This window comes from Vigna unguiculata, chromosome 4 (assembly GCF_037176805.1).
Source record: "Vigna unguiculata cultivar grain cowpea cultivar isolate G323 ecotype 2 chromosome 4, ASM3717680v1, whole genome shotgun sequence".
In the NCBI taxonomy this organism is placed as follows: Eukaryota; Viridiplantae; Streptophyta; class Magnoliopsida; order Fabales; family Fabaceae; genus Vigna; species Vigna unguiculata.
In genome coordinates this window covers 8,076,247-8,148,335 of record NC_140795.1, presented here as the reverse complement: position 1 = coordinate 8,148,335, position 72,089 = coordinate 8,076,247, and the positions used below count along the sequence as shown (strand labels likewise).

The window sequence follows — 72,089 nt, the reverse complement described above, 5'->3', positions numbered from 1 at the left end:
TGTCTATAAGGACAACTCAATGGTTTTGGAGGCCTAAAACTAACTCAAAAAATGAAATTTTTTATTTAAAATTTTTTTTGATCTTTTTTATGCAAAATTATTTATTAAATTATTATAAATAATTTCATTTAACATTTATTTTTCAATAAATAATAAGGTTAATCCGTTTAATTTTTTTTAGACAAGTTTTTACTATCTTTAATTTTTATAAACTCCTTTTGGTTGAAACAACTAATACTAGAATTATTAACATTATTTTATAAGCTATATATGCATTTTGAAAATTATCTATTCTTTTTACACAATTAAGAATGTCAATTGGTTTATCATTTTCCAATTCTATAATTTTCCTTAAGATATTTTATTCTGAAAATAAATCAAATCCATCAATATCCAACAAATTATTTTTGTGTCATGTTTGTGGTTTATTAATTCTTATGCTCTAATATATCTATTATCCATCAAAAAGCTAAACCCTAACCTACTTAATAGTTTTGTAAAAAATACTTTTAGTTCCCACTACATCATATTTTAGTTTAGTCAATGATTATTTAATTGTTGCATTTATGTTTAGAATATTATTATTTAATTAATCCTTGAACAATCGTCTCATTGGGAATGATAACTCCTGACCTCGGCATTGATACCAATTGTTGGGTTAACGCCTATCACTCAACCAATAGTTATAGTCAATAATTAGAGTGCAACTCTTTCTACTTAAGATTTTAGTAACCAAAGTGTCATGATTTGATTGTGACTTTGTCCACCTAGCCCCTGCCATGAAAAAATTGATGCACCTCACAACAATTTAATTTATTGGGTTCCATGATGCTAATTTAACAATATTTAAAGTTAAATTATCTCATTTTAAAAATGTTGTATAAACTATCTACATTTTATCAGTTGTTGCCTATAATTATCGCATTGCTACAAAATAGGAAAAAAATTGTTACACTCTCTAAGTTTAAGAAAAATAAAACTCACTATATAACTAACAATAAAAAACTGTGTCTTATTATTATTTTAGGCAATGGTTTTTCAGTTGTTGCCATGTAAGCGTTGCCTGATCTATAAGTGTGGAAAGGATTCATATTTTAGAGTACAACTGAGGAGGAAACAACACAAAGAAGATACCATAATTTTATTGCTTTGCCCACATTTTCTACGATAACATTTTAAAAAATGTAGCCTAAATAATCAATGGGTTATAAAATGTGGACTTTAGTAACATTAAGACACTTATATATCTGTGGAATTTTCTATGTTTATGCAACATTTATATGCACGTGGCCTAGTTCAATGTGGTCTAAAGTAAAAAATTGTGTACCTCATCAAGATATATCTAGAAAAACTCTCAAATAGAAAGCATGGAGAGGTAGTAGAAGTCACAAAAAGATAAAAGAAGGAAATAAAATCAAAATTGGTTATAAGAAAATAAAAATAACTAATCATTCTCTCTTTCCCAAAACAAAATTATAATTTACTAAAAAAATGTTTTAACTCATCAAATATAATTTTTAATACCAATAAAAATTAACAGCACTAATAATAATTTATTTAAATTTTATTCTCAAACATAAACTTATAATTAATTTAGTAGAGATATATTAGTACTAAAAAATATTTTTTGAGACATTGTTTTCTGAAAAATAATTTTATAATTAATTTAATAGAGGTATATTAGTACTAAAAAAAATTCTTAAGGCTTTTTTTTTTAAATATAATTTAATAATTAAATTAATAGAGGAATAATTGTACAAAAAAATTGTGAGGCCTTCTTTTCTTAGAGGCCTAGAAGCAGTGTTTTACATGCTTTGCCTTTGAGTTGGCCCTATATCTATAAAAGATAAACCATAATTAAAGATGTATGACATTTATGTACGACAATATTTCAAAAAATGTATCTAAATAATAAGCAATATTCAAAATGAGTTGTCTATAAACAATAAAAAAAATTAAAATACATTGTCTATAAATAATAAGCAAGATTTAAAATGTGTTTATCTATAAACAATAAATAACTTTTAAAATGTGTGACTTATTCTAACACTATAAGACAACAATTTTGTAAATTATGTGGCCTTAGTAAAATAATTGTTGTCTATAACCTAAGTCCACGATCATATCCTCCATGTCTAAAAAATCATTGTCAAAATGTTCCCTAAAGTTTAAGCCATTCATTTTTTTATTTATTTCAAAGCACACTTGTTAGTTGTTGTCTAAAACGAAAAATAGTGTAATCTTTAAGAGTATTAGGAATTTTCTTCTCTTGGTTTGGTTTATATCTTAAGAAAATTTTTCAAATGGTGAATATTCATAGCACTACGGAAGTGTATCCATCTCTTTTATTCAATCTATTTTTTATTTTTCTTTGCAAATTGTTCTTAGTTGTTCTTGCTTTTAGTGAATTGAAAATCATGGATTCTCTAGCTTCAGCAACAACCCACGTTCACCCATGAAGTTTTGACGAATCTTTCTAACCTTACATCTTTAATGTTATAAAGTTATATCAAAGGGCGTTTAAATTCGTATATCCTCTCAATAAGAGTTTTCTTTATATAAACCAAACAATTTTTGTTGTATAACCAAACATAGATTTTTACACTTAGTAAAAAAAAGAACAATATGTATATTTTATGTATACTTTTATTTTATTTCGAAGAGAGATAAAAAAAAATGTAGTCATTAATAATTTTATTTACTTGTATATAAGTCATATAATTTTATGTAATACTTATAAATCGAGTTTAATTAATGAAGCTACTTTCCAATTGGACGAAGTCCATGTTGGTTAAATTAATAAAAACTAAATTGTTCAATATTACTTTTTATTACTAATATATAAATCCTTATTATTAAATGATTATTACAAACATTTGTGAACATATTAAAAAAATTGAAAATATTTTAAAACTCCATTAAACTTTTCCTTTATCTAAACCCACAACTTGAAGAAGTGAGTGATCAAGTGGCTTAGTCCATTTTATGGAATACATTTTATTATTTAGTTATAATAAATAAGGGTAAGTGTGTCCATTTGAAACTAGAAAATAATGGTAAGATAGCCCTCATGATTGGGTAGATTCCTTTGAATTAAAATTATTAGGTAAGGTCTATGGACCCAATTCCCTTCTTACCATTCACACTTTCTTCATAGAAAAAGTTGATAGCCATTGTGAACTTTTTCAAGGTATACATCACACTGCAATTTGTTCATCAATGATACCAAATTGGTCCTTTCTAAAAAATTAGCATTACCAATTTCCTCCTTTAAAGATAAAAGAATAAAGTGTTTAATTATTTATATTTTTTAATTTCATTTTTTTTTCTAAAGTGTTTTTGTTTAATTTTTTATGTAATTTTAAAATGCATTATTTTTAACTACTATTTTGATAGATAGATGAAAAGTGGTTTGGGTACAACTTGTAGAAGATATTAAAAAAAAAAAGATTTTAAAACTAGAAAAATAAAAAAATGGACAGCAGTTTTAGAACACTAAAATTGAATGTCGAAAATTTAGACAAAACAAATACAAATCTTATCCAAAATTAAGTTAAGATCAACTTAGATTAATTTAATAATATATTTAGTAATTTATACATCATTACATAAAGGGGATTTTTTTTATGTACATATTTTTTTTAATTTTACTCATATATATATATATATATATATATATATATATATATATATTAAATTAAAATGATTATTTTACTAATTTTATCTTTTAAGTAATTTTTTTAATTAATCAGTTTTTCGATTTAACTTTTTTTTTTTAACTTAAGCATTTATTTAAACTAAAATAATTATCTATAATAAAAAACATACATTAAAAAATAAATAAAAACCATATGCAATAAAATTATAAAAATAATTTATATATACTTTTATGATTATAATAATACTAATTCTATTATTTTTTTACACATATACCTAATGCTTATATCTCCACTAAGATATGTTTAAAAATATTTATAAATGGATAATAAGGCCAAATCTTGTCTCTAAAAAAATATCATATCATATCATATCATATCTTTTTCTTATGTATGGTTTTTGTCTCCAATTTCTTGCTAATTCAACTACACACTCTTTTTTAGGAAAAAGATTTAGTTGAAGTTAGTGGTTTTTAGTCTTTAATTTGCCTTGAAATACAAAGAATCTTTCCTTGCCAAAATCTTGCAACCTCAAATGAAAAAAAAAAAAAAGTGCAAAAGTGATGTTAAGTATATCTTCAATGCTTTTTGTGTACAAGAAGAGAATGGGACAACTTTTGCTCTCTCCTTTGGTTTAGGAAAGTACCCTAAGATGTGTATAAGAAAGATAAAAAGCAAGAAAGGAAGAATGATTTTATACACTTCTTGTGATACTTGTTGTGATGGAAGATGTGAATTATTTGATACTCAAATAATGCAAATTGTGTGTTGTTGAAAAGAAAAAAATGGTGGGGTCAGAAAGAGGGATCATGCATTAGATTTCTTTTGACTGAAGGAGTGAGTTCAATGCCCTTTTGTCACCATCTTTTTTATTGCTCTTTATCACACGCTTGTTGCTTTCTTTCCTGCTTTATTATTATTTTTTTATTTTTTTCTCTTTTTGTATAACCTCATCATCTCTCACAACATGATAATTTTGACCATCTAATCACTCACTCCATATCCATTCATGGAACAAAAAGTTGGACTCTTTTTCCACTCTTGCCATGCAAAAATTTGGGCTTTTCCTCGACCATTAGGTAGATTAGCATCACCACATTTCTTGTAGAGCTTAATTTCTCTGCCCCGTATTATATCGATAAAATAATATTAGTATAACTTTTTAATGTGGTTTTTGTGAAGAAGGTTATAGTGTAGTTTGGAATGGAAAACAATGTAAAAACCTTTTACGTTATTTTAGTACATAAATTATGTAAATTCTTGCATTTATATAGAATGAGGAATGATCGACGAGTCTAGGTAGATCTATATTAGTTTTATTCTAAAAAAAAACTTTAAATTTTCCAATAAACACTTAAAAAGTTAACTCTAATCACAATTTAACTTTACAGTACATTCTTTACGTCAATATATATATATATATATATATATATATATATATATATATATATATATATATATTTGAATGTTTACTCAATGAGGAATTTTTAACACACTTTCTCATGTCAAGGTTAGAGCGGTCAAAACGGGTAATTCGGTCTGATTCGGCTCGACTCATCACGGATTGATAATTTAGTTAGTCAACTCAACCCGATTCACTTATTAGCAAGTCAAAATTTTTTTAACCCGACCCGACCCACTACGAGTTGGTAGGTTAAACGAGTTGGCTCACTGGCTCACTTAATTAAAAAAAATACAATTTTTTTATTTTTTTTCAGTCAAAACTAAATTATAATTCTAGTTAAAATTTAAATAAACTTTAATACAATCGAAATACAAACCAAAATCACAAAAATACAAATTATCTATGTGTGGCTAAAGAAAACAACCTAAATTTACCTAAATGCAAAGCCCAACTTAATAAAAAACACTTGTGTGATCCTTTATTTGCGGGTTGGCTCACCAACTCGGCTCACCACGGGTTCAATCCGGGTGAGCCGGGTTCTAGGTGAGCCGAGTCAAAATTAACCCTATTTAAATTTGTAAAAAAATTTCAACCCAACCAAACCTTAACCCGTAGTGGGCTGGGTTAACTCATAGGTTCCAACCCATTTGACAACTCTAGTCAAGGCATATATATCTCAAGTGTGGAACAATACATTGAAGGGTGGTTCGATAGTTGTCCGATAATGAGTGAAATCTAGTTAGGATAAGTTTTGAATGACTATGATATTCTCTTAAAAAGTAAACTTTAAATTTAACTCAATCTTACAAAACTAACTTATAACTTATAAAGTAAGGTTGGTTCACATCCACCGACATTTATTTTCAATTGTATTTGAAAATTTCAATATTTTGAATATCATAATTATCTTATGTAAGTGCAATAAACTATCATATGCATATCTTTTTTATAGTATTAATAAAATAGATAAAGAATTATAATAATGAAAAGATAAAAATTGACCTAGGAATTAAACATCTTAATATATGTTCGATACTTAAAGATATTTTTAATATAAGATTTATTTGAATACATAAACACTAATAGGATAAGAAAATAATAGAAGAAAATGTTTTTTAATAAATTAAAATATCACTGCAGGAAAAATTTTAAATAATGACCAATTTTATTGATTAATTTAGAGATTAATTTGGAGATCAATTTTTTGGTAGCCAAAACCTTGGTTATTAATAAAATTCTCATATTACCTAAGAATTTTCTTGCAAATTTGTTAAAAGAATTTGCAAGAAAAGACTTTTTCCTACTATTTTTCCTAGAAGTTGAATTGACAGGTAATTCTTTCGTGGATAATTATTTCCTACAAAATTATAAAATTTGTAAGTATTTCCTACAAGTTCAACTCACATGATTTCTCACCCAAAAGATGTGGTTAAACCAACTTCAATTTGGAGATACATGGCCTATTTAAAGTCATCACATGTCATTAAAGATCAAAACTTTAAATTCATCATTACTAATAACTAACCAAAGTTATTGGTGTTAGGGTTTAAATTTATGGCTAGAATTTCATTTGCACTATGTTCAACAAAACATTGGAGATAACAATTGGCCTAATGCCAATCATTGTTTTAACACAGTACACTACTATTCACTTATTTTACAAAAACATAAAATTGTTTTCACTGTTCAATGCTTCCACCAATAGCTGCAAGTTGTCACTATAAAGACAAGACCATTTGTTTATGTTTGTTCTACTTTTTATATGTTGGATTTCTTTTGGCCAAAATGATTTGTTTTTGTACTTATGTTTCCAAATACAACAAATATCTTTTGTATTTCCAAAAGGATAAAATTAACATCATTTAGTTTGTCAAGATGAAAAACATATTAATATACTTCTCTAAATTTAGTTATTAATTTTCATTCTCCTTTTTGTATTTAAAAATAAATTAATATTATCATTCTCGAGTGATTGGCAAATTACTCTTTTAATAGTAGTTTTATTTTATTTTATTTTTACTTTTAAAAACTATTATGAACAATTTTAACGGATATTAACTTATGCAGAAATTTTTTGAAGATGCTTTGTGCTATATTTGGATTTTCCTTAGGTTAAAACGGAATATTTAGGTAATGTTTTTTCATAAACACTTAAGTTAAAGATTGTGTTTTCAAAAAAGTCAATAGGAAAGAGTTTTTATAGATTAACTTAAGTTAATTTTAATATATTGAGAATATCATATATTTTTTTTTTCAAAAAAAATACTTACCAAAAAATGCCTTCTTCATAGCCAAATATATTTCTATTATTAGGTAGGTTAGATTTGGAAAACCAATTAAAATACACATGGTAACTCTTATTCAGTAATTTTAAAACACTTGTTAATATTTTATTTTATTTTTTACAATAGCACTTGGATTTAGAAAAAGTATATTATTCCTTTTCTGAAAACCATGAATGTGAAATTGGAAATCCTTTTCTAGCTGATCAATGACCAGTAACAATGATTGTGGCTTTAACCTAATTAATGTCTAATTAGAGTTATGCATTTCCAGTGAATGAAAATGGAATGTTCATCTCATATTTTGTCCTTAAGTACATAAATAATAAAAAGGAACACTTTAATTTTGCCTTTATGAATTATATATATTATTAACAACTCATACAATAAAATTTAAATTAATATCTACTTTTAAATTAAATAGAATTAACTAAACCTAAACCTTAGGTCAAAAAGATTTTGAAATTAAACAAGGTTAAAGTGAAGGCACTACTAATATTATTATTATGTCACTTTCTCAACTTTCAGAACCTTTTTAAAAAGAATAGTGTCATTCTCAGAAAAAAAAGAAGGAAATTTATAACATTGTTTTCAATTCTTCTTTATTTCTCTTCATGGCACCACATATTTTTTATTCCATGCTTCTTTCTTTTTTCTTCTTACATCTTTCTCTGTTGTGAAATGTGGAAAAGTGTTGTTAAAACAGCATTACTCTTTTGAGAAAATAGACATCATCACACCCAAATGCCACAAAATAAACAAAAACCTAAAAGATTGAAAATGATCACTCACCTATCTTGACCCTTTTATTATGATAGGTACCCTTTTGATACTTATCATAGTTATTTTAGTCATAGTAATTAGACAATAATTAATATACATCCCACCAAACAACTATATTTTAATAATAAAGTATTAAACTACAAAGATAATATAATAAATACAATAAAAATTACTTAATAACCATACTGTCTCATTAACAACCAATTTTATTAACCAAAAGTTGTTAGTCATTGTAATGACCAATTCAAATATCAATTTACAAAATAAAAAATTATTGATTACAAACTAGTAACTATTATGAATAAAAAATTATAATTGGTCATTAATTAATTAAAGACTAATTTACAAAATAATTTCTTTGGTATCTAAAGTTTAGTGACCAATTTCCTTTGGTAGTTGAAACCTTGAAAGTTAAATTTTAGAAACCAATTTAGAGACCAATTATAATTTTTTTATTCATAATAGTGACTATTTTAGTAACTAATAACTTTTTATTTTATAAATTAGAATCTAAATTTGTAACACCCCATTTAAATAATAACCTTAATTAAATGAAATGTCACACAAATGAATATAAGAAGCAAAGTCATGGAGTATAAACACTACTCCTTACAGTTGTCCAGAAGTAAACAGGAAAGAAACTAAGACACACCACGATGCCAGTAACAAAATAGAGTAAGGGATCTAAAGTATTCAAAATAAAGTTCTAGGATAAGGAAATACATGGGCCACAACCCTAAAAGACAACATAAATGAGCGGAATCCAACCCAGATAGGCTATGCAATGGAATCACCATTTCCCTGTTGACCACGAGGAGTTCTCGCATATGCTCACATCAATAAATTGATGGTCATCGCAAGAAGAGAAAACCACACACACACAAAACATACAAGCAGAAAGGGTAAGCTAGAGTAGAAAAGGATTTATCATACAGTTTCATACACATTCATAGTCCAAGATACATATATCAACCAATCATGTTATGACTCACAAACCATACACTAAGACTCAAGACACGACTTATCTGGATACATATAATTAGTTGGATTTACTGGATGCTTGCACTTGTGGTGGCCTCTACTGCTCTACCGAGCTAATTGTTAGTAGGTCTCATCCTACCACACACAAGGTCATCCTACCACCATGAGATCTCACCTAGAGATTCAAGGAATTACGTCCTGACCAATGAGGCACCACCATGAAACTATCATGGAATTACGTCCTGACCACACCAATATCATGTCCCATCAACCAATATAAAACCATTGTTCATGCCAATTCCATACCAACGTAGATAACCAATCATCCCATACATGTTACATGCCAAGATCATGTCAAACTCATTATTATAACCCATAACATAAAAGATTTCATACATACTTGCATGTCTCTCACTTTAATTAGAGTAAACCATCCAATCATACCATCAATAACAAGCATGTGAGAAAATAATGCAATCTACGTCAGATCTCGCTGAAGTTAGGAGCCCTCGCTCAGGCGAGATGAGTGCTCTCGCTTAGGCGAGACTGCAAACAAAGGTCTTGGGGGTTTTGCGAACTCTCGCTTAGGCGAGGCCATCTCGCTTGAGCGAGATGGTTTTTCTCTCAAAACTCAATTTTTCTGCATGAGCGAGTGTTCGAGCTAAAACCCCTGGGCGAGCTTTTGCTACTCTCGCCTTGGCGAGACGAGCTTGCTTGGACGAAAATAGCAGTTCTCCCTCACTGTTCCACGCTTGTAAGACCAGAAACAACCAAGCACTTCCATACAGATCATTCACACACAAATGCCAACACCTTCCAAATCATTTTGAACATGAAACAAACAGAAAAAAACCACATACTTCAAAAACACAAAAAGGATCTAGCTTCCCTTACCCGGAAAGAGCTAAAACAGACTTCGACACTTAAGCCAATTAACAAACCCAACAGCTCCAGGAGCAAACTCGAGGGCTGAGAATAGTGGCACAGAAAGAATAACATGGTTACTACGGTGAACCCTAACAGTGACCACAAAAACTAAACCAAAGCAGAATAGTATGGGTTGACGAACAACTTACGTGAGTATAAATGAGGTCGAGCTAACTTGAACTTGAATGAACTCAAACCCTAGCAGAGAAATGTTGATGTTCTAAGAGAGAGAGACTGCTTTTCTGAAAGTGAAGTGAATGAGGGTGTTAGGGCAGTTTTGGGTCTTTGGCTCCCTATGGGTCAGCCCTAGGCCCAACTGATTTGGGGCAGCCCTTAAACATTGGGGCTACAATATAAATGGGCCTTACAAAATTTGTCACTATAATGATTAACAACTTTTAGTCTTTAAAATTAGTTGTTAATGAGAAATTTTCTTATAGTGATATCGGAAGTAAAGTGATTGTTAGATAGATATTAGGTTTTGAATATATTTGTAACATGGTGGGAGTAAAGAAATAATACTACAGATTTCTTCATCACAAACTAGAGTGAAATTTTCTTTTTCTTTTGCGCGTATAATTTTAATTATGGAGTGGGCAAGTCAATTCACACTTTTTGATATATTTTATATTTTCTGAAAAAAAAAACATTCATAAGTTGTTTAAAATATGCAACATTTACTTATTCTTGAATGGCTTTCATTTTGGAATTAATATTGTTAAATATAAAAATTTACATTCCAAAATAAAAGAAGAGTCTAAAGAATTCATAAGATGCCAAGTTTATAACCCTACAAACTGATTAATGTAATTAATTCTTTTGAGTGGGTAAAATTATTATTATTTCAACTCATCTCAATATAGATTTATAGGTCGAATTGGTAAAATTGTTAAGTTATTTCGTCCTTGAAAATGTATAAAGTTTCAAATTAAAATTTAACATTAATTAAAGAATCTTTAAAATGAATTTTAAAATGACTTTTAACCTTTCATGTTGATAATTTGTTTCATATAGATATCACACCATGTTATTAAGAATCTTGTGTAATGAATGACCTTAAATTAGTTAGTACATACAAAGTAATAGATGTGGCTTTTAAAACAAATTCCAAATCTAATGTATGTTATTGCACCAATCTTTTCCAATATTCTAAATATATGGCACTTGCTTAATGCACTCTTATATTTTATTATTTTTAGGTGAAAATATAAGTGTGAGTCTAAGTTTTACATTAAGTAAAAATAAGAAAATTGAACACCTTATAAAGTAGAATACCCATAAACTTATTCTCTTAAAGTTTTGAGTTGAAAGCATGTATTATAATTTATGAAATATTGCATCGATTTTCGTGTTTTTTTTCTTCGAAAATTGGATAGTTAAGATATTTTATATTTTAGATTGTTCCATCCAAAATATAAAATATGTATTTTGATTACAAATAAATATTTTGCGTTTTGGTTGAACAATTGGTAAGATAAAATATGGATTCAACATTTGAGTTAAAATTTATAAAGAAATGTTTATGTATGAAAATTATGGTGATTATATTTGACATAAATGCATAATAATATTGAAAATATATTATATGAAATTGTTTCTCGAGAATTTTGGTTCGATAAGATGTAATGTAATTGTAATTGAACCAAATCAACTCGATATGAATTCTTCAATCAATTGGGTGAGCAAACTAAAGTTTTTCAATCTGGATTAGATCGTATTGATTTTTATGATTCCATTATTAAAATGAACTTGATGAATAATTCACTTATGCCGTAGATTAAAGTCACAATTATCTTTAAGTCCCTTAATTCTCTTTTAATGTGCATTTCAATCAGGAATTCATATATTTCTTTCCAACAATAATTTTTTTTTGTTCATATTTAGAGATGAAATGGTGGGTAGAGAAAAATAAATAAAAATGGAGAAGAAAGTAGATAAAGAAGAGAATGAAGATGAAGGTTTGAAAGAATGTAAATTGTGGTAATTAAATTGCAAATGATAAAACAAGAATTGAAAGAAAATTTATGAAAGTGGTGACCCAAATTACAAGAATCGTCATTGAACTTGTCATTTCTATTGTTTGTGGTGTTCTCAAAGTGTTTGTATTATAACCACAATTTGTCACCCTCATTTTACATTTGAATTACCTATTTATATTTTTTCCTCCTTTTTTGATCGTTAATGTAAAAAAAAATAAAGGAAAAATTATATTAAAATCGTAACGAGTTAAAATTGTCCACGTTATGTGAGGTGCGCAATTATTATAAATAACTTTCTTTTGATCTAGTTTTGAAACCCTATCTCGATCACACCTTTTATCAATCATGTCTTGATTACATTTTCCTCGATATTGTTCTCGACTTTTTGCATCTTGATACACTCATCTTTTACTTGCATCATTTTACTCCTTTCAATTTCCATACATGAATTCACTTTTCTCAACCCTTCGGTTCAATTTGTTTCTCAATGCCTTAAACAGAATTACAAAGTAAATATTGAAATAAAGTATCATCTCTTTGTACACCTTCATAAATATACAGAATTACAAAGTAAATATTGAAATAAAATATCATCTCTTTGCACACCTTCATAAACATAGATCGAGTTCAAGCTACCAACATACATTCCTAACCAATACTTGATGTCTTGAATTTCATAATAATGTGAGGCAAAGATTATTTAATGCAACTAAAATTGCATGTACGGGACCTAGAACTTAATTAGTTATCATAATTTTAGGATAAAAATATATTTCAAAATAATAATACCAAAAGAAAAAATAAAGAATGTAATCACCTACTAATATACTATGCTACAATTTAATTACTAAAATACTCAACATCATCACAAAATATTTTTTGTTTAAATAACATTAAATTGTTTAATATCTTCATAAGAGAAAATATCTTTAAAATCCTTTAATTTATTTAAGCATAACTTCTTTTAAAGAGTTTGGTGTGATTATTTAAACCATCCTCTATTGTCCAAGTGAATGACTCTAATTTTATGTGGGACAATGAATTCATTGATTATGAGTTGGATGCGGTATTCCATAGCTTATGATATAAGTCAAAACTATATGTTTTATTTTTGTGCTAAAGAGATAAAATATTCTGAAGAATACTTTTGTTGTATGTTATGACATTTAGAATATGGTGTTTAATACTAAATATGGTTTTATCTATATCAGAACATCATGAAATTTTGAATGGTTAATGGATCAAACTATATTAATATCAAAATTTGATTATTTGAAAAACAAATATCGTCGCACATGTTGAAGATGTGGAAGGAGGGGAGATCTTTAAATTCCTACATGATTTGAACCATGAATAGAATTAGGATACAAATCTTAAGAAAATAAAAAATTTCTACTTTGTCACAATTATTTTTATTGTAATGGGAGAAGGAACTTAGAGGGTTGTCCTGAATAATAGAAGAATTTACAACACAAGCTTCATCATGAGAGTAGGAAAAAAAGTCTTTAAGTGGTCAAACACTAGATAAAGTGTAATATATAATGCAAACCATGGATAATATTATTCATACCATAAAAGATATAGGTGTACTAAGGAAACATGCTCCAAACTTCAATGAAGTAATAAATTCCTAGAGTATATGGTAAGTAAGAAAGGAACTTCATAGAAATGGACCAATAATAATACCTCAAAACATGAAGAAACATGTCAACTTAGTTTTCTACCTCAACCAAATCCATATATGAAAATCTATGATCTTCTAAGAACAATTATTGAATTAATGAGTACGTTTTTTAGATTGTGTATTTTGTCCATAAAAGGTAAGAGTTTATTTAATATTATTGGCCTTAAGTCTCAAGTGTTTGGATTCTTCATTTAAGAACAACTAGTCACATGACTCCATTTCCTATGCTCTTCGATTTCAAAGGGTGATAGCATACTTATATGTGGATCCAGGAATATAACTTTAGAATTAATTATTATAGTAAATTATGTTTTAAATGTCCTACTACCAACCAATAGTTTTATCTTTGTACAAAAACTTATAAAATGATTGAATTGTTCATTAACTTTTCTCTTGTACCTCAAGACCTTGTCACGAGAAAGACGATTTTAGTTTATAGAAAATATAGTAGGATTTATCTATTAGAGTCCAAGGACCAAAATGAAACAAAGTTCATAAGCCAATAAGCAACATAGTAAACATGGACAAGTTCTAAGAAATAGTTTCCATATAAAAGACTTAGACATTCCTCATTCACCTTATCAAATCCTTGTTCCCTAGTTTGTTTACCAAAAAGTCAATTGAGTCTTTCAATTGTAATATTGTCAACTATCAAATTATCATTTTATATCCTATCCCATTAGTAACAAAATGAGTTATTTTCCATTCCATTTAACTCACTTTGAAGTTTGAGAACCTATTTTAGAACTTATTTCTTAACCAAAATCAATTTAGAAAAAAACATTAAAAGAATTGGGTACGGTAATTACACTAAATATGTGAATTGTGAATTCTTCAAATTTTTATCTCGTGGTAGTATTGTTCATGAACTAACATGTGTTAACATTTCACAAATTAAATTAGGTTGAGAAAAGGAAGAATCTTCATTTCTTTGGAAGTATTTAGAATCTTCTTTTTGTAAATTTTTATTCTAAAATTCTATTGGATAGAAGTTGTGTTAGCTATTCATCAATAGGTTACCCATTTGAATCTTGAATAACATTAGTCCTATTAGGTGTCTTTTGTTCCCTCTTCTCCCATATATGCATGGTAAAATATCTTGATTCATGACTCTCTCTTTAAACATTTCATTTATGGTTTATTGCTTTGTAACTCCTTATTTCCCTTTCTTAGCAAATGACTCCAATGTTTTTTTACTATTACATTGAATATTTGTTTCTTCAAAATAGTCTACCGTATTTGCTTCTTTGATTTTTTTTTTCATTATCCTCTAATAACTTAAAAATATTTCCCTAACATCATAAGGAATAGATGTACAAGCAATTGTGTTCTCCTTTGTTCTAGCAAGATGATGTTTCATTCTTGCAAAACCACCTCAACAAGCATGTGAACAATACTTACATTTGACTAAAATATTTATTTATTTCTCTTTGTCTAACTCATTACTTCTACAAATAAATTCAAACAACTGAAATTTTTTCCTAGAAAAGCAAAACTTAAAAGGGAAAAACAAAAAATATAGTTAACAAATGCAAGGAATAGTCATATATAAAAATATAAAGTTTCATATAAAAAACAAATAGATATAAAGCTAAAATAAAAGATCATGTGATCTACATTTTGGATGTTTCAGAAAAAGTGGGATAAAGTTTACAGGTTTAAGAAAATGTACAATTACAGTTGATGTGATGTACTATTTCAGAATGAATTAAATATTATTAAAATCTTAATGTAACGTTTTTAAAAGTAAGAGATTAAAATATTGCGTAAGTGTTTTGCTGAAATAGATTTAAAATATGTCTCTCAGTTTGAATTTATTAGTATATGTTTAAGTCAATGAGCGGGACATGTAAACCTATTCTCTTCTCCAACTTGTTGTCTCAAATGGTGTTACCAATTATTCTTCTGGGACAGTAAGCTCCTTTGCTTTGATTTTATTTTATTCTCTCTTGTAAGCTTATTCTTTTCTCTTCTTCTTTATGCTTATGCTCCCCCGTATTTTTCAAAAGTAATTTATCACTAATTCTACTTTATTTCTTCTCCATCTTCTTATCCTTCTCATCTTTCTTTCCCTTAGCAATTTATAGACAAATAATTCAATCGTGTCTGACTCTTCAGGTTGTTGGGATTTTTCATTTTCAACGTGTATCACCTCATGAAGCATATGCAGTGTGTGTCACTTCGTGAAGTGTATATGTCACAGAATCAAGTGTAATGGAACTCAATCGCAGATCATTCGATTCCAATACAATTCATTCGATTCATGTCATGATTCAAGTCAAAAACCAATTCACCTACAGATATGTATCGTGGAAGGAATTTTTTGAACCAAATCGTGATACGTATCATGCGATTCATACAATTCTAACTACCATGCTCTCCCTTAGTTAAAAAATTCACAATTGTCACTATCTCTTCTCTAAAACACTAATTTTCCATTCTTTCTTTGGTCCTAGCTCTAATTACTATCATTCCAATCTTTCTTTCTCCTTGCAATTTTTCACGCACCCCACCACTCTGTTATCCTTTACAATAAACCAAAATGCATTCCTCCCAATGTGCACTTTAATCGATTTTTCTCTATATTTTCCACTACATTATATCACACTTATTCTTCCTTTATAGTAAACCAAATTGCACTGCACCCAAAGTGAAATTCAAATAATCCTTCTATTTTTTTCTCGCCATGTTGCACTCAATCTACTCTCCAAATAATTAAAATGATTTCAAATCCAACATAAAACTCCTTTATACCCATGGCTCTAAGAAAATGCTTTAAGAAATATGAGTAATATAGCTTGGAAGCATTGTATTTTAACTATTTGGAATACCAAAAATTTCCAATGCAACTACTGTCAAAAGGAAATAATAAGTATAATTTATTAGTTGAAGCATCACTTAGCTACCACTCGAAAGGATGTTGGAGCTTGCAAGAGCATTACCAATGAAGTGAAAAGAAAATATGGGAAATTGTTGTTAGTTTGCAAAAAAAATTTAAACGAGAATCAAGACTTAAAATAGAGGTGGAAATGGAAGGTAGTGAGAAAAGAAATGTAGTGAAGCATCAAGCAATGGTCCTATAAACATCTTTTAGAAAGTAGTTAGTACACAAGATACCTATCAACATGTTTAAGAAAGATATGAAAGAGGAAGCACATCAAGCAATTACTAGGTTTTCCTATAACAACATTATACCTTTCAATGTGGCAAACAAGAAGAATTCATTATTATGTTTAATTTAATGTTAAGACATGGCTTTGAATTTAAACCCTTATCCTATGATGAGAAAGAGTCAAATATTTAAAAGAGGAAGTTTAAAATGCATCACTTGTTTAACAATAACATAAGGATGAGTGGAAGAAAATAAAATGTTGATTACGACTAATGGTTGGAATCATAAGAAAAGAAAGACAATAATCAACTTCTTGTTGAACAACCCAAAGGAATTGTGTTTCTAAAGTCCATGGATACATATGTTATATCTAAAACAATTGAAAAAGCTTTTTAAATGATGGATAACATCATTGAAATGGTGGGAAAAGACAATGTTTTTTAAGTTGTGATAGATAATGTAACAAACTATAAAGTTATTGGTCTAGGAAAAAGGTATGGAACCTTGTGTTTCATATTGTGTTTAATGAATGTTAGAGCATTATGAGAAGAAGATCCCAATTCATGAGAAGACAATTTCAAAAAGCAAAAAAAGATTAAAAACTTCTTTAATCTCTCTATTACAACATTTCACAAAAGGAAGAAATATGGTAAGCTCGAGAATTATTCACTTTGTTACATGTTATTTGACATAAGGTGTCTTCATGAAAACAAGGAAACTTTAATTAGAATGTTTACTAGTAATGAATGAAGGTCTAGTAGGTTTGCTAAAAGAAATGATGAAAAAATAGTTGAAAATGTGGTTTTATATAAAGATTTTTGAGATAAATCATAATATTGCCTCTAATTGAAGTGTTTCAATTGGTTGATTCAGATAAAAAACTTATGAAAAACTTGGACCAAGCTAGAAGAAGATACAAAAGGCTGTCAATGTTATAAAAAGAGGATTTCAATCTAACCATCTATATATTTGTCTATTAAGCTAGTGATTTTGAAATTCAAAACAACCAAAAAATAAATGAAAACTAACTCAATGCCATATTTTGGTAAGTTATTTGCCTTTATGAAACATCATTGATGAAAGGTGGGACAACCAATTTCATAGGTTTGGAAGTGAAATAAGGTCTAATGCAATGTCTAACCAGGATGCTAGAGAATGAGCATCAACAAACTTTTATTGATGTTCAAATTGATTACTTCAAAAAGTGAGCTAAATATTTTGGTTGTTGCTTGACTTCTAGGTCAATAAATTGGTAGGAGTCTTACCGTGGTGATCATTTAGTACTCCAAAAATATGGCATTTACATATTGCGTTTGATATGTAGTTCCTATATGAGCCTATTTAAAGTTCCTTTTATATGGTAAGTTAATGTTAAAATATATTCCTACAATAGAATTATTAGTCTACTATTTGCATATCATAGAACTATTAGTCTACTATTTGCATATTATAGAATTATTAGTCTACTATTTGCATATTGTATTTGTCTTTGCATTTGTTTAGAACCACAAAAAGAGAAAAACTATACTACAACAAAGAAAAATAAATAAATGCTATTATTTTTGTTGTGGCTAACTTAAAATTAACTAAGAAGTAGACAAAACAACTCAACTAAAATAAACTTGATGATTGTTAACATGGATTGTAGTTAAAGGTCGTTATACATATTATGAATTTAACTTGGAATATTATTTAGCTTAGATGGAGTATTATTTTGTTACTATTTTCTATTCTGTAACTAGGAAAGTGTTACACTTATCTAACTAGGATGTGGTGTTTAAGGAAGTATTGCTTTATATATGATGAAGTTCAATTATGAATTTTAAGTGTGCTATATAAATTTTATAAAAATTATAGGATCTTACGACTCATGTTACAACATTTAGATTTATGATTTATATTTTCCTTTTCCATTTTAAGTAAGATCTCAACTTTGACACGGTTGGGTCGATTATTATCTAGGTTGGGAATAAGATTTGGATATGGAGGAAGGTTAGTAGTTTTGAGGTTTGCGTAGTGTAGGGTTGTTGATATTTCAGAAACAACTCAAATTAGAGGATTTGGTTGTGACCATGCATTTTCCTTCATACAATTTAAGTATAGATGCTAAAGAAATTACGGTTGTAGAAGCTTGAGTGATCATATCCCTTTAGATATTTGGTTTTAGAACTCCTATGAAGCAAACCAAAAATGCATCAGATGTGATACCGTGGACTCTATTAGGAAAAGCATAATAAATTGGACATAATATTCATGAACGTTTAGATTTTTGAATAAGCTTAAATGGACGAGATCATGGACAATCATAGGGAAATGGAGCAAATTTCAAATCTAAAGCTTGAGTAAATCCAAGTCACGATGGAAATGAAGCATTATGAGACATCATTTGGAACCAGGAAACTACCTCCTTATCCAAGTGAACTGCGATAATAGACGTTGGTTGTCTAGTTTTCTGTAATAATTGTTCTGCTTTGAATATCCATTGTAAAACATTAGTACAAAATAAGGGAAATACAACTTAATGTTTCGAACCTAAAAAGGTTGTCCAAAACTAGGAAAACACATAATAGTAATGTGGTTCATCAATGTTCCACAACAAATTTGATCTCACAAACCCAATAGAGTATTCGATCATCTCAAACAACATAGAGTAGTCATTTTCTCACCTCTCCAATGTTTCATGACGGTAGAAAGTTCCTTCAAGCAGGTTTTTGCAGCCATGATGATCGAAAACACCAATGTGTTACGTATAAAAGATAACAAAATATAAAATAGAAAGATCTTTATAATGTATTATGAACTAGTAAGGGATTTCTTACAAGGAAAATGAATCTATAGGAGATATAGGGTTACAAAGAAAAAACTAGTAATAAGTAATATAATCAAGCCAAAGTGAGGAAGAAAAAAGAAAGATGATAGATCCATCCACACCTTTCCACAACAATAAAAGATTGTATATTATTTTTCTCTCCAAATGTACTGGTTGGGATGTGAGTTTGTTATTTTAATTCTCTCACTCGCCTTTCTTCCCACATCACACCAATCTTTTACCACCCGGTTCACTACCTCACTATTTTACAACTTTATTTTTGCTTATTTTCCCTCTACTCATTTGCATTCATTACTGAAAGTCTTGGAAAATATGGGGGAGAAACTAAAGAACCCTAGTGATAGATGCTCCTCACTTCACAAAGGTACGAGGAAGGCAAATTGTTCACAGACTTCCCATGCATATACAAAGAGGTTGTTTACGAAATCAAGACCAAAGCACAACTTCATCGTTACGCTTGGGCTTACCATTAGTAAAAGGGGATATAGAACATAATATAGATAAATATGAAAGCATAAGGGCCTAAATCGTACCTTCCTCTTTTAAAGGATCAATCTCAAAACATTTCCAACCGATAAGGTGAAAACACTATAGAAAAAAAAAACTTGAGAGAAATTGAATTCAAAAATAAAAGGTTTCAAAAGAATAAAGGCAAAGTCCTCTTGAATAGAATGTTTACAATCTGATGCGCATGAATCAAAATATCACCAAATAATGAGTAATACCCCAATGCTAAATATGCATGAAATCAAACAGTATAAGGATGTACAGAAACTACAAAAAAATTTCTCTGTTGTGGAACACTAAGAAAACAATGCTCAATAAAAGAAAAAGCTAATGACATTGGATAAATACTTGAGCATAAACATATCTGTCCAACACAAAAAATGAGTCACAATATCAGACTATACATACAAACAAAATAAGAAGCATAACGACAAGTTGAGTAGGCAACTCAGCTAGTACATGTTTGCATCAGTTTATTTCAAACAAATAATTTTGTTCAGCTCCTTGAGAGATCGTTCAAAAAATACATGATTTTCCCTAAGGTTAAGCTAAATTGAACATGCTATACAAGATCGAGGTTAAATAACAAAATGATTTTAGATGTTAAATGTTAATGACGCACTAACATGTCAAACGTACAAAAGATACAGATGATAAAGTTATCATGATGCAAATTCACATAACAGCCACAAAAGAAAGAAAACGAAAATCAATAACCCATATACGCATTACTCAATGCAAAAATGAATAGTTTATACAAGAATATCAAATTATTTACCAATACTAGGAACATATAAAATATGTGAAAGAAAAATAGATATGGAAAAAGGGTGAGATAAGAGCACAATAACTTGACAAAAGAAAAAAAAAGAATTATTCAAAAGCCACATTCAAATATTTCATTTCCATCACGCCTACAAGTAGTGTAGCATTGTAGAATATAGCCATTCTGGAGAAGTTGTTGTATCCTATTCTTGTAGAATGTTTGCTTCCATGCCCAAATTTTGCTAATTTACGCCTGTTGCTACTAAAATTAATAATGAGCTTAAAAGAACATCTTTGCTCTAAACTGTTGTTTGTCCACTTTTGGGGAGGTAGTCTTTTCATTCCCAACCTTTTCAATAGATAGGGTTCAAAACTCTTTCAAACATGGATTCATGTTGAATTTCGGCCATGGTGGCACCATGACGGAAACTGGTAGCGGTTTCCCGGCCTGCCACCACAATAAGGCGGAGGCGAATCGGATTTCCCGTGACAGTCCATGGCGACTGCTTTAGACATGGCGGGTAGCGGTGGCGGAACGGTCATGGCATAAAAATCGGGCTAAAAAAAGGAAAAAGCCAGGAACTTGAACAAAAAGAGAAGAAATGGTAGATGGAAGTGCAGTAGCAGCATGGGAGAAAGTAGGAGAAAGAAGGGTGTGGGAGAAAGTGAGAGAAAGAAGGATACAGAGAACCCTAATTGTATTGGGGTTCTAAGGCTTTAAAAAATGGGCCAGACCCACTAAAACTTTGTTTAATTAACCTTACCTACTCTTCTACTCTTATTTTCTTTTTTTACCCTAAGTTACTGCAGCAATAAAATTCTCTTAACTTAAAACACATTCTTTTACCCAAGTTACTAAGAAGTAAATCTCGTTTTAACCTTTCCCTTCTCAACATTACTTTCCAACATCAAGTATCAACTCTTGTAACTGCCAGCCACCATTTCTTTTCTCAATATTTTTTCTACTTCTCTATTTTCACTATAATTATTTTGCAAAAAAAAAAATATACCAATTTTCCAACAAAAATAATTGCTAATGATTATAATACTTCAATATCATTATTTTTGTATTAAAATTATATGTAGAGGTATTATATTTTCTTTACTGCATTATTTCTATCATAACCTATTATGATTTCCGTTATAACTTCATAAAAAATTTTGGGTCACCGATATTATCTACTATCTAATATCAATAACTGTTTTGAACGAGAATATATTCAAGAAGAGGGACACGGAGTATAACATTCCTGCAACATATCCCAACACCCTACCATTCAGGAGTTCATTTTCCGGAACACATTAAACCAAATTCGAAAATTTTTTTCCGGTAGACTATCACTCCTCTTCTATTACGGAAATAATTTTTTGAAGGCTTTTCATGGGCTGGAGCAAGAAATTTGATAGGCTAAAGGAAGTCCTCGCCAAAATATTTCTTTATTTTCCATTTCCTGGGCTCATAATTTGCAAATTTGAATTTGGACTTTAATTAGATTTGTAGAAGAGATATATTGGAATTCAATTGAAGACTTGTTCAAGCCCAATTATATCTCATCAAGTTCAGCCAAGGTAGAGAAGAATAGGCAAGAGAAGTGTGACAACAACATTGGAAGTTTGACTCAAACATTGAAGGTGTGACACAAGCATAGGAAGTATGAGATTAATCTTGGTCATTGATCTAGGTCTACGATATTTAAATTTGAATTTTCCTTTAATTTGGCCACTGATAAAATCGGCCAAGTAGGCTATAAATAGTCATCATCACCCATTGTAAATCTCTTTACTCAAATATGAAATATGAGAGTTTTGAGACACTAATGAGTGATTCACTTCCTTGAGTCTTGTCTTGATTTCTTCGGAGTCAAGTGGTGATTGTCCATGGTATTATCTTGATGATAAAGATTCAACCTCATGTCACTTATCTTGAAGATGAAGATTCAACCTCAAGTGACATGTTTTTCCATCTCCTTTGTTTTGTTCTTATTCTTATGTTCTTGTCCAATTTTCTTCTTCTTCATTTCGTATATCACACTTATTTCATATCATATTTGGCCGATATCATGTTTTGTCATATTTAGTACAATTCTTATACTCTTATCCTGTTCTTAGTTCATCAATGTTGTTATTGTGTTTATTGAATCATTGATTAAAGCCTTTCATGAATTCATTTCATGGTTTAAGGCAAGGATGAGATTCAATTTGTGATCTAGTTTTCTCGCTATTGTATACTTCTATATTAAATATTATTTAAGCTTCTAATGAATTACAATTTATATGCATAATATATTTCTATTTAGTGGTCATCTTGCTATTCATCAACTACCTAAGCCGGTTATGGAGTTGCCGGATCCACATTACAATTCAGTAGTCAATTCTAAATAGTGGCAGTGGCCAACTCCAAATATTGTTATAGTAGGATAGCAGGTAGGTGCATACATGGTCGGTATGCCTATTCTGACCAATCAGAATAAAAAAATAAACTAAAACTTAGAAGTGAAAAAAACAATGAGATGAAAGACCAGTTTTGAAGAGAGTAAAAATAAAACCCAGCAGAGACCAAACATAAGATGTATGGGTCACAAACTCGCAGATAGTTCAAAAAAGTGACAGGTTCACCAGAAAATGGCCAGAGGTGAGGGATGGCCGAAAAATGTAACTATTAGCCAGAAAATGAGAACACTTGAAAATGCTGGTAAAGAAGCCAGAGGGTGGCTATATGTCAGACGAAAAACAGAGGTTGCTATCATCTCAGAATGTGCACAAGTGACTGAGAGTAGGGTTTTGGTTCTGATTCCAAGGAGGAAGGAAAAATCCAAAATTTTCCCCTCATAAGCAGCTCTGAATCACGCTATTTTACAGTTCAAAAATGTATATTTTGGCCCACTCCAATAGCGCCTTCCCCAGCTACAGTTTTCCATTATTTAGCCATAACCCTGTTCAAATTCTGTAGGGTACTCTGGCTGCTCGAAGACAACTCTGAGATAGCACCTCTATTTGGCACTAATATATACAACTACGACTGACTAAAGTATGACAATAATCACTAACAGCTGTCTGCTGCAGAAACCCTAATAACCAAATTCATGGCCTGGCGTGTTTTCCATGCCAGACAGAGACATCTTAACATGTTTATCCAAGAGAACTAAGCAGGCACAATAACAAGAAGGCAAAACCCCTGAAAACATAGGGAAGGAGTAATCTTCATTACACAAAATGAAAATAATAAAGGGATATATATATGTGTTTTTATGTGTGTATGTATGTGCGTAAGTCTGTGAATACAAATCATGTTAGCTTACAGAAAATTTAGAATAACAGTCAACTATAGATAGAAAATACAACTTTTTTCCTTTTCCTTAGAAAAGCGACTCTTTGGAGGAAGGATCAGCACAAGGCAAACTAAAGTGTAGATATTCAGAAAACCAACACTTTATATATACATCATGATGCTGAACACAGTTGCAGAAATCCCAAAATTATAACATAAGTTCTTTCAAAAGAAACGCTAAACCAACAACATGATCCTTCCCACGGTACACATTAACCTTTTCAATATAAACTGAGTATTAATAGGCACTCGTTTCAGGTATATCAAGGGCATGCAACATGGTATGAAACTTATTCCAAAATCACCACAACAGACTACTTACAAAAGATTTGTTCTCATCATCAGTTTGACGTGAGACAAAGCAACCTGCTATTTACACAAGACCGGGTGTATAACCTGAAGCAACAACAAGTCAAAATTGCATCCCTGCCGTTGCAAGCTCCAACAGATCATGAGCAGCCCTGTGAACCTTCCTCTGTTCATAGTCCGGATCATCTGTAGGCAGCTCAAACCGACAAACTGGGCATGTGTTGCGAATTTCCAACCATGGCAAAATGCAATCGCCATGGTAACAGTGGGAACAAGGCAACCTCCTGACCTTCTCCTCCAACAAAATCTCATCTTTGCAAATGGCGCATGCCAAGTTCTTCCCCTGCAACAGCTCCTCCTTCGACAACTCCACCAATGGAAGACTCTCCACAACACTCTTTGCGGCGGGAGGACTTCCCTTCAAGACACTCTCATTCTCGAGAAACTGCCCAAATAAAACATCATACTCCGCCGCATACACATAACCATCTCGAATTGTCAGCAAATCAGCAGCACCAGCTACACCCTCATGCTCCAAACCATCACCATTGTTAACATTCCTCTCCGAATTGTTAACCGCCAAGAGAATCTCCCACTCAAGGTACCTCAGCGCCTCTTCACCACCATCCTCCTCCTCTTCCTCTTCCTCTTCCTCGTCGGCATTAGTAAACCCCACCGAATCACCATCTCCATCATCTTCAACTTCAACTTCAACCTCATCAACCACCAAACCCGAATCCTCCCTATCATTCACCCTCTGCTCAACTTCCTCCCATTCAAAACCATCATTCAGTGTCCTCTGATCATCCAAACAGAGACTATCCCAACAAAACCGAACATCGAAATCGTCAAACCCACCACCCTCATCACGAACCCCGCCCTCCCCGCCACTCGAATCATCCGAATCCGAACCGAACGCTACAACCCTAAGCCCTCCCGAACCATCCCCCAACGCAAAATTGAAAAGTCTATCGCTATTATTATCATCGTTGTCCCGCGTTTGGGAATCAATGTCAACGCCAAACCCTAACCCTAACCCTAGCACGTGTTCGGAGCGATGGACGTCGCAGACGGCGCCGGAGAAAGGGTTAATGTCAGTGTCGTCGCAGGAACAGAGGCGCGAGCTAGTCTCGAATAGATCGGTGACGAAGCAACTCACTGAGTCGGAATCGGAATCGGAATCGGAGTGAGTGGAGAGGAGCGCGAAGGGATTGGAAGAAAGATGTTGGTGATGGTGATCATGACCAGACATGTTATGATATGTTACAAAAACGAATTCAATTCGATTCTATGAATCTCTTTCGTTTTGTTCTGTGTTGTGTTGTGTTTGGAATACACGACAAAGATTTTGAGGTTTGTAAAAAAATTTGAGCTTCTTGTTTGTGGTATGTTGCGTGTGATTTTAAACGTTGTTGTTGTTGCTGAAGAGTTATAACAGAGCAACGAGAGAGTGCGAAGATGAGAGAACGTAGAATTCTTTTTTACTCTGGATGTAGATTTTTTTTTAAAGAGAAAATGAAATGAATATTGTTAGGATAAGGAATTTAAGTTCATTTTAATTGTAAATTTGTATTAACGTGGATCAAATCTTTTTAATGTCAAAAGAACTAACTTTATTAGAACATTTTTTTCATTGTTTAAGAGAATAAGAGGTAATGATTGTGAGAAAATTATTACTGAAATATTTTATGGTGACGATAGGAAAAAAGGTAATATATATATATATATATATATATATATATATATATATATATATATATGTGTGTGTGTGTGTGTGATAAATTAACACAACTATTATAAAATGAATGTTATAAAAAAGTTCAATTTCTATAACTTTACGTGTTAAAAATAATAAAATATAAATTACGGCTGTGTTTGATACGTAAGATATAAGTGTTTATTTAATAATAGATTATGTAAGATATAAGTATTTTGTCTATCAATTATTACAATATTATATAGTCTTATTTTTATGTTTAATAAGCATTGTAATGCTGAAATGATACACACGTGGTCTTTAAGTTAACATAGTACTTCATAAATATTTATATGTTTTATATATGTTCCAAGGAATGTTTGATTCATGCATATGGCCAAGATCATTAACATGCAAAGCATGTATTATATATATAAAAGGAATCTTGGAAAATCACCTAAAGTTGTTTTGTTTCAACAACGTCTCAGCGTTAGTATTGTAAAACCTAAAAAAGACTATTTGTTTTGTACGTTGTGTAGTTTACACACTTTCAACTAAAAATACTTTGTTCAATAAGAGATAAATATATAAGCAAGTTACGTATGATGGTTATTTCTTAAATAGATTGATAAAAAAATATAAGATTTATTATATTTTCATTATATAAAAAAGATTTATAGAGATTTTTAAAGAAATAAAAACCTAAAGGTAGGAAAAATATATTTAATATTTTATGGTTATTAGAAAGATCACCTAAAATATTTTAAGAGTATCGAGGGTTTTAAGAGTGAGAGCGAAGCTCATAAATATATATATATATATATATATATATATATATATATATATATATATATATATATACTAAACAAGTGAGTGAATGTTACACTTGGGTAAAAATAAATAAACGTGACTGACGAGATTTGGAGGAAAAGTATAAGTAAGGTTCAAAGATACGAAGAATGAAAAATGTTTTAAATATTGAGTTTCGAAAGGGATGAAGAAAGAAATGAATAGAAAGAAGTAGAGATAGCAAACATTTTTGTTTTCTTGTATGTATGTGTTTTGAATTTAAGAATAATGATGGTTAGAGGTTTGTAATAGTAGAAAAACAACTAAGGGGAGCCATGGCCCCCGCAAATTTTTTTTTTTTTTACATTTATATAATTTAATATATGATTTTAAATAAATTTTTTCAAATTTAATATTTTAATAAATATTTACACATTTATATATATATATATATATATATATATATATATATGAAAAAGTTTTCTTTTTCACATTTATTTTTCAATTTAATCTTTTAAACATTTTTTAAATAAAAATAATTATTTTATTAATATTATTTTTTAAATGGTTATTTATTTAATTTAATCATTTTTATTTTTTAAAATTGAACCATTATAAATGAAAATTAATTATACTAAAACTATAAAAATTATTTATATCTAATTTTATAATTATAATAATAATAATTGTAATTTTATTATTTTTTATTATCATAAAAAAAGTAAATACAATGTTTTGACTAGTTTATATAAACAAATGGACTAAAGAATAATTTAACCAAAATTTTGGCACCCCAACATATTGCATGAAGTTCCGCCACTAGAGGTTTGATGGGTAATGGTAGATCTTGATAAGAAAGTTTGAAGAGGCCAAAATAATATATTCAAATTTTATATATTTAATTATTATTACTAATATAACAAAAGTATATATAATTTAATATTGAAATCTTGTATGTTTTCCTTAAAAAAATTATAGTTTTGAAATTGCATTTGATATGAAACTCACTTTAAATAAGATTTTCTAATTTCATCTTTTCCCCTATATGTTTCCATATTTGAGAATGTTTTCTTATAAAAAGTTCCAAAGAATTATTCTAAAATATTCTGTCTATAATTTAAAAGAATTAATATGAAACTTCACACTTATAATTCTTTGAATATTAAGAAATGGTTCTCTAATTCAACAATTGAATTCCTAGCATGTTTGAAAATAGGTGAAGAAGTGAATTTATATTGTTTTCATCTTCAAGAGTATCTTCTTTTATCACTTTTAAAAAAAATGAATCTATTATTTTATTTTTCATCAATATACATATTTAAAAAAATTAAGACTAAAAAATAATTTATCGAAATCTAGTCAAAGATTGAGAGACGTAATTACTAAAAAAAAACAAATATGATAATCAAGTCACATTTAAGAAATGGTTATGAAAAAACATATAGTACATAACTTTTGTTTTTATATTCATAAAAAATAAATATACAAAAAACTAAGAAGATGAAAAAAAAAACTAAATATTAAACTATTATTTTCCTATCAAGAGAAATGGGAGAGTTATCTTTTTTTGATCTTAAAAGAGAATAGATGAGAACTGAGGGTGAGAAAATGAATTTATGTTTAACTTTCTATTTCTTTTTTAAAACAAAAAACAAAAAAAAGATATACAAAAGTAATAAATGAATACAACATGTGAGAAACTTAAAATGAGAGAAAAAAATATCTCATTAAATTTTATTATTCTTTATTATGTTTAATTTTTATTTTATTATTTATTAATATTAAATATTATATTTTATAAAAAAATAAAATTCAATCTAAAAAATTTAAAAATAGTTAAAAAAAATGAAAAATTTTGGGGGGCCCTGGCCCCCTTATAGACCTTCTAAGGTCCGCCACTATTGATGGGTATTTTCAATTCGTTTTTTAAAGTTATGAGGGTGAGATTTTATGAAATTGCATGGGTATTTGGGATAAATGGGTTAAAAAGATGGGTTTCGTGAAGACATATTTTTGAAAGTTTCTATGTGTTTGTGAATGTATTCCATCATAGCCAGGGAGGCTGCTCGGAAGTGATTGCTCGGAAAGAGAGATGGGTTATATAAGAAAGGGAGGCTGGCCTTTCACGTCATTTTCTACCATCATTGTCGAGGAAGTTGTTCGTTGGGGCGATTGTTTCACTTTTGGCCGAGGAGGCTACTATTTTAGGGCGTTATGTGTGCTTCAATGTGAAAAGAATTTAGTATTTATTTATTTATTTCATTGGTTCCTTAAAGGAAAAGTTATATTTTTTTAAAGAAAATGTTTTGGCTTTACTATGTTAACTCACCCTTCTATTTTGGTGGTTGTGGTTTCCACTTGCGATGATCGTTTTTATATGGGAGCAGATGATTGTATAGGTATTGAGGAAGATACATAGCATTAGAGAGAGCGACTAATATCGAGATATATTTAGGATAATCTTTTAGTCTTATGTTTTTCCTTTTCAACAAAGTATATTTGTAAAACAATGTACAATTTTTTTTATTAAGATTTTCAACAAAGTAGGAATGAAATTTATTTTAAATTATGTAATTTGTATTAATCTAGATTTTAGAAAGCGAAAAATTGGAGTGTTACACTAACTATTGAGATGTTAAGTTTTTAATGGATGCATAGAGTGCATTTAATACATCTCCTACATCCAAGTTGCTTATATACAAAGAAGAATGTTCAAGTGAGTTTGAAGTTGCTCAACGATCAAAAGAGGATTTGTTGCAGCTCTCTTCTTCGATGCCTATATATAACTCTCCTTTCAATAGAAGAGTAGAATAATATTAATTCATTATTTGTAGGTGCTCCAATGTTGCAACAAAAAAAAAAAAAAAAGAAAAATGGTGCCCCAAAATAGCTTTGTAAGAACATTATTGTGTTCTTTTAGCAAATTAAAAGAGAGTGCTTAACCTTGTAAACGTCAAACAACCCAACCTCTTTAGTGAGAAATCCTTGTGACATTTTTTATCACAACCTAAAAAATTTTTTTCTTATCCAATAATGGTATATTGTAAAGGAATACTTAATTTTTAACCAAAAGTGACTAGATGTTACAAGATACTTGGTGGGATAGCAAGGAGTGATTACATTCAGAAATAATGCTTGCATAGGTTAGCTAGGGGGACTACAAGTCAAAACAATACTCACTTATATCTTGCATCGGTAGTTTATTTAGTAAAACTCAATAGTTGATTGAAAATCGGACGTAGCATGTGCTATTTGACGAACCGGTATAAAAACATCTTAAGTAATTTCTTCTCTTCCTTACCTTGTTATATTGCATGTTATAACCCATGCATTAACTTAAGAAGATGAAGTTTTTAAACTCAATTATTGAAAATCTTTATCAGTTCATCAAACCGTATAAACACTACACATATTCAGACGATACCTACGAAAAACAAAAAAAAAAAATTAAAACGCATTTCAACCCTTTCTTGTTGTGATTTACTTGTTTATCTAAAGTGGTATTAGAGCTTAACCTCTAAAGGGTTGAGTGCCTTACCGTGACCAGAGGAAAATATCCAACGTGGTAGGCATGGAACCACAACTTGTTGTGAAGGAGCTCCCCTCTCTAGGATCTTGTGTTCTTAGGAGAAGATTGTCCTTATTAGAAAGTGTTGGGAATACAAGTTCGAGTCTAAGTCTCACATTGGATAAAGGTGAAAAAGTTGAGCACTATATAAGGATTAAGAATCATAAATCATTGCCTTAAGGTTTTGGGTTAAAGGTGGTGTCAATCCCTTACGTGGGTTAGGCTTAGGTTTCATTGGTGTTGAGTCCCCCAAATGAACCCCCTCTTAAAGACCTATCAGTGGTATTATAATTGATTATTAGTCTTTGTGACCAGCTCATACAAGTACAATATGGTCCATGTATCGAAAGTCTTCTTGACAAAAGGGTTAAGATAAGTGTGTCCTGTTAAAATGAACAACGGTACGAAATGGGTACTTGTGATTGGGAATGATTTTGCTCAAGGAAGAGTGTACTAGTGTGTGGAAGGGAAACACTCTTTAGAGGGAGATTTTTGGGAATCCAAGTGAGTCTAAATCTCACATGGGATATAAATGATAAAGTTGAGCAACATATAAGGTAGAATTTTCATAAACCCATTAGCTTAAGGTTTTAGACTGCAAGTGATTAGGCATGTCAAAGCGGGCCAGGCCTGTCGTGGCCCGGCCCGCCTAACCTATCAAAAGCGGCCCCGCCCGTCCTGGCCTGCCAACCCTTTTTTATTTTTTATATTTAAAAATTAAAAGTAAATAATTTTTTATATTATATAAACAAATATATATATATATATATATATATATATAATTTATAAACAAAAAATTTAAAAAAGTTAAAAGAAAATTAAAAAAAAAGTGGTGGCCTAACCCGCCGGCCTGCCCTTAGACAAGGCGGGTTACAAAATTCAACTCATTTTGTTGTGGTGGGCCAACCTGGCCCGACTCGTTTTTGGCGGGCCAAAACTGGTCGGGCTCGCCCGTTTTGACACCCCTAGAAGTGATGTCAAACCCTTATGTAGGTGGGACTCAGGTCTCATTGGTGTTATATTTCCTCAATGAATTTTCCCCTCGATAGACTCAGAAAGACATGATTGAGAGTTATGTAAAGTCCACACATTATCAGTTGTAACACATCTATGGTGATGTAGAGACCTCATCCCTAGAGGAGGACTAAGAAAAAGGAAGAGTTCAACCAGATGTAGTACATTTAATTCTATTCCTTATTTAAAAAATGAGTATAAAAAGGTTTTTGGGTTGAAAATAACCAAGGTGATCTGGGACTCCTTAATCATTAACTACCAAGATCATGAAGACGTGCAACTTACAAAAGTTGTCACCTTCACCCACCGATACAAGTCTTTTCACTAAGAAAGATTACAAAAGAGTGAATAATATGTTTGGAAGAATGCAAATTCTTCTAAATAGGCTAGAAACTCTTAGACATAACTTCTCCACAACTCAAATAAATCTAAACTTTTTGGATAGCATGCCTAAGATTTGGAAGCCTAAGAAAACAACCATTACAAAGGCTTGTAACCTAAAGAAGTTGAAAAGGAAGTCAAAGTTCAAGGTGAGTTTGATGGCTAAATGAAAGATTTAGACTTTAGGTCAGACTATAGCTTAGACAATAGGTTAATATATGTTTGATGATTAACTAAGACAAAGAGGCATACTCTAATCCAATTTGCGATTTTCTTTCTATCTTTGACTCATCTTTTTGCCATCTAACGAAAATGAGAATAATATCTCTTACAAGAATTTTCTAACAATTACAATTTCACATATAAGATTAAAGTGTTGCTTCTGGAGAATGAAAAGCTAAAACCAGATAAGATTACATAAAATAAGAAAGCATTTACCTTGAAACATATTGTATCATCAAATGTAGAAAAAAATTAAAAATTTGAAAGGAAGCATAACATAATGTAAGCATAATTTTGAAAAGTGTTCTAAAGCTCTAAATCTTTTATTTTCAACTTTCAAGCATACGTCAAATAAATCTAAATTAGGGTATGATCTAAAAAATAAGAAAGATCACAACCAATTTTTTGTCTAAAAAGAAAAAGGATCTTGTGATCTCATTGCTCTCATTGTAAAAAAGTGTGACAAGTGTCAAATGCAAACACAATAAAAATGTGTCAAAATTTATGTGAAGGGATCCAAGATAATTTAAGAACTTAATGTTATAGACAGGGATGTCAACGTTGGATGATGAGGTTTTATTCACAATCCTATTTACAACAAGTGTACTGTTACAACTATTACAACTACTCGTCTCCATAGTGACTTGCAAAGGTTTATCAATAATTAGATCACAATTATAACACTTTTATGACTCGAGTTTTAATTAGATTTTATACAGTTTGAGTATTAGATTAGAGGACAAGGTTGTTTGCCTTTGTTTTCTCCTCCTTGTTAGTTATAGTTTTCCTTCTTTTATCTCGAACTTCTCAACATCCTTGCTCTGGAAGCACTCTCTTAGGTGGATCTAGATGCATCTCTACTATCTAGAACCTAGGGGATTTAAACCAAAGGTGATTTCTCAACTCTTGGCAGCCTAAACTCCTTCATTACTGCTTTAGCTTTTCCCCACACAACATCTTCTCTAGATACTGAATTAGTACCAGTACAGGTCTGACAAGCTTGTTGGACCTCAATTCAAACTAGTTTCCCAACTTAGTTTAAACCAGTTAAAATATCACAATTTAACTAAATAACTTGCAGCCAAATAATCTTAAACAGTAAAGGATAATTTAGACGAAAAACTTGTGATAAAAGAAAAGAAAAGGGAATTCAATTACAAACAACCTTACCTCTTGAATGTCTTAGCCACTCATGGTGAGCATGGATCTTCTCCAATTACAACTATCCATTCCTCTTTTCCCCTATACAATTGATCTATAGAAATTTTAGGAAGAAAGAGTAAAAGAGAGGCCTATTCTCTACAGATCTGCTTGCCTTCAGCAGAAGGATGAGTCACTGTTTTATAGGCTGGTGTGGGCGGTGCTCAGCCAGTTTTCCTAGGCTTAGTCACATAATCTTCATATCCTAGATTTCCTTTTTGTTTGAGCTTAGCCCTAAGTCCAGATCAGTGTTGAGATACATTTGTCATTGAATTCATTAGTTCATTTTCATCTTTGGTCCACTTCCAAGTTTGTGGCTTAGCAACATTCCTTTGGCTCAGTAGCAGGACGTTTGACTATGTTCTGTATTTTCAATTGTTGTGGTTAAGTTGGGTTGGCATGGCTCAGCCGCTAGATACCTTTTTCCTTTGTTCTTCTACAAAAGAGTGATGTTATTAAGATTCCTCATTTATCATCCAGAAGTTGGAGGCATGATGTTTGGACAAAATAAGACATGTTTCCTTGAGAAAAGTACTTTTCAACCTTAGATAAGTGTCTAATTTGTTATGCAAATTGGATGTTATGCAAACACTTATCACTAGATAAATATTCGTCTCATATTTGTCCCCATATTCGTGCAGGTATCCGTTATACTCGCATATATTTTTAATATCCACGAATATTCATGGGTACCCATAGGTATTTACCAAAAAAAATATTTAACAACATATTTTAACCATAAGTTCAAATAAAATACAATACATAACATTTATAAATTTCAAAAAAAGTCCAAACAACTTATTTAAATAGTGTTGAGTGACAATTTACAAAGAGAAGAAGTTTTTCAAAACCAATTGATAAAAAATAACTCATTCAAAATCAATGTGTTAATATTTTAATCATGCTCTTTTATTTTTTTAAATTTAAATTAGACTATAGCAGGTACAAATATCCACGGGTACATATACTATGATACTCATACCCGTTCCGTTAACATGCGGGTATAAAAACTACCCGTACTCATTATCCGCAAATATCCATTTTCTACTCGTTGCAGGTTTTATCCACCAATATACGCATATACGAATTTTTTTGACACCCCTAATTATATATAACTAAAGTGTTTATTTAAAGTTTAAGATTTCTATATGAATATTAAATGTGATTTTGATAAAATTATCTTATAAGTTAACTGTTAGCTAATATTTATTATGTTAAGTATTAATTGACAAATTTCTAATATATAAATTTGAAGTTTATAAAATATATTACTAGATTAGAAATATTTGATGAAATTAGTTGTTGGTAAATAATATAAGGGTTAAATATGTTTTTGATCCCTCAAGTTTCAATAAAATTTGGAATTAGTCCCTCTTCGAAACGTTTTACCAATTTAGTCCTTTTAACCCAATTTATTTAAGTTTATTTGACATTTCAAACACATTTTATGATAATATTTGAGTTAACATTAAAGCGAAAATGTGTCAAGTGGTGTAAACAATTCAAATACTATCATGAAATGCATTTGAAACGCAGATAAACTTAATAAAATTTTGTTAAAAAGACTAAATTCATACATTTCTAAAGATGAAATGTTAAATTGGTCAAAAGTTTTGAATAGGGACTAATTTCAAATTTCACTAAAATTTGAGGGACCAAAACATATTTAACCCATAATATAAAAATAATATTATGATGATAAATAAAATTTATAAATCTAAAATTATATTTAGATGATAATATATTTTTATGTAAGTATAATTTTGGGTTTTTTAAATAGTTAATTTTTTATTGAACTTTTAATATTTTTATTTAGTTGGTAAAAGTATTATAAACTTTTTAATATTTAAATGAGTTTATATAATGACTATTAATTAAATTTAATTTTTAATTTTGTTATTTTACAATTTAAATTATTATTATATTATATTTATCTTTTACAATTTTTATTATGCATACACTACAAAAAATAATTGTTTTTAGTGGGTCATATTTGGCGTTTTTTGGGTTTTACCCCCCACTAATGGTTTTACCAGGGAAAATCCTTGGAAGAGCAAGCATGACTAATCAATTACCAGGATTTTTAGCAACCCTTTGAACTAGCGCAACTTACCGAGAGTTTCGAAAACCTCCATTAATACCTAGGATTTCAAAAACCCCCGTTAATTCATGGGATTTTAAAAACCTTCGTTAATGCTTGGGGTTCTGAAAATCCCATTAATGCTTGGGTTCTGAAAAAACCCCGTTAATGTTAGTGCCTAGGGTTTTGAAAACCCTTGTTATCTCGGGGTTCTAAAAACTCTCATTAATGTCTGGAGTTTCAAAAACCTCTATTAATACTCGAAGTTAGTGCTTATATATTATTATGACATTGTTGTATTTAATAAATTTAATATGAATTAAACCTTATTTCAATTTATAATGAGAAATATTTTTTAATTAGAACTGCATCAAAAGTTAAAATTTAATTCAACAAATAGTATTATAATTAAACATCTTTTTAAATTAAAATAGATAACAATAAGTAACAAAAGATTAAAAGCAAGAAAAGTATTGTACTAAAATATAAGAGACGGTCACTACAAAAATAATGATTTTTAGATGGGGTTTATTACTTGGGGTTATTATAACCTCTAGTAAAACATACACATTGTGGAGGTTTTAAAAGCCCCGTTTAACTATCTGGGGTTTTCTTAAGAAACCCAAGGAATGTCTCTTTATTTTTTTTCTCCTTTTTCATAATTTTTAATTACTTGACCCATTACCCTTTCATCTTTTCTTTCACTTTGTTTTACCCTAATAGTAAGAAAATAAACTCTTCTCGTGCGTGCCTCCACTATGTCTCCACCGAGCCTTACCGTGCCTCCACTATGTCTCCACTAAGCCTCACCGTAGCTTCACCGTTTTTGCTTGAAGTTTAAGGTAATGAAGATCGTTATCTTGCTTTCAATTTCATCTCCTTGCTTTTTATTGCTCTTTCTCTTTCGATTTCATCTCCTATTTTCTATTTCGTCTCATTTCAATTTCGATTTTGTTCCCTACATCATTGCTTTTGATTTCGTTTTCTTGTATTGTTGCTTTCGATTTCGTTTTCCTCTTTCAATTTCATCTCTCTTACTTATGCCCTATCTCACTGATTATTTTTCCACCATCAAGTAGTAGCTCTGACACTGCCATAGCTACTGCAATCGGAGTGTGATTCCACAACAACTGCAGCCATTGTAACAGTGTGATCCCTAGTTCTGTTCAGGTGCTCCTCTTTGCTTTTTGCAGCTTCATCTCTGATTTTGTACTCTTAGATTTTGTTCTTATCTAATTATATGCTTAAAGACTAAGGTTTTCTGTTAACCATGTTTTCTAATGGTACTAATCAATTTTCTCAAATTTTTGTGAATTCGAGAGTGAACCGAAAACTGTTTAGAAAAATTATAGTAATCATTGCATTTGAGTAGAATTTAGTAACTATGGTATAAGAGAAGTGTGGACCATAGAAAAAGTTTCTCAGAGATCCTGAAATGAACATATAAACTAAAAAAGATTGCTCCTAAAGTATATATGGGTGCATAAAAAACAAGTGTAAGCAAAAGAAGTAATGTGATTTGAAGAATTTAATTCAGTCATTAATAATAAAAATAAGGAATATCATAAGGAAGTTGCAACATACCTTCTTGCCTTTGAGCTACGAGGACTACTTTGTTGCATTATTACTTGAAAGATCAATGTTCTTAAGTTGTAACTTTGGATCCGAAAACCACAGTTCCACACCTTTCCACATACATGTTATGTTAAGTGTATATCATACTTGGATGGAAAAGAATGATAAGGTTCATGGTAAGTAAGATTGATAGACCAATATATCTAGTTTAGAATTGCACCTCTGTTGATGATCTTTTCAGACATTACTGTCAAATTCCTTGAAAGACTATGATGAATTAGGAAAATTAGGAAAACATTACTCTTTTCTATCTTTCCACACTCATCAATTAGGAAAATTCATCCAAAGGGACCATGATGAATATCTGGTGTATCTGAAAAACTATCAGCTCACACAATCAATCAATCCTCATTATCCAAATGAACTTTTCCAAAATTAAAGTGAAGCAAAAACTAAGTGCATTACATAGATATTGCATACTGTCATTTGAAGACAACATTGAACAAAAGTTTTACAGTCTTGTATTATATGAATCAAACAATAATTTTTAATACCTAAATCTAAAAATTTAGGTAATATCTTGGAGAAAAAACTTTCTATGATAGAGTTTTCCAATGAAACGAACAAGAAAAAATATGTTAAAGTAGAGTTCTTGCAAGTCATACTACTTATTTTTTCAAGGCAACCTATTAATTCTAGATGTAATTTTTTGTCGCATGAGTCTTTGAATAAAGTTTATTTTCTATCTACTCACTTATTCATTGTTTCTTAATAAGGGTTGTATTTGCTCTATTAAACATTCATATTTATGTGCTTTCTAGTTCCAATGTCGATGCAATTTACCTAGTCAATAGATTTTTAATGATACCGATAATGGTTCAATTTTTATTATTTCATCATTTGTTAACCCTTCTGTTTTATTGGATAAATCATTATTTATACATGCCTTAGATAATGAAAACCATTCGAGAATATTCTTTAAATTGTGTGGTATGTCTCGTTATCCTAGCTCTATTTCTCTTCACATAGCCAATGTCAAATAGCCAATTTTTATATTATTAGTTTTCATTAAAAAACTATATATGTTGGAATATGACAAGCATATGCATATAATTTAAGTGGATAAATAGTTACCAATTCTTTTTTTTTTAATCCTAAAATAAGAGTTGTTGATCATCTTTAAAAATTTACAAATTCAAAATTCTGTGAATTATATGCAGGAAGCACAAGAGGATTTCTTTAAAGTCTTTAGAAAAAGCTCGCAAAGCCTTTGGCACTGATGAGGATCTTCTTTTGGTAAGCATCTTATACGTCAAATAATCATCTTTCACGAAGCTATTTGAACTAATATTGGGTAATTACACTACAAAAATATATAATTATAATGGAGGATCTAATACTTCCATCTCTCATGAACAAAGGCATTACTTTTTTTGGTTTCAAGTTTATCAATAATAGAAATAATGCGGGCCTATGTCGGCAAAATATAACCTTGATGGTAGTGACCAAAAGTAACTATGAGAAGCTTTAACCTGAAAGAAATCTTGTAGACACTAGTTGAAAAAAGATTTCAAGTTTTCACCTTTTACTAAAAAGTTTATAGGTAGAATTTTAAATTCTCTAATGTTAAGGTATTAAATTGCTAGTAAATTTTTGAAATTTCAATTTCTTTTGAAATTATCCATGCTAACAACTCTTTGTCATAAAACATTTCAAATTTTCTATAAAAGTGAATTGCCCTTTAAAAAATATTCCTCCAAATATCACATTCAGTAATTTTGCAGTTTTCTTTTATATGAAATAAAGTTTCAGTTCTCTGTAACAAATAATTTGTTTTTTGTTGGCCAACTAATGACTTGGTGGGATAAATGGATTTTAGTATGATGCAATGGATTTGTTGAAAATTAATTGATTATAGTAGTCATGAACTGTTATGTTTTCTTTTTTTTTAAATGGAGGACTAAGTTCAGGGAAACCATGAACATGGCTGATAATGATGCTAGTACAAGGGTTATTGACTCACTTATTAATTATGAGGTGAGCATTTCAGTCATTAATGCCAGTTTTTTAATGTTATCTTCGATTTAGTGTTTTTTTATCACTTATTTTTTCTTGGTTTACAGACTGTTTAATATTTTAATAATGAAGTTTATGAAGCTGATAATTATGACAAGTACCTAAAGAGTAAGTGATCAATTTTCCTTGTTAAGTTGGGTGTGTAAAATGGCACTAGTTATTTTGTATATTCTTATTGCTCATATATTGTTCTTGGCCTATTTGTATGACCATTATTTCATAGGTCTGTATGGGCGTCTCTCACTTAAGTTAGTAATGAGCCTTCACGTTGTTGCCTTTAAACTCACTTAAGAGAGCATATAATCTTGCTTAAGTTAGCTTTTGAGTTTCAAGATTAGGTGCTTCTTGACTTTATTAACATAATTCTCTTTTATAATTGATGTTGCTTGCTTCTCCAGTTTTATTTGTGCTTCTCTTAATTCTTTTTTATAATTGATTTTGCTTGTCCTGCTGCAGTTTGTAATATCATTGTCTAGGATATGAGGATGATGCTCTGAAAACCCAACAAAGTCTTGCTGTATTGAATTTTGGTCAAAATTTTATATTTAGTGTTGTTCTTTCATCGACAATGGTGTTGTGCTCTCATGGGATCATGGATGGAATGATGACTGTTGGTGATTTGGTAAAGTTTTCTTAAATTTAGTTCTAGTATGAGGCTTGGGTAGCTTTGCTCCATTGAAGCTTTTATTTGTTCTTTAATGATTATGTTTGCTTTCATGGACAAAGGATTCTTTATCCTCCAATCTCTTTGTAGTTATCTTCTTACTGTCATAATGAATATCTTCTTTTCTTAAATTATTCTAAATTCAATATGCAGGTAATGGTGAATGGGCTTCTCTTCCAATTATCACTTCCACTTAATTTCCTTGGTTGTATTTTTCGTGAGACTGTACAGAGTTTAGTTGACATGAAATCCATGTTTCAGTTACTTGAGGTATCTTCCACGTCGAATTTTAGTAAATTATCTTGAAGTTAATTTGAAATGTGTATTGTTGATTGTGAAATTTCTTTCTTTCACCTCGTATATACCATACACAAGTTCAAAATACTGATTATTGCTAGATTTTCAAAATCTATCAATAATAAAAAAAATTTATTTTGGTGCTTCCACCACCATTTTTTTTCGTTGCACCAGGTCGATGCTCTGAATGGTAAGATCCAACTTGCCTTGGTGGTGATTCAAGAACAGAACCTTATATAGTTACACATACTCTACTACTTTCTCATGCAATTGTTGTAGATGTGTACAAGAATCAGTTCCAGGTTCTTTTAGTCTTTATGAGAACTTTAAATCTTCATATTTGACTAGGTTTTTGTATTGCTAAGTTGTGAGACTAAACTGGTGTATGATTCAAGAACTAGATTGATTACATCATCGAAAGGAAGCAGTGCTTAAATTGAGGTACATTATCACTGCTGAGTAGCATTATGTTTTTGGCATAAGAAAATCTACAAGTTTGCTTTGTGACCAGGGGTTAAGACTCTGTGAGCATGGGTTTTTTAACTTGTTGTGTTAGTGTTCACATGGTCTCTATAAATTGAACTGATTCCATTCAATCTTGACTAGGAAGCATTATTATAGTATTTGTTTGACCATCAAGTCCCTTGTTGCAGGTTTACTCTACCAAGCATGATATCACATATGTGTAGTGTCTTATGACAGGCTTGCTATTAGCCATTAGAAAAGTAGTGTGTCTCAAGGTAGCTACCTAATCACATGAATTCTTTGCATCATCCAACTTCATCTGGCTCAAGGTTTTAATTGTCATTTTATGAACCTTGCAGAATTTAGTATGACTTCATGCTGGTGCTTGTAACAACAATATATGCACACCACAACCAATGCTCCTAATATTCAACAGCTGCTGCTTTGTTAACAATACATCTTAGAAGATGCTTTAGGTGTTGCGATCTTAGAAGATGCTTGTGTTAACAATACTATGAAATGTGGTTGAAGAAACAAAACTCAACTTGTATTATTCACTCTTTTGTAGATTTTATTTAAAATTGTAGATTTCTTTTTATCCTTTTACGAATGTTATAGGAAAATTATAAATACAAAAAACTTAAAACTTTTGTCTTTTATATTTTTCATTTATTTTAAGATTTATGTATAATTAAAAAAAAGTAACAAACATAAGGTGGATTTAAAACCCTTTGAAAAAATTGTAGAGAGAACGGGTCTCAAACCCTAGTCATTACCAGGGGTTTTGTAAACCCTGGTCATTACCAGGGTTTTGTAAACCCCAGCCACTACTAGGGGTTTTAAAACCCCAGTCATTACCAGGGATTTTGAAAACCCCCAGTAAGTTGCGCTAATACCAGGGGTTGTTAAAAACCCCAGTAACCTCTTAGCTACGGTGGTTTTTCTAGGGGAAGAGGAAACCTCGGGTAAAGCCATTAGTGGGGGTTAAAACCCCCGTAAACGCCAAAAACAACCCCAACTAAAAATAATTATTTTTGTAGTGGGTAATAGAAGAAAATTAGAAAAGTTACAAGTGTGAAGCTAACTAAAGTAGTTAATAAGTTATAAGTTATAAACTCTTAAAATAAAATATTTTAATATACTTTATTAATCAAACTAACTTATAAGTTATTAAATAAACTCGAAACTACTTTATTAATTACATTAAGTAGACATTAATAATAATAAATATTACCCTTTCCTTACAATTAACGTAAACATTATTGACATTAAGAAAGTTTATGTCAGTTATAAAAAAAAAATATCTAATTGATGGTGCATTTTTAGTTAACGATACAAAATACTTCAGGATGTTAAAATTTATTTCACAAAAAAAAAAGTTAAGTTAATGTATATGATGCACCAATACTTTAATTTGGATCACGTATATGTGTCTGAAACGTATTTGTATTTGATACTTTAAAATTCTTTACCGATATTTAACAATAAAAGATTTAATCTATAAAACAGAAGTATTTTTATGTTGACAATAATACATATAATTTTAATTTGGATTCACATAATAACAATTATATTTTTATAATGTTTTTAAGAATTACTATACACTTTTCAATGTATATATATCACATATCATATCATATTATTTTTAAAATAAACGTATTGGCATATTGGACACATGTTGTATCCAATACACATATTGTATCAGTGCATCATATTATAAAAATATTTCTCGCTTTTTTTTATTTTGAATGTCTTTATTTAACTCACATTTTCAATGTTTAACCTAATATACATGGGAAGGTTTAAAACAGATGAAAAATAAATATTTGATTATTATAAGTTAAGAGTGTGTGTGTGTATCTATGTTTGTGTGTCTATCTGTGATTATTATAAGTTAAGTGTGTGTGTGTGTGTGTCTGTGTGTGTTTGTGTGTGTTTGTGTTTGTGTCTGTGTCTATGTGGTTTGTGTTTGTGTTTGTGTGTGTATGTATGTGTCTGTGTATGTGTGTGTGTGTGTGTGTGTCTGTGTTTGTGTTGTGTGTGTGTTTTTGTCTGTGTGTGTGTCTATGTTTGTGTATGTCTGTGTTTGTGTCTGTATTTGTGTCTGTGTCTATGTGTATCTATGTCTATGTGTGTCTATGTTTGTGTTTGTGTTTGTGTGTGTGTGTCTGTGTTTGTGTTTGTGTGTGTATCTATGTGTGTTTGTGTCCGTGTTTGTGTGTGTGTGTGTATGTTTGTGTTTGTGCATATGTTTGTGTCTGTGTCTGTGTAAATTTTTATGGTCTATTAAGTCCTCAAACGTTTTAAACTTTGAATGAAGTATATGTAGTTAGATTTCATAGTTAATTGTATGATGTAACAATTACTTTACACTATCATTCTATTTAAATGTTGTCACATAATATTTTACTATAAGATATTTAAATGAAGAGATCTCAATCAAGGGTTTCTTGTATTTAACGACAATTATTCTTAAAGCAAATTAAATTATTAAATTAAAAAAAATCTATAAGATATTAAATTAGATAATTAGTTAATAATGAAATTATTAAATTATTAAATATAAAATAAAAAAGTATGATTTTATAATTATAATTTTATATTTTAAAAATTTTTAAATTATCTAATTTTATAATTAATATTTTTATATTCTATAATTAAACCATTATAAATTTATAAAATTATATAATTATATAATTATGAAATTGTAAAATTGTAAAATTACAAGAATAAAGAAATTACGAAATTATATGATAAAAAATTATAAATTTTGAAATTATGATATTATAAATTATGAAATTATGAAATTGCATAATAAAAAAGTATAAGTTGTAAACTTAGATAATTAGATAATTAAAAAATTATGAAATTATATTTTTTATTTTATATTTAATAATTTAATAATTTTATTATTATCTAAATTTATATTTTATAATTTTATATATTTTTATCTTTTAATTTAATATTTTATAATTTTAATTTGTTTTAAAAGTAATTTTTCTTAAATACAGTAAATTTTTGAGGTAGATCTTCATCATTACATTTTTTTGGTATTATGTGGCAACATTGAAGTAGGATGATAACATATAACTGTTACATGACATGCGACAATTAAAATGTTTTAGTATTTTGAGGACTAAATACATCACACAAAAATTTAATATGAACTCAATTGAAAGTTTCAAAATTTAGCAGATACTCAAAATATAATTAAACTTATATTTTATTGAGTAAGGTTTTTTCCTCCTATATTTGTCTTTTGGTTTTGTATGTATGAGCTAGGAATATTTATGGTGAAATACGATAGAAAAAAGTGAGTATTGGTTATTCTAGTGGTGTAATAATATATTTGATTCTTTAATTAGGTTTCTTGGAAATAATTTTGACGTTCTTTAATATTTTTCATACAAATATTTGACTTGAAGAGCATATTAAGTAAGGGAAGTTAAAAAGTTTATGACTATAATTAAGGTGAATTTAATACTTAGTAGAGCTGTCAATTTGGGCCCTAGTCCATGGGCTAGTCTTGACTCACTCTTCATTAAGCCCCCTTTTAGGAGGCCCCCAAATGAGGGGGTCAAACAAGAGCCCCAGCCCCCAAAGCCCCCAAAACCCCCTCTCTAGTAGGTTAGGATCATGGCTAAGGTGGGTTAGGCCTTCTTAAAATGCTATATTAAGCCAGAGTCAAAGATCAAGTCCAACGACTCGGACGAGTCCTAAGACCCGACAAGACCGACGACCCAAATGGGTCCGACGAGACCGAGGACCCGGATGGCCTAACGACCCCGATGGGGTCGAAGATCCGGACAGACCCTATGATCAAGACCAGCCCGACGAGGAGGAGGAGCCTGATGACCAGGACGGGCCTGAAGACCTGAACGGCCATAACGACGACAAGGACCAGAGGAACAACTTGAACGGGCCACACAACTTGGACGGGACATACTACCCGGACATGCAAGATGATTCAAATGGGCTCGACGGCCCGAACAACCCGACGACCCTGACAACCCGACGACCCTGATAGGCTCGAAGAACCAGACAGGCCCCAGTACCCGAACAAGTTTGATAGACTCGACAACCCTATCCGGGTCGAAGGTTCATCTTGGTTGTCCAACTTGTTGGGATTGTTGGAACCATTAGGTTCGCCCGGCCCTTCCGGGTCGTCGATCGATTTCGGGTCATCAGGCCTATTCGTATCGTCAGGACTGTTTGAGTTGTTGGGCACGTTTGGGTCATTGGGTTCATCTAGATTGGCGGGCCCGTCCCGTTCGTCTGGCCTGTTGGGATTGTTGGGACCATTAGGTTTATCCGACCCATCCGGGTTGTCGGCCGATTTTGGGTCATTGGGCTCATTCGTATCGTCGGGACTATTTGAGTCGTTGGGCACGTTTGAGTGATCAGGTCCGTCTGGATCGTAGGGCCTGTTTGGAAAGTCGGGTTTGTTTAGGAAGTCAAACATTTCTGGGTCATCGGGTCCGTCTAAGTCGTTAGGCCCATTCGGATCATCATGTCGTTTGGCTTGTCCGGGTCATCATGTTGTCCGGGTTGTTGGGCCCCCTCGGCCAATTCGGGTTGTCATACACGTTTAGGTCGTCGGAAAGTTTAATAATAATTTTAAAAAATAATATAATTTTCATGTTTAAGAAGAAAGTCCATGGGCTAGCCTTAACCCACATGGCTTTTGTGGGGTTTTTGACCCAATGGGCTTTTTTTTAATGTGGGCTTTTTTGACCCTAGCCCACATGGGTCAGGGCCAAGTCCTGTGGATTGAGCCAAATTGACACCTTTAATACTTAGGTTAGATATATGTGGATGAGCTAATGTGGAATGGATTGTTTTATATTCATATATAAGTTTTATTGAACAAGAAGAAAAAGCATATATAAATGTGTTTGGATAGAGAACTTTAGAGATAATTTACTTTTATTAAAAAACATATATTTTATGATAAAATATGTTATTTGGTTATTGTTGAAAATTAAATTATAGAAATTTAGAAAAGTAAATTCATTAATTAAAATCGTATATATAGTTTCAAATTTCTCATAAAAAAAAGTAAGAATATGATATTTTTCATACTATTTTCATATTCTCTCTTTGGTTTAACCTACTTGATATATCATCGATTTCACTTCGGTTGAAATGTAATTGGTTTGTCAAGGTTGATGAATGTTTCATTTGGATCAAAGTTTTCATGAATATTTATTGTTCTTACTGGAATATGGAACGTGGACTTTTGTATAAGTGACAAGATGCAAGTGGTAGGTTGTATGCTCCTGATTTCAATTTAGTTCTAATTAATAAAAATATTTGTATAACATGTATATAGAAATTAAATTTTGTTTCCATTTTGAGAGGAACAAAATTGTTTAGTTTTTTAAAAAATGAGCCTAAATTGGAAAAAATAAAAATACATGGATCATATTGAGATTGAGACAATAACATCTAGCGTGACAATGACATGTGGCACTGCATTGACATAAACATTGTTACTATCATGTGGCACGCCAGCACTTTGACCCATGGCAAATTTTTTACTTTTAAAAAAAATTAAATTAAATTAAAAAAACACACAAATTAACACATGACACTTCTTTAACATTATTATTATGGTCCCATTGATAGAAATGATCTAATTATATCAAATTTTCCAAAATAGAAATTAAAGTAAGAAAAAAAAAGAAGAAGACCAAATTAATATTTTTCAACAAGAATGAGAATAAAGTCATAATATAACCTTTATTCTTCAACATTAAACCAAATCTATTTCTCAATTGATGTACTCAATTGAAGTATGCCGAAGTTTTCTCAACTAATGTAAGTTATACTATTTTTTTTAGATGTTAATAAAAAATTTTCAATTAAAATCTGTTGAGATTATTCTGTGTTGTTGATATCTATAGGCTAACGTAATAATTAAAATATTTTATTAAAAAAAATTAAAGGTAAAAATATCAAGTAACTTTATTGAAACAAAAAATTTTAAAATTAAAAATTTAAATTAAGAACAATTCAAATTCAATGTAGTTTTTCTGAACATTACAAATCATTTTCTACTTAAACATTATTTGAGTTTTGTGTGATTGTTCAATTTTGTTGAAGTTTAAATTATAATATTAAATTTATTATGATGAGATGAATATCAAGTTACTTTGTTGAACAAATTTTTCTTAAAATTTAAAATTTAAAATGAGAACAATTCAAATTCAATATATATAATCTTTCTGAAAATTACGAAACTTTTCTACTCACATTATTTGAGTTTTATGTGATTGTGCAATTTTAAGAAATTCTAATTATAATATTAAAATCATGTTGATGAGATAAATATCAAGTTATTTTATTAAAAAATTTAAAATGAGAACAATTCGAATTTCAATATATGTAGTCTTTTTGAAAATTATTATACTTTTCTACTCAAACATTATTTGAATTTTGTGTGATGATGCAATTTTGGGAAGTTCCAATTATAATATTAAAATTATGTTGATGAGATAAATTTGTACATGTCAGTCTATTGATGGATATATATGGTTTATACAACTCTTGGATGTGGTGGGTAGTTTTGTCTAAATGTAAATTGAAAAGTTTTAATTAAATTGATGTGGAATCTTACAATTATGTTTAAAAAAATATTTTTAATTAAAAAGAAATCTTTATCAATTTAATTAGGAATCACATTGAATTATGTTTGAGGTATATTCCTAAAGTGATAAAAGATCAATTGACCAAGTTTGAAGTGATGACATTCAATTATATAACAAAGTATGATTGTTTAAGTGTCCATCTAGTCACTAAAGCAATAAAGATTCACTCTCACGCCATAAAAAGTGTTGTTTCCAAACTTAGGTGAGAGACTTAGTCTGAATTTTCTCTCCACTTGAAAAAGACTTCTTCAACAAGGATGTCTAGCTCAATCAATACCTCTATTGTGATCATAAATATTGATTTTAATGAATAAGTATAAATTGAGATATATGATTGAATTAGATGAGAAATGAGAAATGATTAAGATGATATTTTAAGCTAGTTTGTATTTTGTGTTGTAACTAACATCAATTGTCCCGTAGTAAAGGTCAAGTGGGCCGGGTCACAATCAAATCGTAACGTTTGGATTGTTACATTCTTAAGTAAAAAGAGTTGTATCCTAACTAATGACTATAACTTTTGACCTACTAGTAAGTGTTCAATCCAACAACTGGTCTCAAATCCAAGGTCTCGACATCAATATTATATATCACAATTTGAGACTAATCGTTTCTTTCTATGATTAGATTATAACAAACTTTTTGAACAAAATTGCTCAATTTGAATTAACAAATTAAATGCACTATTAATACGTTCAGAGCTTGTCTATCGCAATTTAGCATACTAGACCAATTGATGAAACTCATCTAACTAGACAATATGTGATTTAACTTTATTCTCGGGTTGCACAAAACACATGAACATTGAGAGAACATGTACTCATTCAATCATAAAAGTCACTTAGTACATATATATAATTTGTCAAATCGTCAAGTGAAATTCAACAAATTGAACTTTATAGTAAGATTTGTCTAGTTAGACTTGAAAATTGATTTTTACCACACTAATTTATGTTGAAGCTTAGATAATATCTCTAACAAATATAATTAAAAAGAATGACTTTACTCTTAAATACATTCCAAAACAGTTAAGGTTTGATATTCTAAATGAGTAAAAATTAATCATCAAAAGGTAATCATCAGTTAGTATTTGATTTGATGAGACTTACTTAATACTTGTCTTTTGGAATATGTTGTAGTTCCTTTATTGATCTTTTGTTGAAACAATAAATGTGTGAGTGTGATGATGCACTCAGTATTGAAACTAAGGGCTAAATGTTCTGCCACTCTTATTCTCATGTTAAGGAAAGAAAAATTTACATTCTGAAGTGTGGAACATTATTTCTTAGCCCCGTTGTAACATCCATTTATGAGTTGCGAATACTATAGTTATAATGCCTTGAAAAAACACCTTAATTAGTAATTACCCTATAAATTGGTCGTGATCATTAATAGTGGTAAGTATCCAACTTAAATAATCCTGTTACGTCTATCTATAATAAGAAAACATTATAAATTTCTTCCTAAACACTTACAAACAAAAAAAAAACTATTATCTTGTAAATTAAATTAATAATTTAAAGAAATTATGAGGTTTGTACCAATTAATTTATATGTAAGTTAAATGTTGTTTTGTGAATAATTTTTTAAAAATTTTTGCTTCCTATTTTTCATTCTTAAAAATGTTCAAAAGTTCGTTCAAAATTATTCTTCATTGAATTCAACAACAAAGTTTGACTACTCCAATGTGCTTTGTATTAAGTTACCTTCTATGAATTAATACAACAACAAAAAGGTAAATAAACAGAAACTAAAAAAAATCATGTTAACTATTGATACATAGACACAACAACTTCATGAGGAGGAACCAGTAAAACATGAATTGACATGAAAAATCAAGAATTCCTGCATCAGTTCTCCTCACACTCCTAACTTTTGGTACTGAATCAGTGGGTTTGACTTCATTAGCAGCTGCAGATTTGTTTCTGAAGTCCTGAGACTCCTGTCACCCTGGTAAAAGAAGAATTAAAAAGTAGGGAAATAATAAGATTTTCTTTTGGTATTTTGGGATATTAATATGAATCTTCATAATGCATCCTTTTATTTTTCTGTTTCCTTAAGTTTATTATTGTCTTGATTCTAGAAGTAAATCTTTAAGTCATCTATACTAAGTAGATAAAGAGGATACCAATTCTGACAGTGATTACTACATTTGATATACACATTTTTTTTTTGTACAATTTTATCTTTATTTTTTGTAAACTAGGTTTACATATAACTTATTTCTATTTCTATACTAATATAACCAATTCCAATAACCGATTTTGGTGTACACATTTTGTTATACAAACTTACCTTTAATATTTTGGTAACTACTTATTCATTCTGATGATAATTAATGTCTATCATCTTACAAAAGCATGAACAAACATTGTCGTGTATGTGTTTCCTTTCCACTAGTTGTCGTGTAAGTGTTTCCACTAGTATAAAATAATGCTATTGGTCGAGAAATCAATTCGGTATATTAATAGTGGCAAGGCTGAGAAGATCTTCCTAATAAGTTATGTAAGACTAATGCATTGGTGGAACAATTTTATACACTTTGTTTTTGTACGAATATATTAATATATATTAATAAAGTCTATGTTTTTGCTTCTTAGAAAAGATATACATGATAATATTGTATTAGTCTTTCATTAGACATAATATTAATGATTTCATGGTTATACACGGCATAAAAGCTTCTGAATATTCGGTTTTGTATGACTTTAACAAATTTATCATACACAGTGGTTTGTGATTTATTATACATTTGCATATGTAATAAATCAATCAATAAGCAAATGAAGAAAGTTCAAAGTACCAACCTCATAGCCAGTGGCTGAAGTCTCACTGGCTTCTTAAATAAGGATCCTCAACTTGCCTGCTTTAATTTCACTACCAAAATTTTGTTCTCACTAGCTAGGGATGATATCTGTAGATAAAACACAAAATTTCAGCAAGCCACACAGAGGGAAGATGTCTTATGTTTCAGCATATCAAAGTCTTATTGTCTGTTGATCTTTTTCTACCTCATTAGTATGAATTTTCAATCCAAATGGCTTACGTGTAAATTAAACATAAATTAGAAGAACCCAAATGCATGTTGCATCACACAGTTTATAAAAAAAATCTTAAACAGCAAATGGAAAATCTAAAAGAAAAAACGCCTAGATAGTAAATTTTACATCTAACTTAATCTTACAAAACTAATTAGTAAAAATAAGGTTTATACTTACTAATATACTATAATTTTACTATATTTCTAGCTAAAGATTTCCAACATACTTCCTCGCTTACAAATAGATTTTTTGTCAAAATCAACCCTACTAAACAAATTTGTAGGATAAAATTTACATCCACATACATATTCTAATTTGGTCATATCTTGGTCAGAGTGTAATTTTCAACACAAACCATGCTTACACACAAGGGAACACTTGAATATGGAAGAAGTCAAGTTCATTCCAAAGGAAAGGTAAAAACAAGCATGTTTGCAGCAACATTGAGGTAACCATCCCATACCAAGGAATCAATCTGTTTATAGTATTCATATACATGTATATATATATATATATATATATATATATATATATATATATATATGTGTGTGTGTGTGTGTGTGTGTGTGTGTGTGTGTGTACATATAAATGAAATTTTGTGAAATCTTACAGAAACAGGTTGAACAGGTTGAGGAATAAAGCTAAATGGCATGGTATGTGAGATTAATGATTCAGTTAAAAATAAAATTTCTCCATTTTAGGATACCTGCTGCTTAAGACGCTCTCTCTCAACAGCCAGTTGTGTAATCAATTTTTTGAATACTTTGGCCTGCTTTCCAATGCCCTTTGCAGTTTCCATTTTCATTTCTTCCTCGCGGTGAAGGGATTCCTCCACGCTTTCCAATCTATTCCGCAAAAAGCTGAGTTCCTCATTCAACTCAGCGTTGGATTCAGACAATATGATACAATTGTCCTCTGCACTGTCAGCCCTACTCTCAGCTTTCAAAACCTTTGACTTAAGATCCTTTATCACGTTTTCCTTATCTCTAATTGTGGAATACAACTTACTTTGCTTCTCCTGACTAGCTTTAGCAGATGCTACCGTATTCTGAAATCGTACAGCAGATTCTTTCAACTGCCTCTCTAGCAAATCTGCTCTTGCAGATGTGCCTCTCAAAAGATCCAACTCCTCATTAAGTTTTAAATTTGTCTCTGTCAGTATGTTATACTTTGTTTCTGCACTGTTAGCCCTACTTTCTGCATTAGATACAGATTCTTTCAGCTCAACAATGATACTCCTCATGTCTCTTGCTTCAGAACACAAAATATTGTACTGCTTCTGATATTCATCACTGGAGGCCTTTGCATTCAGTAACTGAACATCAGATTCTTTTAGCTTCTTTTCAAGTGAATACACCTTGTCACTTAAAGAGAAGACCTCAGAATTGGCAAGGGTTAGTTTATCTTCAGCATCTTTCAGATTAGCTCGAAGCTCAGATTCACGATGACTAAGACCTCTCAAATTGAACTGAGAAATGTGGAGTCTACCTAAAAGGCCTCTTGAAATTCCCAACAGAACCTCACTTGCATTCTCTGCCTCAAGCCATCTTTCCCAAACATCAATTGCTTCTTCCTCCATGTTAACAAGCTCTTGTTCTGTAAAGAACATCCTTTGTTTTAGAGTTTCTTCAATTTCTCTTGAATCAAGTAAATCCTTCTCAAGATCCAGTTCTTTTGCCAATGATTTCTCCAGCATTCTAAGAATATTTCTTTGTTGCTCAACTGTTTGCAGTTTTATCTCTGCTTTTGCATTCAAAGATTTATCATCCTCTCTTATGATTTCGCCTGCATCATAAAAAAATCCCTGTTTCATAAATCAAGAAGCAGAAAGTTTGAGCCAGTCAGTTCAATGTTCTCCATAGTTATTTCTTTCTCCCTTCCTCTTTTATTTTGTATCAATTTTGTGATAAAAGTAACCAAAAAGAGAAGTATTGGCTGTTCTCACACAACCAATTTCACAGCCAAGTTGAAGAGAAAGTCCAGAAAACAGGACACGCATAAAAAAAATGACCTTTTTCTAACAACTTAATCAAAACATTAAAAATATGCTTAAGGTCCAGAAAATAACACGGATTTTTTCTTTTGTTCTTATAGAAAATCATAAATAATACGCGACTTACAGTGTACAAGTATTTTGAATTGTCATCAAACCACACTATCATGTATGGTAAATTTATGAAGTTCCTTAACAATTACCTAAACAGCCATACCAAGAATAATTTTTCATTGGTTGATAGTGGAAAATCTTTTAGTACATCTTAGTTAAGCTCAAATTTTACAAGTATTTATCCTAACATTTAACAAAATCAAGTGATGTTAGTCCCTCACTACACGTATTTATTACCAAGTAAAGAATTAAAACCACATCACTTTGTTAAACACAGGAACTGATCCTAAATAAAGTTTTGTAATAACTAAAAACATGTGATTCTTTTATGATCAAAATCATATATTGTCCAAACATAAAAAAAAAATATGTAAGAAAATGAACAATATAAGATCTCCTACATACCAATTTCTGCCTTCTTAAAAGTAGAGAAACTCCTCTGGAAACCAGCTGACTTTATCTTGATGTCATTCAACTCCTCTTCAGACTGATTCAACTGTTGTTCATAATCAACCAACTTATCTTGCATTGCAACAGAAGCCTCGCCCAAATGAGTGTAAGAAAGTACACACTCTCTAGCCTCACCAACCCACCCTTGAAGGGTGTTCAAGACTTCCCTCAACTCTCTCGCCTCTGAATCCAACAGCACAGACAACAGATCAAACTGCAAACCTTTTTCCAAGCAATCAATGTGATCCTTCTCCTTTTCCAAAACCAAGGCCTCAATCTCACACTCCATAGTTTCCACATACATCACAAAATAGGTCAAGTTGGAAACTTTTTCAGAGAAACCAGCCACGTCCAAATCAAGCCTTGTGAGCATTCTGCCGCAAACATCACCCAGATCTCCCATCACACTCCCACTGGTTAGTGAAACAACAGCATCTTCAAGAACAACACTGGCATCATTTTCAGCACTTTCAGTGCTCATTGTAGCACCCCACTTGCTCTAAAAATGTGGGAAGGAAGTTAAGTACTAAAAAGGAAAAAGAAAAGTTTAAAATTGCTGCCAGAAAGTTGACTGCACTGAATTTGAGGAAAGGAACTGGAAAAATGGAAATTGCAGAATAGAGCCAAAGAATTCACGATTTAAAACAATTGTGTGTGAAGGAAGAATCAGAATTTAAGGAACTAAAAAGTTCCACAGAGAATAACAAATTAAATGATACAGTTGATCGGATCGCTATTTTGCAAGTTCCACTGGCAGTTACACTTGCTCCGCGCCCTAACTGCAACGCAGCGTTTTTGCGTTAACTGTTACCCGTTTCTTTTTCTGGTTACAGGTTTTTTTTTTTTCTACCGGAGGGTTATTTAATTAGTTTAATTTTTATTTACAGTGAGTTAGAATAAAGTTTTTTACATGGTTATAACATACTTTTTTTTCTCATTTTATTCCTAATAATATTTTTAAATTAAAATATAAAATTTACAAAAAGCTTTAATTTAAGAAAGAAAAAGTTAAAACAAAAGACATTAAAATATAGTAGAAAAAATGGTGATAAAAAGAAACTCATTAATAATAGAAAAATACTCTCTCACAAATAAAAAAAAATTAAATACTCATATTTTAAGTATAATTAAATTATATATTTTTAAAATAATTAGTTATGTATTACAACATAGTTTCAACAATATATACTAAGTAGTATATTTAATTACTTTATTTTCATATAATAAATAAAATTATATAAAATAAAAAATAATGCAATATATTATTTATAAAAAAACATAACAAAAATTTAAACATAATCACACCTGTGTTTCCACTAATTAAATAACAAAAATAATATTGTAATTACAAATTTGGAACTAACTATTTTAAAATACTGTAACTTATACTCTCTCTCTCACTATATATATATATATATATATATATATATATATATATGAACTTATTATTAAATATGCTTTGATATGTTGAAATTAATTTATTTCATTTTTCGGTTCAAATACAGTCTATTATTAAATGTGTAGTTTTATGTTTCTCTTTAGGTTTTGAATTTTTATTTTATCACCTGAAGTTTTCTATAGGTTTTTGCATGAAAGTAGTATAATTTCCCGGATGTATTGATTTGGATAATATTTTAAAATATTTATAGCTTAAGATAAGTTTACTTTTTTAAAAAGAAGTCAGTTTTAATGACTTACTTAATTAATGACTAAATTTTTCTAATAAAATATGACGTTTTTCTATTAAAACATAACGAGTCATTTTTATTTGGAAATCTTGCTTAAAATAATATAACTTTTTTTTTTAAAAGAAAAATCATTTGAAGTGAACTCTTCATTTTTTTATATATTACATATATAATAAAAAACAAAAAAAAAAAGTAAAGAAATAGAGATCGTCACTTAAAGTAATACTTTTTTTTAAGTAAATAGAAGTCATCACTTCAAATGACATTTTTAAAAATAAATAAATGAAATAATCATTTAAATCATGAATTTTATTTAAAATAAAAAATAAAAAGTTGGTCACTTACCCAAATTGTCAATCTTATAATACTCACACTTACCCAAATCTCATACGTTTTGAAGAATGACCACACTCTAATAAAAGATAAAAAGAAAAAACTGTTTATATAGATATACCAAGTATATTAAACAAAATAGATATTGAAACGTGTGTAAGAGTAACACTCAATAACTTGAAGTGTTAAAGTATTGCTCATAAATTCATACCAAGACAAACAAACATTTCAACGTGTGTTGGTATTATTTTGCTTTAAAAAATCAGCAGACAAGTCCATATTTTTTGTTTCTACATCTCTCTTTCACATAGGTCCTCCTTCAAGGAGCAATAATTATATGAAACTCAAATAATTCATACGGGATAATGAACACTATTGTTTTGATCAAATAGAATAATAGAGAAAAAAGAATTAAGAAAAGGATGACGGTGATATGTGAAATTACTAGTTAAGTTCAAAAGCTTTTATGTGTTAAGTAAAAACATTATTGTTTTGGAGCATGCAAATGAAAGTTATATCCCTACTTAAAAGCAAAGATTTTTTTTTTAAATAAGTTAATTTCATTCTAAAATTACCAAAAGGGTGAAAATTTTAAAAAATAATTGACACATCGTGCCAACTTGACACAACATCATAATAAATAAGTTGTATTATGTTAAAGCGATTTTTACTATAATTAAATTGAAGTTATGTCAAATCTGGATGACTTCTTCAAAAGATAAAATTATCACATCTTGAGTCGACTTTAATTAAAATTATAAAGTTAATTACATTTAAGCCAAAAGCGAAGTTGTACCATGTTGGCAAAATTTCAGTTTTGTTATGAAATATATTGAAGTTATGACACACTGGAATGACTTTTATCTTTAGAGAACATGTTGAAGTTGTATAATGTTGTGACTTCTTTATTTTTGAAGTCGTGAGATTTTAGCATGACTTTAGTGTGTTGTAGATAGTGTAATTTTTTAATACTTCATATTTTTTTAGTTTTATTTAATAAAAATGAATAAAAAAAAGGTTATGAATAAAAATGAAAATTCAATTACATTAGGACAAGGTAGTTGTAGAGCTTGAAACTCGATGTAATCACAACACCAATGACATGAAGTCAAGGAACCAATAATCAAAATTATAAAATTGATCGGATAATACAACAATTTTGGTTTCGACAAAATATTTCTTATGATCAACTTCATAAAGAAAATATGAGAAGTAGAACAAAGAGATATTGACCTCAATCCGAGGTGGATAGCTACATGCAATGATCCATAATGGTCTCATTGAAATTTGCCTTATTTTAATAGAAAATTACCCCCATTAGGGAGGGGCCATGTCCCCCTCCCAATTTTGAATTTTTTTAATTATATATATATATATATATATATATATATATATATATATATTATATTAGAAATTTATTAAATTTTTAAAATTGTAGGCAATATATTTAAATAATTGATGAAAATTAAATTGTGTATTTTTTTATTTCTTTTATAAAACACACCATTTAATGTTAATAGATAATAAAGAATAAAAATATTTAGTAGAGCCGTCAAAATGGGTTATAACCCGCGAGCCAACCCGGCACATCACAGGTTCGGATCGGGTTGGGTTGAAAAAAAATTACAAATTTCAGTACGGGTTAAAAATGAACCCGACTCATTCGGGTTGAACCCGTGATGAGTTGGGTTGGGTCACCAACCCGCCAATAAATTTTAAATATTAAATTGATATATACATTAAATTTTATATATATATATAATTATATATACATATATTATATGTATATATTATATATATTATATATGTATATATATTATATATTATATTATATATATATATATATTATATGAATATATGTATATTATATATATTATATATATATATATATATATATTATATAAGTATATATTAAAAAAATAAGTGACAAAAATGATTTGATGTTAGATAGTAATTTATATTTTTGTGATTTTGGTTTGTATTTGGAGTTTAACATAATTTGGGATTTTATTTGGATTGTATTGAAGTTTATTTAGATTTTAATCGGAATTATAATTTAGTTTTTTTGAGATTGAAGAAAAAAATTGTGTGTTTTTTTTTAATTAAGTGAGCCAATGAGCCAACCCGTTTAACCCGCCAACCCGTGGTGGGTCGGGTCGGGTTCTAATTTTGTTGGCTCGCTAATAAGTGAGCTGGGTTGGGTTGACCCACTAAGTGACCAACCCGTCGCGGGTCGAGCCGGGTTGGGTCGGGTGATCCATTTTGACAGCTCTAATATTTAGGTTTAATTTCTCTTTTGGTCTTTTTTTTGTCAAAAAATTGATACTAGGATTATATTAATTACATTAATAAAGCAAATCATCCATATTAAGAGTTTCAATTTTAGTGAAAGAATCATTGATCTATTCCAAGAAATTTAAAAAACTTTATCATAAAAGACCAAATTGCATTATTTTTTCAAAAAATCGAGATCAAATTGAGCTTAAAAAAACTAGAGAACCAATTTAATATTTGTAAACGAAAACATGAATCAGAAGAGTAATTAAACCAAATATTTATTAATATAATTTTTATTTTCATTCTTATTGTCTTTTTAGTTTTTTCACAAATTGTAATCATCTCTCACTCTCACATGTTTTCTTTTTATTTTTGAAAAATAAAAAAAGTTATACACAAACTCATTATTTTTGCTTTAATTTCTCATTTATCCTCTTCCTTTCTTGTCTCTTGTCTCACTTGATAATAAAAACATTATTTTTTATCTCATTAGCTTTTTGTTCATTTTTTTATGAATATAGAAAAAAAATAATGTATCATGTGTTTTTTCATAACCGATTTTTAATTGTGACTTGATTATAATATTTATTTTTCTTTTAATAGTTATGTGCCTAAATTTTTTGTTAGATTATGATAAATTATTTGTTAAGATTATTTACAAAAAAGTATATTGATAAAGAATAAAAGAATAAATTCATCGTTTAAAAATGAGGAAAAAAAATATTGATGAAAACAAGATAAATTATATTTTTTCACATATTTTGAAGCATTATACTAATGATCAAATTGTTTAGTAAAATAATCATTGTTTTAAAGCATTATCCTATGATCAAATTTGATAATTTCAAAATTAATTTTGTTCCCTTCAAATTTTTTGTCATGATATGTCACTATTTGCAGAAATTATTGAAGAATATAACTTTAACAAGAGAGTTTCTGGTATACATAAAGATAAAATATAATATATTACTAGACGTGATGTTTAAAGAGTTATATACTTAATCCTACATGATATATTCAAATATTATTTTTAAAGTAAATATAAATTATGATCAGGGATGGCAACGGGGCGGAACGGGGACGGGTTTCGCTATCCCATATCTATCTCCGTAAAAAAAATTCATCCTCATCCCCATACCCAAATTCAACGGGTATCAAACTTTTGTCTCATCCCCATCCCCACCGGGTAACGGGTATAATCTCGTATCCATTTTCTAAATATTAATTTTAATTAATTTTTATAAAACAGTAAAAAATTACGTAAAGGAAACATAATATTATCAAATATTCAATATTAGGAGAATGATTCTTTCTTCGATATCAAATACTTTGAAATAAATTATAATTGTTTACATTTTAGATTAGAATACCAAATAAAATTTTATAAGAACTAAAACATTTATTAAATTTACAAACATTAATGAAACCTAGTTGATAAATTTTAAAAATATTTTTAAAAAAATATAAAAGGAAAACAAATATTCAAATTAAAATATATTTTAAATGTTTGTTTACTTCAATTTTTTAAATTCTAATAAATCTTTTTTTTATACACTAATAAAAGTTATAATACATCACTTGATCAAAATGACGCAAAGAACAAATAATAAACATAATAATAAATTTTTACATAGATCTTGTATATTTTGAACTCCAATATATATATATATATATATATATATATATATATATATATATATATATATATGTTGGATGGTGATTAAAAAAATATTCATAGCAATTACATTAAATTTTTCTTGTAGTAAATAAAAGTTATTTATACAATTATAGTAAAAAAATTACATTATGATTGATAATGAGTTAGAAAATAAAAAATAATTAGATAAAATATATCGAAATAGTATTTTACATGATGAAAATAAACAACAAATAAAAATATAAAAAAAATTAACACATGTGTGTCTTAAAAACAATTTGAGAGACTATTGAGAGAAATCACACAAAGAAAAACAAATGTATAATTAAAGGTATAATAAGATAAAAAAATATCTTAGAGATCTAAGAAAACTTTTCAAATATTAACATATATACTCAATAGTTGAGAAATAATGAAAATTATTTTAGGGAAATAAAAGAGTTCTTCATATGAAACAAAAATGAATAATAATAAGTAAATAATATTTTTTTTATATTACCGGTAAATGAAAGGTTTATGCTATTAAACAATTAAATTGAGAGCATTAAACATTCTCATCTTAACGGAAAATATATAAGAAATAAAAATATTAAAAAATAATAGAAATATTCAAATGTGAGACATATTTTTTATTTTAAATTGACATATATCATTTCAACATAATTACATAAATGTTATAATAAGACTAGCAGACACACAAACGCTATCGCGCATGTGTGTATGCATTTTTTAAATATGCGTGATATTATATTAATAGGTGATGATAATATAATGTTATTAAGTTAATATATAAAATAAAATTATATTTATTAAAAATAAAGTGAAATATATAAGAAAATATGAGAAAATAATTATTGATAAATAAAGAAAAAAAAGTTATAAAAATAACGGTCAATTTTCAAAAATTTAATAAATAATTATATTTTAAAGGGTAAAATTGGTATTTTGAAATGTGGACACAAAAGAGGAATCCTCTTTATATATTGTTATAGATGAAAAATATATTGGAGATGCTAATGCATTTCATGACAAACCAAATAATTTGAAGAAATAAAAAATAGAAAGTATATATATATATATATATATATATGGTTACTTAATTAATTAACATTTTAATAATTTAAATAGGGAGGAAGATGTGGCGGGGACGAGTATTATGGCGGGGATATATATATTTTCATACCCATCCCCATACCCAATTGAAAAAGTCGGGGATTTTCCATACCCATACCCATACCCATACCCAGTCAATATGGGGATTCTCCGTCAAAACGGGAACGTGTTCGGGCAATACCCACGGAGACGGGTTTATTTGTCATCTCTAATTATAATACAACTGTATAATCATTAATAGATATATTTTAATATTTTGGTTTTTTTTTCTGATATATTATTTAGTTAAATGATATAATATAATAAAAAATATCATATGATAAATGAAAAAAATAAAGTGACACAAATATATTATATATCATATTTATAGTGATGAGATTGATTCACTTAAGCTTACTTTCAATATTCCTTATCTTATTTGGACATAATTAATATTGACAGAAATTACTGGAAAACATAAATAAGAAAATTCGATACTCAGTAAAATTTGGTAATTATCCTTATCAAAATCATGTCATCAATATTATAGGTTACACATATTTATCTGTTTTAGTCTTTGTATCTTTAGTTTATAAAAGGTTGAAGAATTTCAAGTATTTTCTATAATTAACATATATTCTTTATTGTTATTTAAAAAATGTTTGAAATTCAACATTTTTAAACGTTTTAATTTTTCTAGTTTATGCTTACATGCAACAATTATTTTAAATTTTTGTAGAAGGAAAAAAAATGTGTATGCATAGAAGGTGTGTGTTAATATGACATGCATGTATTTGGACATATGCATGTATTAGACATGTATAGTATTTAGAATTCAATTTATTTTACTATGTGATTAAAGTTGTCAAAACGGATAATTTGGCTCTATCGGGCTTGATCCATCACTGGTTGATCATTTAGTGAGCCAACCCAACCCGACTCACTTTTTAGCGAGCCAAAAAAATTTGGATCCGGCCTGACTCACCACGGGTTGACGAGTTAAACAAATTGGCTCACGGGTTCTCTTAATTAAAAAAAATACAATTTTTTTATTTTTTTAGTCAAAATTAAATTATAATTCTAATTAAAATCTAAATAAACTTTAATACAATCCAAATACAAACCAAAATAAAAAAAAATACAAATTATTTATGTGTTGGCTAAAAAAAAAGACAACCTTACATGACCTAGATGTAAAACCTAACTTAATAAAAAACACTTATGTGACCCTTTTATTTGCGGGTTGGTGAGCCAACCCCCCGGCTCACCACGGATTCAACCCGGGTGAGTCGGGTTCTAGATCAGCCGGGTCAAAAATTAACCCGTATTGAAATTTGTAAAAAAAATTTAACCCAACCCGAATCCGTGATGTGCCGGATTGAATTACCGATTCCAACTCATTTTGACAGCTCTATATGTGAACATTGTTCTATTCAATCTATATCTATTATCTATTATTTATTATTATACTAAAAAAATATATTTTATAATTTGTGTTTATTTTGTTGATAAATGTAGACAAAGTTAATATTTTAATTATTTAAAATTATTAATTTTCCATTTTTTTAATTTATATTTATTTTACTACCACATAAAAGTTATTTTACTCAATTTATGTATTTTATTTTAAATAATTTGTCCTAAAAATTGAAATTTACTTTTATATTATTGTTTTAATTTTTAATTTTATACTTTTATAATTTTTTATTAATTGATTATTTAATAAATTATTAAAGAATAACTTATATTTTAAGTATTAATTTCCTTATACTATTTTTTTTTTCATTTTTAAGTTTATCATTTTATGATTTCTTATTATTTGGTCATCTATTATTTATTATCTATTATATGTTATAATATAAAAAAAAAAGATATCACACAATTTACTTTATTATCTATTTTGTTGACAAGTATTAAAAAGTTAATTTTTTAGTCATTTAACATTGCTAATTTACTTTTTTTAATTATTTTTATTTTGCTGTCAAATGTGCATAGTATTTTATCTATTTGTTTTATTTAACATTGATATTTATTTTACTCTTTTATTTATTTGTTTAGCTTTTAAATTGACTTTCCCTAAAACTTGTTCTATCAGACAAAGAAGGATGTTGGTAAGTTTGTTGATGTGGGGGCCTATTGGAAGGTCCAGCTTGGCCCATGCTTTGATGAGGTCTCCATCCTTGGTTATAGTTCCCTGGTCGGCCTTGATTGCCCATATAACTAACTTCCTCTTGAGATGTGCTTAGCATAGCACATTGCCCATTAGTATGGTTCCCTCCACATAACTCACAACTTTGCACTTGTTGGAGTTGAGCTACAGAGGCATTTTGAAGCTCTTGAGGAAGTTGTGACAGTTTCTTCATGAGGGTCTCCAGCTGCTGAGTCATAATCTTGTTTTGAGCCAATAGAGCATCTTGAGATTGAAGCTCTAGAATACCCTTCTTTTGAGAATGGGCTCTCTCAGTGTAAGCTTCATTATCATTGGCGGCCATATTCTCTATTAACTCATAAGCTTCCTCTGGCGTCTTCCACTTGATACTCCCACCGGCAGAGGCATCCAACATAAGCTTTGACTGGGATTTAAGTCCTGCCAAGAAAAGAGTGAGCTGTGTAGGTTGATCAAACCCATGAATGGGAGTCTTCCTCAACAGTCCCTTGAATCTATCCCATGCTTGGCCCAATGACTCATCCATATCTTGTTGAAATGCCGAGATTTCCTGCTTTCCCTTGTTAACCTTGGACTGGGGAAAATATTTGCTCAAGAACTTTGCAACCACATCATCCCAGTTAGTGAGGCTATTTTCAGGAAAAGAATTCAGCCAGGCTTTTGCGGGTCCTGCTAGTGAGAATGGAAAGAGACTCAGTCGTATGGCTTCATCAGGAACTTGATGGATCTTCACAGTATTGCATATCTCTAAGAATGTGGCCAGATGAGTGTAAGGATTCTCATGAGACAGGCCATTGAACTGATTACTCTGCACCAAATGAATAAGAGCTGGCTTCATCTCCATGTTGGTGGCATTGACAGTTGGCCTAGCAATACTGTTGAAGTTGATATGGCCTGTGAACGCTGCATAATCTTCCAAAGTGCGTCTTTCACTACCCCTACCATCACCATGAGGATTTTCAGCCATTTCTTCTTCTGGCAAAGAATCAAGATTCTGAGAAGTAGACGGAAGAGTGTCTGAATCAGAAGAGTAATGGGCAACTTGTTGTGCTTGAGCTCGTCTTCTCCTTGTGGCACTATTGTTTCTGCGGGCAGTTTTCTCTATCTCGGGATCAACAAGGAGTGGTTCTGAAGATGCAGTCCTCCTTGTACGGATCCTACCCTGCATAAACTATAGAGCAACAACAAAAACAAGCTCGAACTACAAGTTAGCCCAAAAATAATGTGCGTATATAAGTAAACAAAAACAGTAAATATGCACAAAAGAATTTAAGTCTAAATAAGTCAAAAATCACACAATAGTCTAGTATTAGACACGGGTCCCCGGCAACGGCGCCAAAAACTTGTTAAAGACTTTGGCAAGTGTACCAAGTCGCGCAAGTAGTAACCGGTAAGACCGGGATATCGTTTCCCAAGAGACTCGTGTATACTAATTAATTGCGTAATTAGTGACTAATTTAAACTAATGAATAAATCCATATTTTGAGTTTTAATGTATGAAATTAAACTTTGCATAAATAATTAAAATTGAACTTTGAAAGTTAAAGGCACTTAGTGAGTGGAAAAGATTAGAAATGATATGACTTGATATTGCCGGGGTTAGAATTCACCAACTATGCTCTCATGCAACTACAATTTAACATCCTCTTCATTAATATGCTAATGCCAACCCACAAAATTACTCAAACCCTAATTCCTTAAAAGATTGAGCCTAAATTTCCTTATTAAAAGTCAATTCCTTGAACTCTTAATAAGCAAATTTGCTTTATGCACAAGGGCTTAAGACAACCAATGGGTCAAGCCCCATTCCTAGGTACAAGCTCCATTGAGTTTTCTTATTTCAAATCTAGGTTTCAAAAGATATTTCCACACCCAATGAACCAAAAATCATGCAAGAGATGACTAAATCAATGCAAGCTTTAAGTGAAGAAATAAGAAGACTAGCAATTAATGAAAGAGTCATATATATAATCAAAACATTTGCATTTACACAAGAGTTTCGTGGCTACATCTAACCCCAACAAAAATGGGTTTAGCTCTCCATTGCCATGGAGAGCTCAAGCTTAAAAATGGAAGAGATGGAAGAGAAAGAAATACAAAGAGGAAGATGGAGCTGTTCCCACAAGCCCTAGCACTCCTCCAAGCTCTCCAAATGTGTTCTTCGTGCCTCCAAAATGCCAAAGATGAGTTTCCCTTCGCGAAAACAGAAGAAAAGGAGCCAACTTGCCACATCAGCGAACAATGGCGCCTGGCGGCAGGGTCTCACCGCCATGCGGTATCGGGCAAACAGGGGCAAAAATTGGCAGCTACCGCCTAGCGGTGTCCAGTTACCGCCAGGCGGTTCGTAGCAGGGGCGCCTGGCTGGCGCTTGGTTGGCGCTTGACTGGCGGTCTGTTCCGCCTGGCGCTTGCTTCGTGTCGCCAGGCGCTTCCTGTTGACATTTTTCTTCTTCTCCTTGCTATTTCGGGTCACTCATTAATCTGGATTTTTGGACAAAGCTTCCCATCTACAAAAAGGACACAAAAAATGGGGATTAGTGATATATTTAGATCAATGTAACCCAAAATGTATTTATTTACAAAAGTAAGGTAAAATTGAGGATTAAGTAGGTTAAATGCTTTGGAAGAGATGATTTTGCTAATGAAATATAGCTTAGATAATGGTAAAAATTAACATTATCAGCAACCTCCAAGAGGCTCTCCAAGTACCCAAAAGTGTTTCTCTGTTGTGCAAAATGAGGAATCCCAAAACCCTCACGAGAAACATGTTCAAATACCCATTTTCGACACATCAGCGTCGTCATCGCTTGACGCCATCTCAACACCGCCAAGTGTCGTATCAGTAAAATGTGAAACATGCAACTCTAGAAAGTCACAGCTTGGTGGCACCCCTCCATCGCTCGGCGATAGGTCTTACGAATTGAATGATGCTAAGCCCTACTTTTTCACTGCTCAACCTTGTGGCGCTTAGTCTCACTTTCCACTGCTTAGCCTTGTGGACGCTCAATCTCACTTTCTATCACTCAACCTTGTGAGGTTTGATAGCATTTTGTATTTGAAGCACTGGCGTGATTTTAGTGGCGCCCGATGCGGGTATTTGCTTCAAATTGATATTTTCTTTTCCAAAACATGCTCCATTGAGTTCTTGCTTGTTTTTCTCCACCACAAATGCTTCCTATTAACTTATTTAACATACTCAAAAAGAGATTAGAGGTAAAACAATCATAAAATAACTAAAATATAAAACAAAACAAAATACATTAAACTTGAGAATATAACAAGATAAAAGCTAAGAAAAAGTTTATTTATTCATGATAGTAAACACACAAAAATAGGTAAAACTGGATGTTATCAGAATACCTATTAGACGAGTTTGTCCATACACATTAGATAACATTGTTCATTCACTAATTAAATGAATCTTAATACACATTAAACGAGTTTGTTCATACATTGATTAAATGAGTATAGCAAAAAATATTAAATAGGTCTAACAATACACATTGAATGAGTTTATCCATACACAGAATAGATGAATATAGCAAAAATTAGTAGATGAGTCATTCCACACATTAATTAGACGAGTCTAAGAATACACTATAGTAAAAATATGATAAGAACACAAACACTTAAATTCCTGAGGTGTGTAACACTGCCTTAAGGATTTATTCATAGTGTATGCGCAAACCCCCCAAGGTACAACATGAACATCTCGGATATATTCCGAGGATAACAGAAACTAGCAAGATAAACTCTATAAACTCAGGATCTTAAATAAAGAGAACATAAACTCATAAAATAATAAAAGAGAGTGAAATAAAAAAGAAGTAAGGAGAAGAAATATGAGTGTGAAGGTATATCTTTGGAGGAAGGATAAGACACCTATTTAAAGGTGGATGGAGGAGTTGAGATGACAACAACGGTTAAATTATTGTTGTAACTACCAAATCAAAACTATTGCAACAATAATGGCTAAATCAAAACTATTGTTTGCAGCTTTCATACGTTTGCAATAATAATTAAAACAGATTTTACAACATACACAATAGACAAGTATGCCCATACATTAATCAGGCAAGTCTTGCTACCCCACATTAGATGACTTTGCTCATATATTGATTACATGAGTTTAGCAGTATACATTGGACAAGTTAGATGTGTTTACTAATACACATCATACGCATCTACCCATTCTCTAATTAAATGTGTCTTGCAATATACATTATATGAGTTTATATATATATATATATATATATATATATATATATATATATATATATATATATATATATATATATATATATATATATTACACAAGTGTGTACATATACTAATTAGACGAGTCTAATGATATATATTATACTTTGTTCATATACTAATACGTAGTTTTAACGAGTCTACCTACAATTTTTTTTTTTAGTGTCCTTTATACTTTTAGAATGTTTATTCTATAATTTTGCATATGTTTTGTACTTTATAAAGCCTATTATTGATTATTTTTACATACATGCTGATTTTCTAAACTTATAAATCATTTTTAACATTGATTCTATTCAAAACTTTATCATAAACTTAAACATATTTATTATTTCTTTTCTTAAACTCTATATCTCTTTTAATAAACACACAAACATGAAATCAATCCTAGCATATAAGCACATGTTTAAAAGTAATTTTATACAAAAGTACCACATTTTGGTTAAAAAAACCGGATTATGACCATGCATGCCTTGCTCTCTCTTCATGTGAAATATATCTTACATACTAATATGCACCTGTGAAATACATGTATGCATTTATGCACATGCTTTGACCAGAATCACAGGACTGGAATCAAATAAAACATATACCTTTAACAGATTTTAATTTAAGTGAACTTCTAACATAGAGTTTAATTTTATTTAAACAGTCACTAACAATTAATTACAAATTTGTTATTTTGAATAATAATTCATTTTTTATTTTAAAAAAATTTAAACTAATTATATTTTATTTTAAATTAATTTTATTTACAAAGATGAAATCGTAATCTTACAATTTCATTTGGACCATAATTCTACGAGATAAATTAGTTTTTTGTAGAATATAAAATATTTTTGTGTTTGCTTCGCAAAAAGTATAAAAAAATTGATCTCTCTTTTGTCATCTATCTATCTATCTCTTTTTCTTCTTTTTTTTTCTATCAATATTTAGGTGGTGTTTATGAAGTAAAAATAAAGTTGTTGTTTTCAAACTAAGAATTATATACATTATTATTTTCTTAATAAATATAACTAAACAAAAACATTTGAAAATGATTAAAATTCAAATAAAGGAACAAATAAATTTTAAATATATTTAGCCCCGCAACAGGTTCATTATTATTTTTTTAAAGAAAATAGATTTTTGATAAAATTATCTTTATTTAAAATCTTGTTATTTTGTTTATAATAATCATAACTAACTGTGTTCAGGTCCACCGCTCAGTACACTTCCATTCTATTCACCGTTTTACGACTCTAAACTAAATCAATTTATTAATACAGGTCATAAAAAATTAAGTTATCTTTTTATTAAAAATGAAAATATATTTCGTCTATAAATTGGACCCGTTATCTTTTCAAAAAGAATTAATCTATTCTTAATAGAAATAATCTATTATCTTAAATAATCTTTTTAATAGACTATACATTATCTTTTATAAATTTTTTAGTGAAATATTATCTAATGGTGTTTTTAAAAGACTATATATATTATCCTAAATAATTTACTTATATCTTAAATAATATTTTTAATAGACTACTTATCATCTTATATAATCTTTTTAACATATTACATATTATCTTAAATAATCTCCTTATATCTTAATAATCTTTTAGAATAATTTCCTCTAAAGCTATAAATACCTACATAAAGCATTGGCATTCCACATTACAATTGAATCACCAGAAGGAGAACAAGGAAAAGAAGGAGAAAAGAGTACGTAGCATACACAGAGGTCTAGTCCAGAAACAAAGAGGAGCGACTTACCTCCAAGAACACATATCCATGGCGAGAAGCTTGTTTCTCATGCTATTTGCAGTAGCCACCTTGCTTCATGGCTCCATGGCACAGACCCGACACGTGGTGGGTGATTCCGCCGGCTGGACCATCCCTTATGGGGGTGCTGCAACCTACACCGCCTGGGCTTCCGACAAAACCTTCGTCGTAGGTGATACTCTCGGTATGTTAATCTCCCAAAATCCTTCCGCTAATCGTTAATACGGATAAGTCATGAAAAGGAATAATGGATACAGACCCAGTAGGTGAATATTTAGCTCAAATTTTTTTTATTGGTGAATTTTGCAGTGTTTAACTTCACAAACGGCCATCACGACGTAGCCAAGGTGACGAAATCAGTTTATGACGCATGCAACGGTGCGAGCACCCTTTTCACCCTTACCTCCGGTCCAGCGACCGTGGCGCTGAACGAGACAGGGGAACAATATTACATTTGCACCTTCGGATCACATTGTTCCCTTGGTCAGAAATTGACAATTAACGTTGTTAACAGACCCAGTAGGAGTGGTTCTCCACCAAGGGCTAGCCCTGTCCCCACACCAACACAAGCACCAAGCACTGTGCCAGCCCCTCCTCCAGGTCCATCAACTGGACCAGTTACTTTCATTGTTCGAGAGAGCTTAGGCTGGATCGTTCCTACTAACGGTGCTGCAACTTACGCATCTTGGGCATCTGACAAGACCTTCAGGGTTGGAGACATACTAGGTAAGTCAACATACATCATTACATTAATTAAACACTTAAACAATTTTAAGAGATTTATAGCTCATTTATGGTTTGATCAATGCTTGAAGTAAATAACTAATGACATCTTCTATTGTTTGTGTTTTACAGTGTTCAACTACCGATCTAACAGACACAACGTAGAGGAAGTGACGAAGGAGAATTTTGATTCTTGCAACTCAACCTCTCCTCTTGCCACTTACACCACTCCACCTGCGAGAGTGACCCTCAACAAATCTGGTGCTCACTACTTCATCTGTGGAGCTCCAGGGCACTGTCAAGGAGGCCAAAAACTCGCCATCAATGTCACCGGAAATAGTAGCAGTGCCACCACCGCCAGCTCTCCTTCCCCCTCTCTCACCACCAATCCTTCTACCCCTTCTCCCGCAAGCTCTCTCGTCGTCCCTCTGCCACAGAACTCTGAAGCTGCATCTATCGAACTTGCTGGAGTTTCTGCTACCCTTCTTTCACTTGTCGCGGCTTTCTTCTATTAGAGACATGAGTTTGTAGTTAGCCGTGTTTGGAACTCACTATTCTTATCGCTTTTTCATTGTATTTCATGAATTCGCTTTTTCATTGTATTTTGTTTCTTTTTTTTTTCCTTTCTTGTTTTGTCCTCTCTGAGAGAAACTATTTCACTTTAGAAAATATAAAATACTTTGTGATTACTTTGTCCTCTCTAACTCTCTTTTTCTATCAATGTAGAGACGATGTTTATCACATACAAATAAAATTACTATGTTCAAACTAAGAATTAAACATCACTATTACTTTTTTATAAATATAACTAAAGAGCACATTTGAAAATGAATAAAATTCAAATAAAAAAATACTAAATATATTTAGTCCTGAAATAGGTTTACAATTTTATTTTAGTCTTTGTATAATTATTTGTTTTAGATAGATGTTGATAAAATCATCTTTATTTTAAATAATAATATTTTGTTCTAATAATTATAGTGTATATTTTTCTCTTTCTATACTTTTAAAATATATATTATTGTAAAAAGTGATACCAAAATTTCAGATCTTATATATATATATATATATATATATATATATATATATATATATTTATATATATATATATTTATATATATATATATATATATATATTTATATATATATATATTTATATATATATATATATTTATATATATATATATATATTTATATATGTATAAAATTTTACTATTTCTAATCATTATCTATTATAATATAAAAAAAATACTAAGAAAATAAGTTTCTTATCCATCTTTATTTTTTTATAAGTGTCCCAATTGTTATTTTTTAAGTCATCTATTATAATAAAAGAAAAGAAGGTACTTCTATTATAATCTATTATGATATAAGAAAAGAAGATATTAGGAAAATTACTTTCTTATCCATGTTTATTTTACAAGTGTCCTAATTATCATTTTTTTCAGTCATCTATTATATAATATTAGAAAAGAAGGTACTTTTATTATAATATAAGAAATTATAATACAAGAAAAGAATGAACAAGGAAAATTACTTTCTTACTCATGTTTATTTTGTTGATAAGTGTCTTGATTGTTATTTGTTTAGTCATTTGACATTTGATATTTGAACTTTTAAATTTTTTCTTTTATTTTTTTTTTCAAATGTCTCTATGGAGTTATTTAAAATATTAATTCGTTGTGTCCAAAATGTTGGGTTTTTAGTCATTTGAAAAATATTTTATTTATTTTGTTATCACATATTTGCAAAAAGTCAATTTACTCTTTTTTCTATACTATTTACAAGATCGATTCACTTGAGTGAAATAAACTAATAAAACCTAAGTATTTAAGAAGAGGCAAAAACTGGAAATCTGAACTTAACGACAAAAAGAAAATAGTAAGGTAAGCATGATTCATGTAAGACCCTGGAATAATGAGACTTAAAAAGTGATAACGGTTTAAAAATAATGAGACTCGATTATTTTAATATTAAAAGGTTTTCGTATAAATATTGTTATAAACGAGTTTCATTATTTTAAAACACATCATTTTTCTATAAATAACTTTTTGAGAGTTCTATAAACAAGCAGTGCAAAAAACATGATGTAGTGTGTATAAGACTCGTGAAATTAATTAATTAAATATTTAATTAATTAATAAATGCGGGTAGAAAGCGCCTTTATGGCATTAATTATTGTTTAATGTGATGTCGAAAAGTGCTAGCTCAAATGGTTTAGTGTACTTTGATTGTGTGAAAGGACTTGGGTTTAAGTCCTATGTATGCCAATTATGTGTGATTGTTTTGTTATTGATTGTTAAGGATATGTATGAGTATGTGATTGGTATTGTAAACTTATGTTGGTTTGTGTGTATCACCAAATGTGAATTGGCATAGTGGTCGTGCTTTGGCCTTAGGAGTGGAAGGTCACAGATTCAAACCTTGGTGGGCAAAGAAAAAGCTTTATTTTTGCTAACTAGTAGTTGTGGTATGAATGTAAATTTAGGTAAAGGGAAGGGTTTTGGGCATTGTGGTGGACTGCTATACTAAGAAGCACGAATTGGAGAGTGTGAGTGGAGTTGTGAGTGTGCCAGGGCTGGACCAAGAGGGAGAGTGCGAATCAAGGATTTTATCTTCTCAATTTTTGATCACTAATTCTAGGTTAGGGGTGCTGAACTTGTGTATATTTCGATGTTGTATGTTGCTGCATTTTGCCCAATTGGTTTCTGTTTGATTGAGAAATTCGTGTGGTTTGTACTGATATTGTGAATTGGAGTATTTGAGGTTGGGGTACATAATTATGTAGGTGTAATATGTTGTGGGATGAGGGTTTTATATTTCAGGCTATGGATGATTACATATTCGAGTTTGGTTGTCCAGATGTGTAGAAAGCGTGTTTTTGAGTGCTACTTGCCATTACAACTGCGTTGGTATTGATTGAATGCTTTGTGGTATATTATTGGGTTGGTTTGGCATTATTTTGGGTAAAACGTGTGTGTCACAGAGGGAGAACTCTGCAAGTCTCGCCCAAGCGAGTCTATCTCGTCTAAGCGAGAATTGTAGAACCTCTTTTCTGGTATGATTCGCGCCGCTCGCTCAGGCGACTTAGTGTAGAGTTGAGCGACGCCTAGTCTCGCTTGGGCAAGAATGATTCACCTAGGCGAGGTCGCGAGAAAACTTGGGTGCTTTGAGCGCGACATCTCGCCCAGGCGAGAGGTTTTGGAGTGTTGAGCGACTAGATGTTGGGTGTTCAATGGTGATGGCAGGTCACAGATACAAGGTGAACTTGGTGTGCTTGCCCTTGGAGGGACTGGATGTGGTATTGGGGAT

At 30.0% G+C, this 72,089-nt stretch overlaps 4 protein-coding genes across 4 annotated transcripts; 1 reads left to right on the top strand and 3 right to left on the bottom strand.

The window, feature by feature from the left end:
- Positions 1–24,324: 24,324 nt before the first annotated feature.
- On the bottom strand, positions 24,325–25,994 carry LOC114182357 (uncharacterized). The gene has a single exon (XM_028069222.2). The coding sequence runs from the start codon at positions 25,798–25,800 to the stop codon at positions 24,652–24,654; it is 1,149 nt and encodes a 382-aa protein (XP_027925023.1). The 5' UTR covers positions 25,801–25,994; the 3' UTR covers positions 24,325–24,651.
- A 22,864-nt stretch (positions 25,995–48,858) lies between these two features.
- LOC114182725 (WPP domain-interacting tail-anchored protein 1-like) lies at positions 48,859–53,587 on the bottom strand. Its single transcript, XM_028069657.2, has 4 exons — positions 52,779–53,587; positions 50,973–52,051; positions 50,033–50,139; positions 48,859–49,175 (listed from the first exon to the last, which is right to left on the bottom strand). The coding sequence occupies exons 1-3, from the start codon at positions 53,302–53,304 to the stop codon at positions 50,080–50,082; spliced, it is 1,665 nt and encodes a 554-aa protein (XP_027925458.1). The 5' UTR covers positions 53,305–53,587; the 3' UTR covers positions 48,859–49,175; positions 50,033–50,079.
- An 8,337-nt stretch (positions 53,588–61,924) lies between these two features.
- On the bottom strand, positions 61,925–62,881 carry LOC146886723 (uncharacterized). The gene has a single exon (XM_085671842.1). The coding sequence runs from the start codon at positions 62,879–62,881 to the stop codon at positions 61,925–61,927; it is 957 nt and encodes a 318-aa protein (XP_085527968.1).
- A 5,122-nt stretch (positions 62,882–68,003) lies between these two features.
- Positions 68,004–69,292, top strand: LOC114180439 (blue copper protein-like). The gene is made up of 3 exons (XM_028066757.2): positions 68,004–68,238; positions 68,364–68,780; positions 68,910–69,292. The coding sequence occupies exons 1-3, from the start codon at positions 68,064–68,066 to the stop codon at positions 69,290–69,292; spliced, it is 975 nt and encodes a 324-aa protein (XP_027922558.1). The 5' UTR covers positions 68,004–68,063.
- The last annotated feature ends 2,797 nt before the right edge of the window (positions 69,293–72,089 follow it).

Coding starts and splice junctions, on each gene's coding strand:
- LOC114182357 (XM_028069222.2), bottom strand. CDS start 25,800: ATGTCTGGTCATGATCACCATCACCAACATCTTTCTTCCAATCCCTTC.
- LOC114182725 (XM_028069657.2), bottom strand. CDS start 53,304: ATGAGCACTGAAAGTGCTGAAAATGATGCCAGTGTTGTTCTTGAAGAT. Junction 52,052..52,778: donor TTTTAAGAAGGCAGAAATTG/GTATGTAGGAGA, acceptor TTTATGATGCAG/GCGAAATCATAAGAGAGGAT. Junction 50,140..50,972: donor GAGAGCGTCTTAAGCAGCAG/GTATCCTAAAAT, acceptor TTTTATCTACAG/ATATCATCCCTAGCTAGTGA.
- LOC146886723 (XM_085671842.1), bottom strand. CDS start 62,881: ATGGAGATGAAGCCAGCTCTTATTCATTTGGTGCAGAGTAATCAGTTC.
- LOC114180439 (XM_028066757.2), top strand. CDS start 68,064: ATGGCGAGAAGCTTGTTTCTCATGCTATTTGCAGTAGCCACCTTGCTT. Junction 68,239..68,363: donor CGTCGTAGGTGATACTCTCG/GTATGTTAATCT, acceptor TGAATTTTGCAG/TGTTTAACTTCACAAACGGC. Junction 68,781..68,909: donor CAGGGTTGGAGACATACTAG/GTAAGTCAACAT, acceptor TGTGTTTTACAG/TGTTCAACTACCGATCTAAC.